The following is a 60,948-nucleotide window of genomic DNA, read 5'->3' as shown; positions in this document are numbered from 1 at the left end:
AGATAGAGTTTCAGTTGTGACAGATGGAAAAGTTCTGGATATTGATTACACAACAATGTAAATTCACTTAACACGATTGAACTGCACACTTAAAAATGGTTAAGATGGTAAATTTTATGTTATGTGTATTTTACAACTATTTAAAAAATTAGTTGAAAAATAGTAGACAAAAATTTATTTCTAATGGTGGCTTCCCACCACCATTTTGGGGGAAATTCTGTTGTGAAATTTTAGGTGATTTACTTTCTCAAATTTTACTGAATCATGAATTTGTTTTCCCAAGGAGAAATTACTAAAACAAGAGCACATGAAAACATATAACACTTAAGTCAGTTCCGGGGGAGGTATTGCAAAAGTATGTCCATAAGACCTTTGATTTTGATGAGATTTATAAAAACTATGTGGCCTTTTCTTCCTTCTCACTCCATCCCATCTCCCAGGGCCAGGCTGTTCCTGAAAAGAGTGAAAAACATAGGAAAATTACTGCCAGTCATCCAACCAGACTATCTAAATGATGTAAAGTAATTATTAAATTTTACTCAGCCAATACACTGTTTGAGCTTGGATTATAAACCACTGTTTACTCTCACAGTGTCCGGCAAAAAATAGGCGCTCTCATTTTGTTTTCAGTAGACAGATGGTATTTGCCCTTCTACAGCTCAAGAAGGAGAGTGATCCAGCAAATAGGCTTAAGCACATTTTGAGAAAAGCAACAAGGCGCACAGCCCTGGGGCAAGACTATGTTGGGCTCAGGACTCGAGTCTGCCATTTACTAGCTGTGTAATCTTGAGTAATTCACTTAAATATCCTGATCTTCATTTTTTTCCAGTGTAAAATGATGACATTAATAAACAATGTCTGTAACAAGAAATGTAAAGGTCAAATGTAAAGAAATGTAAAATCCTAAGTCCTGCTTGGCTTCTACCACTGGTCTAGTCATGTGTGCCAGCTAAACATTCCCTGGGCTGCAATTAATGTGACTGATGGTTTTATCCCTGGTTTCCCAGGGTGAAATCTAGACACAGGAATCCTGAAAAATGCCTCTGTGGAAAGATGGATCGAAAGCAGGTCTTCTAAGGGAAAATGTTTCTCCCTCAGCCTATAGTTCGACAAAATGATATCAAGATGAAACCCTGAAGGCCTAGGATTTTTCATGGATTTGATTATTCTATTGAAGACCTTTAAAAAAGTGGCTAATAAGGATATTTTTAGAAATTGCTTTAGTATGGTTTTTATTAAGTTAACACTTATTTAATTAACTACATAAAATCTGTAGATAAAAGAGGCAAAAGGTTATTCTTCCTCTCAGCCAGACAGTTGCTGATAAGGTAGTTTTGACAGGAATCTCCCTGACTCAGCAACCATAAATATGGTTAGAATGTGGTATTTTCTCTTCCTGGAAACAATGCTTCCCATTTACAGAGTTTATATTTAATATGGTGTTAATACATAGACCTCATCCAACTATCTCTCTGTGGAATATGAGCTCCTACTCAAGTCAATATCCTGTAACACAAAAACCCTCCTATATTAGTTTCCTGAGGCCACTCTAACAAAGTACCACAAACTGGGTGGCTTAAACAACAGGAATGTATTCTCTCATTGTTGTGAAGGTCAGAAGTCCAAAATCAAGGTGTGTTAGCAGGGACACCCTTCCTTGGAAAGCTGCAATCCTTCCTTGCCTCTTTCAGCTTCTGGTGGGTCTTTACATTTCTTGGTCTGTGGCAGCATGACTACAATCTCTGCTAGGGTTTACAAACGGTCTCATCCCCAGTGTCTCTGTGTTTTCCCCTCTTCTCATACAGACACCAGTCATTAGATTTTTGTATGCACCATAAATCCAGGGTGGTTTTATCCCAGAATCCTTTTTGTATCCCAAATATATCTACAAAGATTCTGTTTTCAAATAAGGTCACATTCTGATGTTCCAGGTTGGAATGTTTGTATACCCCCAAAATTCATATGTTCAAATTTTTTTTTTTTTTTTTTTGGCAGAGTCTTGCTCCGTTACCCAGAATGGAGTGCAGTGGCACCATCTCGGCTCACTGCAACCTCTGCCTTCCGGGTTCAAGTGGTTCTCCTGCCTCAGCCTCCTTGGTAGCTGAGATTACAGGCACGTGCCACCACACCCAGCTAATTTTTGTGTTTTTAGTAGAGAGGGGTTTCACCATGTTGGCCAGGCTGGTCTGGAAATCTTGATCTCAGGTAATCTTCCCACATCAGCATAACCAGAGTGCTGGGATTACAGGCATAAGCCACCACGCCCAGCCCATATATTCAAACTTGATTCCCAATATGAGAGTATTAAGAGATGTGGCTTTTTGGGCAGAGGGGGTGATTAAACCATGAGGACAGATTCCTCATGAATTGGATTAATGCCCTATAAAGAGGCTTCAGGGACCTTGGTCAACCTTTCTTCCATGTGAGGGCACAGCAAGAAGGCACCATCTATGAAGCAGTGAGTAGACCCTTGCCAAACACTGAATGGGAAGTCATCTTGATCTTGCAGCCTCCAGAAACTATGAGCAACAAATTTTCTTTTGTTTATAAATTACTTAGTCTATGGTACTTTTGTTATAGCCCCTCAAATGAACTAAGACACAGATGTGCAGAAATTTAAGGAAAAATTTTTCAACGCACTATACCTCTTTCCTTTTTTACTGATTCCTATTTGATTAATGATTCCTACAGTTTGTTTAGTGACAACATCTATGGCCAGTATGTGAGATTCTCAGAAAAGGAAATGTAGCCATCAGCAGCCAGCAGAAAGTGGAGGGGGCAATAGAAATCCTACCTCATTCCCCAAGTTAGAGAAAAAAAAATCAATACATGGAGATATGAAATAATGCTTTGTAGGTCTGTTTTCCTGTAGCTTCTGAACATGTCCATCTTTTATGCTCAGCTTTCTTCATATCTTATTTTAGTATAAAAATGAATGTTTTATTGCCTTCAATTTACCATTATTATTTTTTACATCAATTGTTCTTTGTGTGTATGTATGTGTTGGATTTAGTTTTCTGGAGTGTGAATGTGTGTGGCGTGTGTGTATGTGTGTGACCTAAATAAGTTTATGTCCTGAAAACAAAGCAACATCAACATTTAAAGAGTAGGTTAACATAACTCACTTTATTAAATGCCTGCTATGTGTCCAGGCCTTGAGCTGAGGAATAAGAACAATGATGAGTAAAGACCATCCCTGTTCTCAAGGTGTTTGTAGACTACAAAGGAGCCTGCAACCTTGCAGCAAAAATAAAGTAAATAAACACAAACCATGGAGCATGCTGCACTCAACAGAGGTTCATTCTCACCCATTGTAAGGATGCTGGGAGTAACTGGAACTTTGTTGAAGAAAACAAGGAGGTCATTTCTGTTTTGTCTGTGCATCGCCATGACTGTCTAGCACCATGGAGAAAGGGACCCCCTCTCAGAGCACAAACTCTGACCACAGAGGGCTTTTGTCTTTTGTTTTACTCTAAACTTTTCTCAAAATAACCATGGATGAAGCTGGAAACCATCATTCTTAGCTAACTAACACAGGAACAGAAAACCAAACTCACTCATAAGTGGGAGTTGAACAGTGAGAACACATGGACACAGGGACAGAAACATCACACATCAGGGCCTGTTGGGATGGGGGGCAAGGGGAGGGATGGCATTAGGAGAAATACCTAATGTAGATGACAGGTTGATAGGTGCAGCAAACCACCATGGCACATGTATACCTATGTAACAAACCTGCACATTCTACACATGCATCTCAGAACTTAAAGCATAATAAAATAAATAAATAAATAACCCTTTGTGAATCTGTACTTCTGGAGGAAAGCCCACACAACTCTGGGACATTAGCATGCATCACAAGTAAGATTCTAAAAATAATTTTAAAAGTGCTAGTTCTGCTTCTGTTACCTTGTCATTAAATAAGGTTTCTGTCTTCCTTGACCCCTCAAGGTCAGTGCTTTAGCTTCATGTAAATGCCTTCTTGCATTGGATTCTTCCCATAAACTTCACTGCTCATTTCTCTCACAGAGTGGGCCTTCTATGACTTCAGAATAGAAAGCTACTTTCTCTCTTAGCAAGGTGTGGCTTTTCCAATGTCCCCTCTTACTTTGCCAAGTTGAATTCCAAAGTTGTGTCAAATCTCAGCTAAATCAGTGTATTTGCCTTTCTTTCCTATGGTATTAATTGCACTTTACCCCTGCTATTATTTTCCATTTAACTTCTTAGTTAATTCCTTAATGTATTTTGGGATACTATTTGGGTATGGAGATATTATGGAAATGATGTTGGAATGAACTTCAGCACTCCAGGTCAGAGTTACTTGGCTACCTTTAAGCATTTGTTTTTGCATCTTCTTTTTTGGTCCCTGGGAGCCTTGGACAATAAGCTGTTATCCACTTTATATTTCTGAATTATACTTACATGAATCTGGTGCCAGAGAAAGTTCTATGGTAAAGAATGATAACCAATTATTCCACTGTTTACAGTCAGAGCTGGTGACTAATGAGAGTGCCTCTACTGACTCCTATCCCCGTTGCTAACCTTCCTCAAAAGAGTAAAGTTCATTGAGACCCAGTATCCTCTAGACTCCTATTTTCCTCCACATAAAACTATACGTTTTGTTAAAAAATTGGATCAGAAATTTTACTTTCTCAGGCATTAACTAGCAATTCACTTTAAGAAAAGTACAAGGAGAGGGGATAGAATGAAAATTATAAGTTCCCCTTTGGATAGGCTTATGAAGGGCCCATTTACTCACAGAGTATAAGAAATGGAATATGGGCCGGGCGCGGTGGCTCAAGCCTGTAATCCCAGCACTTTGGGAGGCCGAGACAGGAGGATCACGAGGTCAGGAGATTGAGACCATCCTGGCTAACACCATGAAACCCTGTCTCTACTAAAAAAAAAAAATACAAAAAACTAGCCGGGCGAGGTGGCGGGCGCCTGTAGTCCCAGGTATTCGGGAGGCTGAGGCAGGAGAATGGCGTAAACCCGGGTGGCGGAGCTTGCAGTGAGCTGAGATCCGGCCACTGCACTCCAGCCTGGGTGACAAAGCGAGACCCCGTCTCAAAAAAAAAAAAAAAAAAAAAAAAAAAGAAAAGAAAAAGAAATGAAATATGTACATTATCAAAAAGCAAACTGGAGTCAGCCATGAAGTTGTGAATGTAAGAGAGGGGATTCTCCATCTTATTTTGATTTTCTTTTTAACTTAAGAGACAATTTTACTAAGGAAGCAAAAATCCCCATCTGCTTGGCCCATCACACTCAGTAGAATATAGACAGACAAGGCACATGACAATGGCATAGATCCTCTTGGGTTTATGCCTGTCAAAAGGGGAGAAATTGTTCTTTTGGGATCCAGACTTTGAAGGTAAATAAACCAAAATTTCAGTCCCAACCCCACATCCTCCTCATTGTGTGGTCTTTAGTAAGTTTCTGAAAGTGTTTAAGCTTTGGCTTTGTCAGCTAGAAAGCGGAAATAATCATTGAAGCCATAAGTACCAAGTCCTGGCTGGGTCAATTGGCATGCTAAAAAAAGGATACCTGAAGGGGGTTTTATCAAGAGTTCATTCAGGATGTGGACAAAGTTAAGGAACCCACTAGGAGTAGGGAGGTGCCCAGGGACTAGTGGTAGTGAAGGCTATTCCCACCATCAGGCCTGTGGGGACGGGGGAGGTGAGAGCTCTTATCAGAGCATTGGGGAACTTGCACATGGGAGAGACCACCCAGCAAGAGCTGCTTCAGTGAGGGATACTGCCACCACCACTGCCACATCACTGTCTGGCCAGATAGGGGTGGAATAAACCCCACTAAGGCTCTTTCCTCTTGCTTTCCAATCCCACAGCAGTGTGCTTCATTGGCTGCCCTTGACATAAAGTCAGAAGACAAAGGAAGAGAGTGGCTAAGGAAGTGAGCTTCCTTTGCACAAAATCAGGTTAGAAAAGGATCAAGAGTGGATATGGAGGAGGAAACGGAAAATTTTCAGCATCTCTCTGTCTTAGATGGCTGTTGTTTGCCCAGTATCTCTTCTTTTGAGTATAAAACTTGAATGAGGCTGAAATAACATGTTACCCTCCTCCCATGACCAAGACCAGAGAATTTCATCTCCCTACCCTCTAGCCAATCAATCAAATTCAACTTTGAGATTTAATACAGGGTCTCTGGAAAATAGATAATCTCTTTTTCATTTGGATTATGAGCCATAAGGATGTAGACTTGGGCCAAACAAGTCACCTTTCCAACTATGTAGAAAGAACTGACCTGACAGCAAAGACAATGCAAAAAGAGCAAAGAAGAGTCCGGGAATAGGGAGAAAGAGGGAGGCCCATGGTGACTTTGTTTTAAACCATTTGTTTAATTATATCTAAAGGCAGTTATGCTTTTTAACATTTCAGTAATATGATTCTTTAATATCCTATATTGGAAAAGTCGCAAAGGTTAATAAAGAAATATGAAGTACTCAGCAACAGCAGAAAGTCTCTATCATACCAGAAATGGAGGTCAAAGGGAGGCTATGGCACTACGGAATTCTCTGAGTTGGGGCCTCAGCAGGACCTGAAATCATGGAGAAGAAACTGCTTAGGAAATGCTGAAGCTGCCAGGCTGGAACCATGGCAAAGATTGCACAATAGGAACCGAAACCAGAGAAGAAATACTACCTCAAGTACAGAAAGTGAGAAGAAATAGTCTGGCTTCTCCTTGCCTTCCACCCTTTGGATGCCCGCTTCTCCGCCTTCACTTAGCTAAACCTAACTGTGAGACCAACGTTCAGAGCTGAGGAGGAAATGGGGCAGGATATGGCTTTCAGAGCAAACAAGTAAAACACGTGGTCAGGACATAGGACACACTCGTTCTTTTTTCCTCTTTCCTTCCGAAATGCATTACAAACTTTAGGAAGGCTACACAATTTTTTTTTTTTTTTTTTTTTTTTTTGGTCAAATCTCAGAGAACGGGGGTCAGGTTATTTCCTCCTTAGAGACTTGAGTGGGTTACAATATAAGACAAGGCAATTTGGTCTGATACTCAAGTTCCTTTAGACTATTGACATAATTTATGAGCATGGAATAACATGACAGAAAAATGTAAAGGTAAATTGAAATCCAGTCACATTAGACTACTTGCTCTTTTTTATTACAGCATATTTTTCTGCACTTGCTAATAATATTCCTTCTGCCAGGCTTAACGTCTTCTTCCCCATTTTTCTTTACTGAGATTTTACCTTCGCAATTATTCCTTCAAGAAACATACTGGCTTGCCCAAACTTCATTGTATCTCTCCCTTCTTAAATTCTTATATCATTTTCATGGCACTTAACAAATTAGATCTTGTGTTTTAGATATTGAAATTTCTATCATATGCTTTGATAATAGATGCAAAGGCAAAGAGTACTTTCCTCAACTTTGTTTCCTTTGGGGTGGGTTTAAATGATCTCTTATACCTACTAGTTGTTTGATAAATGTTTGTTGTAGCAGTTGAACACCTGAAACAGTAATGCTGAACCTTAGGTTCTAGTATTTTCTATGTCACATTAGTGGGACTTGCAGAATGGCTCAGCTTTGCTTTCCCTATGCACAATAAGTTCAGACTAGATGAGTTCCAAGGTCCCTCCTGGCCCTTTCAGTTTCCTAATTTCATGTACAAGTTGGAAGATAAAATTTGTAAGCAGCAATTTTATAGTTCTATTGTGGAATTTCTACTTGGGGAAAGCTAACATTTCATGATTTCATTCTTGCTGGATTGTTTCTCAAGATTTTCCATGGGGCTGAAATTTATCAGTGACCTTGAGAAAGACATGCAAATGCTTCATGATCCTCACTCCACTTTCTTGTCCCTAATGCTTTTCCTCTGATGATTACTCATTTCATACCCCAAAAGCAACTCATTTTATAAATGTTTGTTCAGCACAGCAAGCAGTAAAGAATAAGAAATTATAAAATATTATATATTATGAAGAAACACTGCTCCTAATGCATCCACAAAGAACCCAGTTCATAAATGTTGGTTTGTCAATTATAATGGTAAAATATGTATTTATATAATACATATAATATGATGGATGCTATTGGAGTGGGTTTGGCATATTTATTAAAATTTTTTTTTATGAAAAAATATTAAAAAAAAGAAATGTCTGCTGTAAGCAGTTACATGAAAATGGATAAATACAAAAGCAAGCACAAGAGTATTCAGTAGAGAATTTTGAGCCTGAACAATCAAGTTTCAGGCAAATCTTGCGTGGTTCGTAATTTTAGCCCGTTATTATGCAAAGCTGCCAATTCAATTTTACAATGCAAAGAAATGTTTGGCGTGATTATCAAGTTATATTTACTGTTCTGCGAATCTAGTAAAAGATGCACTATCTTGAAAGACTCTGTTCAAATTACCTTTGAACACACTTTTAGATCCTCATTGGTAAGCAGAATTTGACAGACTAAAATGTATTCTTTCTTAACTAGCATCAGCATGTGAAACTTTAGAAAAACTGGTAGAGCAAATGATGATTCAGTTGCAGAGCCAGACAAATAATTTCCAAATCAACAAATTCAAACAGAGAAAAAAAGTTGCTGATCTTAGATGAATTGCCACATGTTGCCACTTCCTTTCACAAGTGTCTTGGTAGAAAAACTCTCATAAAGAATTTGTCCCACCCATCAGGGTAAAGTGGTTGTTATTTCAATTTCCTATCTCCTCTTCTGCATCTCACCTTCTGAGGAGAGAAATATTAGAATCTCGAAGTATTCATTGCTAAACCCAGAGACAAGGGGTTGGGATGCAAGTTGGAAAAAGTGGGAAAGTACTAAATTCCGGATCTCTCTTCCCCCTGGCTTCTCTCTCACCTCTCATTCTCTCTTTCTCTCTCTTCCTTCTTCTTTCTAAAAGAAGCCTTTGAAAGAGTTTTATGTATTTGCAGAATCAAATTTCTCTCCTCTCTCCTCTCTTCAGGGCACACTGTTCAGCCTTTTGTTGTTATCTCTCCATTAAAACTGTTTTATTCAACATTGTCGATGATCTCAATGCTGCTAACACCAAAGTTCTAGTTTCAAGCTTTGTGTAATTCAATTGTAGCAGCATGAAACAGAATTTATTACTCTGCTCCTTGAAGCATTGTCTTATCTTCCAGGAATATACATTGCCAGTGTTCCTTCTCTTATTGCTTGCTTTTTTTCAAGGTTCCTTGCTGGTTCCTCTTTTTCTTTCTGACAAATAGAAGTATTTCATGGCTCAGGCCTTGAAACTCTTCCCTTATCTATCTATCTATCTATCTATCTATCTATCTATCTATCTAGCTATCTATCCGTATTCACTTTCTTCATGAGTTCATCTAGTTTTGTGATAACTTCTAAATACATAATTTTAGTCTCAGCCTCTTTCCTGAGGTATAGACTCAGCGATCCAACTGACTACCTGATGTCTCCACTTGAATGTTCAATGGCCATCTCAGAGTCGACATATCCAGAACAAGGCTTCTATATTCAATCCAACCTCCCCAAACATGCTTCTGCTCAGCCTGCCCCAACTCAGTGGATGGTGACACCATTGTTCCAGTCAGGACTAGAAAAAGGGTGAAGCAAGCCAGCCAGTTGGGCACAACATTTAAGGCATTCAGAGCATCAGGAAAGTGCTGGCCTTACTTTTGTATGGCTACGCAAGGTCCTCCTTAAATTTTATGCCCCCTACATCTCACTTGGCTCACCCTAGAACCATCCCTGCTTCTTCTTGCTCAAGCCAAAAAGTTCAGCATCATCCTTTATGCCTCTGTTTCTCCCATTTCCAATCTACCAGGATATCCTATTGGCTCTACATTCATTAATATTAAAGTGTTTGATCCAGTTATTTAAAAAAATTAGATATATCAAAAGTAATGGAGGAGTTTTTTAAAATGTAATTCTTGTCCTAAAGAAGGAAAACCAAAATTTTGCTCTTATTTTCACAAAGACAAGGAGCTAAGAGAACGTAGACATACTATATCAGAGTGTTTAAAAAATTAATAGACTTTGACTTTTAGACCAGTTTTAGGTTTACTGAAAATGTGAGCCAAATATATTGGGTTCCTGTACACTCTGTCCCCTCACTGGCCTCTGGTTTTTCCTACTATTAACATTTTGTGTTGGTGTGGCACATTTGGTACAATTGATGAACCAATATTCATGCAGATTATATGTCAGTCTCCCAGACTAGATCATGGGCTTCTTAAGGGCAGAAGTTTCTTCTTAGTCATCTGTGTCTTCCTCAGGGCCTGTACTTACCATTTGTTGATGATATGAAAAGAGTTGGGGTTGTGAAGGGGAGGAAGAAGGATAGAGAAATGAATAAAAGGAAAAGAGGGAAAGAAAAAAGGGAGAAGGGAAAGTGTTTGTGCCCATGCCCTCAGTCACCGATCGCTATGGGTGGGCACAGGTGTTCAGCACCAGAACGACAGGAAGATGAGCAAGAGAGGTCATCTCTGAGTCAGGGCTGATGCATTTCACACACCCAACGATCCAGTCACATCGCTGATGAATCTGTGATACTGTATATTTTTCCCATCAGCAGCCCTAGTTGCACATGAGAGACTATCATCTGCTATTTCACTGACTTCATTAAGTCCTAGAACCTCAGGGTTAATGAGTTCTTAGTTACGTGGAACAGCTTTGTTTGATAGGTTATTCTAGTTTTATATGTAAGAAAACTTGGTGTTCTTGTATTATTTAATATATTGATTTGCTACATTGTATAACAAGACAAATAAATGAGACTTCTTTAAACTGTCTTAGAAGATGTCTCAAGTCTCCCATGGCTCTGAAACTTCAGTGTGGACAGGCAGTTCATGACATTTGTTGTCCATAGTGTACTTGTTGGACAATTTTTCAATTTCCAAACAGCAGCGATGTTTTCTGCAACAGATGAATTACAAGACAAAATATTTCACATTTTGTCCTCCCTCTGATACAAATCTTTGTGGTCTTAAACAATTAAAACTCCTTAGTTTAAACTCGAAGTATTATTAAGGAAAGTTGAAATTTTCTGATAGTGATTAAATTGAAGATTCAAAAATGTGTCTATATTGGGAATATTCATTATGATTTTAATGTTAATTTTTTGAGCCAATACCATTTCCAAAAACTTAAACTGCAGAAATACTAAAACATGTGCAGTTATAGCTTAAAAGAATGTGGTGAAAATATCTGCAGTAGGGCAAAATATAAAACAATGCAAATGGTTTTAAAAGAAGATTAAGTAACTATATTTAATGATGAGTAAGTAGTAGGTTAAAAAAGGAATTATTTTGAATAATAAGAAAAATAAAGATTCTAAGGTACATATTCAGTGAAGAAAGTTTCAGAATCACAAGTTTGCTATCATTTCATTTTTGCAAAACAAACAAACAAGAATAAAAATGAAAGCTACAGACATGCATGCATACTCACTGCAAGACACTTGTAAATTGAAGGGGGTAATGTTAATATTGACATAGGAACCATCAGCATGATATAGGAGTGTCAAGAAAACCAGGATCTATAACCACTTTAATTTAAGGGACTTTATATTCTCTATTATACCTTACTATCTATAATAATAAAATTAAATTTTCCATACTTAAAGTATCAAAAAAAAATAAATTGAGTAAATTGTGAACTTGGATCTCAAGTCCAGTTTCTTTAGTTCTCTCAGAACTATCTCCCTTCATTTCAAAGTTCATGGAATTATTTTTGGTTTTCCTAACATGTACCACTGTATTTTAAATTTACACATCACCAGGGCATTCTTTTTTCTTGTTCTCTTATTATTAGAACATACATTTAATGCTTTCTGACAATCTAACCATTATAAACCTCCCAGGTTTATTAATTGTCATCATCCAAGTACCCACAGTGCAGATTTCTGGTATTACAATGGTTTTAAATTTTGTCCTTTGGATTTTTTGAAAATAAATTACAGTGTCTATTTACATGGATAAAGAGAGACCACTGTCTTTGGCTGGTTTTTGTTGATAATGAGGTGAGGCCAAGATCAGGGCCTTCACTGAATTCCCACATGTGCTTGGTTGCAAGCCACACTCAGGTGACAGACAGTCTTGCAGTTCCTGCTACTGGTCACATGAAGACTGGGAAAGAGAGTGCATCAGATCAATATAAACTTATTTCTCTTGCAAAGCATAGCAACTTGAGGCACATGCATTGTGAATATTGGGTCAGAAGCATTATCTTCATATTCAAAGACTAGCATATAATTATCAAGAACAGAAATGTAAAGAACATAAATAGCTTGATGATAGAATTAGTACACATTTTATTAGAAACTCTATTTGAAATCCAGAGAAGAGTAACTGAATGGATTAAAAACATATCAGATATTAGATGACAGAGAATATGAGAAAATTTCAACTTTTTTTCCAATTGAATTTAACAATGTTTGGCTCCTTAGTTGACTGATTGAATAATTTGCCTCTGCCAGGATGTAAATTCTCAGAGATACTCTTTCTGCCATTGTGCCAATCTATGACACAGCTAGCGTAGTATTTATATGCTGTGCTGGTCAATACCCTTCAGAAATGCCCAGCAGAACACAGGCACAAATATTCTCCTTCAACAAATACTCATCGAATATGAAATCAGATTTCAGGTACCAGTACTTCCACTGGTACAGAGTCATCTGGAGAGCTTGTTATGAGGCCTCATTCAGGATGAGGCAAAGGTTTTGAAGTTTGCATTTAAGGTTTTAGAAAGTCATGTATAAAGAGAGGCCGCCATGATGATTAAACACATTATATTGTGCCCTTATAAAATGTGATCAAAACCCACAAACTTTAATGACGATAAGTAATTGTTCTTATTTGGTCTGCTCATTCTGAAAAAACTGAGTCTTGTTTTATGCAACAGGGCTGGAGCAGTTGGAACATGCGTCAGTTGGAACATGTTTAAAACCTAATGGATAACATTGTTTTACATTTCATATAAGACAAATAGAGTAAATTAAGGACACATTTCTAGTATGTTCAGATATTCCAACAAGTAAATATCTCATATATCTCAGTTTGCTCCATTATTTGTCAAACACATTTATTTTCATTTTGATAAAAATGTCTCAAAAATGCCTTAGTAATTTGCACTTTGGTGAGGGAAATTTGGAAATAATGAATGTGAACTAATCTCTTTGTGACTTAAGGGTTCTCACTCGAAATCATCAGCTTTGGAGCTACGCTTTTATAATGTGTTGCTCATTGGGTTTTTGAGGTATAATACTTGTCTCTAAACTGAATTGCCTCCAAACTACTTTATGGTAGTTGATTTCACCACCTGTGTTCTCTCCTTCACTCTTATTTTGTATTTCAGTATACCAAATTTACAATGTTTTTGTAAGTTTTGTTACCAACGGAAACATCAGGTGAATTAAAAGACACCAAGATAAGTACTCATCAAACTAAAAAGTAAATGCAATTCCATGTTATTTTTGCCCGAGGGTAGGTGGGTAAATTTAGCATAATGCAGTCTTCTCAGTCTTGAGCATGCTTCAGAGTCATCTGGAGGGCTTGTTAAAATGCAGGTTGTCGGGTCCCACCCCAGAGCTGTTTCAGCAGATCTGGGGTGAGGCCTGAGAATGTGCATTTCTAGCACTTTTCCAGCGGATGCTGCCCATCTGAGGACTACGCATTGAGAGCTACTTGCTGCAGAGAAAAGTAGAAGGGGGATAGTTTAAAGAATCAGTAAGAGTTTAAGGTTTCAGGAAATGTTTGGAAGTCTGCAAGTAGAAAAAGGGGAATGTTAATTTTCTCTTCACATGTTGGGCATTACATTTATGGAACACAAAGAGGGAGCACTGTGGGACAAAGTCAAGGGAGTTATATAAAATGATAGATTACAGTTACGTGTTAGTTCACAAAATGATTTCTGGAAGATACATTAAATAATCCCAACATTATAAACTGATACCACATCGGGTAACCTCACTCTCCAAAATCCTCTCATGTTGCCTTTGCACTAGGCTGGCCTGGATGGGCCATTGGTTGGACCCCATGTGACATTCTTAATATCTCTGTATTCTAATCCATTGGTTGCCACTAAAGTGCTTTGCCAACAGATTTTGTTCTCAGATAGTGCACAGCACTGAAGAGAAAATCACTTTGCAAATCCAGTGATTTCATGGGCCACTAGGCTCTCTGGATTCTCTATTACCCAGTTTATCTTTTGTTCATTTAATGCATCGCAAACAACACTGAATTAGTTTGTTGGACAATTAGGTAAGATATTAAACTAAAGATGTACATATAAATATGTCAAGTCATTATTTTAAGAATACATCTGTAAGACATTGTTGGAGAAGGCTTTTTCTTGTGAACACTGTGAAGGCTTTTCCCCGCAACTCTCTAATAGTTCAACAGGTATCAACTTGCATAAATAATACTTCTTTCTCGAAGGGGTTCACAAGTGAGAAAAAGAATTTTCTATAATGGATGTTTAAAAAAATCACTTCCAAGGCAATTAGTTCTTGTAAATCTCCTGAAATAAACATCAGGAAATTAAATTGGTGTTTGTTTGTTAGTAGAATGAACATCCGCAAGCAAATCCAAGATTGCAAATGTGTTAGCTCAGGCCTAAATTCAAGTCTCTGAAAGACCCTTCCTTCCTGAGCTATGAGCACCTGGAGTCCTCCTGCAGCTTCACCATTGCCTTAACTTTCAGCGCGAATCCTGAGATGATGCTAAGGAGATGTACATGACTACATGTCTACAAGCTGTGGTTTCATCATTTTTTTCTTTGTCTCTGAGCTAATGCCAAGAAAACACCCTGGTTCTGCTAAGTGGATCTCAGTCTGTTACTTAGTCTCCTGCTCTCCAGTCACCCAAGTCTGATTCCTGAGCACCCAAGTCTGATTCCTCAGCTTGATTCTTTTTTGTTACGTGTCATTGCCCTCAGGAAGGGGTACCCCAGTCCTGGATCCTGGACCACTGTCTTGGACCCTCGTTTGAAATGCCAAATATTTCTGATTTCAATTTGCTATCCTTCTTTTAAGGATGAATTGTCTCATACTGCATCCATCTGTTTGGACAGGCCAACACTTAATTTGTAACCCTTCATGGGTATCTACTTAACTGAACTACAACCTGCTATCGCTTCATCTTGTCGGACAGGCTAGTGTAGTCTCGCTTTACATCTGTGGTGGAATCTATCCACCCAGATCCTATTCAGTAATAGAGCCTTTTCTCAAATCCCAGCCCTTCCTCATCTGAGCTACATGACAATAAGTAATTAATTGGTCTTACTTGGTCTGTTCATTCTGAAAAAACTGAGTCCTTACTGAATGGAGTTTCATAAGGTCTGAGTTCTTATGGAGCCATATTATACATGGGAGTGATGGACATGAACAAGGTACAATTTCTCTCTTGAAAAAACTAACTTTCTTTCTTTCTTTCTTTCTTTCTTTCTTTCTTTCTTTCTTTCTTTCTTCCTTCCTTCCTTCCTTCCTTCCTTTCTCCTTCCTTCCTTCCTTCCTTCCTTCCTTCCTTCCTTCCTTCCTTCCTTCCTTCTTCCTTCCTTCCTTCCTTCTGTCTTTTTTTTTTTTGACAGAGTCTCACTCTCCCACCCAGGCTGGAGTGCAGTGCATAATCTTGGCTCACTGCAACCACTACCTCCTGGGCTCAAGCGATTCTCCTACTTCAGCCTCCTGAGGAGCTGGGATTACAAAATCAGTCTGCCATCATGCCAGACTAATTTTTTTTTCAATATTTAGTAGAGACAGAGCTTTGCCATATTGTCCGGATGGGTCTCTAACTCCTGACCTCAAGTGATCTGCCCGCCTCAGCCTCCCAAAGTGCTGGGATTACAGGTGTGAGCCACCGTACCTGGCTCATTTTTGATGACAGGGCAAACAAGCAAACAATTGAAATACAGGTTGAGTATTCCTTACCCAAAACTCTTGGGATAAGATGTGTTTTGGAATTTTAAAAAATTTTTCAATATTTTCATTAAACTTACTGGTTGACATCCCAAATTCAAAAATCTGAAATCTGAAAAGCTTTAATGAGCATTTCCTTTTGAGCATCGTGTCAGCATTCAAAAAATGTGAATTTCAGATTTTTGGATTAGGAATGCTCAACCTACACAATACTTTAACCATAAATTCTGAGAACCTTTCTTTAAAGGACGTAGTAGGAGAGGTCAGAGAATTGTCCTTCCATAAACATTCATTCTATCATTTGCTCAAACTCCACTGTGTTTCAGGCATTTTGTTAATACATCGGGAATGGACCCAGAAGGCCTTTCTGAGAATTGTGAGTTAGACCCAGATATTCGCCCAGGCCCAGAGCATCCAAGACCTTTCGCCTCCAAATACCAATGATAATTTGTCTTGTGGTCTTAAGATGTTAATCAGAGCTGCTTATAATAGACAGCTTCTGAAACTGGCTTCTCTCCCCTGTAGCCCCAGATGGTCTACCCTGGACCCTGATGACGTTAGGTTGGACGATTGTAAGTGAAGTCACTTTGTTGCCACGTCCACTTTCTTTCCAGAACCTCTGAATCAAATGTCAGCCTGTTTTCATTGTTCCCTTTCTGATCAGCTGGAGCTGAATATACTGAAGGAATGAAAATTTTCTGAGTTGACGGCACTGATAAACCTAGAAGGAGACTATGGTGATAATTGCTTCATAATTTTCAAAAGTCAGCATTAACTGCTGAGTAGCAGAGTGGACTTAAATTTGTGTTTTCAGTGGAAATGATCACAGTGATATCCTTACTGCCTCCTAACTCATGAAAGGAACAACTGGCTGGTCCCTGGAACTCCCTGCATGACTGGTGATTGCCCATGGACTTCTAAAACCGTCTTTACTCTGAAAATGTGAATGTTGCCCATGACCTTCAGCTGATGGATGATATCTGGCCTGCGATGGCAATATCAGGTATTTCTGAAGACATCCTAGGGAAATGTGGGGATTGCCATGGTGCCTCTGAGCTTACCTCTAGAACAGACATTTTGATAAGCACTTTTGCTTCTTTCTCTGAATTCTAAATCAGCCCTAGATCGCTGGAGGATAATTCTGAAACAAGCCCTACCCAGTCAATTTTCCTGAAGTTTCATGAGGATTCTGAAGTGTGGTGACAGGTGTTGGACTAAAACCAGGGAGGAAGGCCAAGGAGAGGAGAGCACTCAGAGGCAGCGGGTGGACAGAGGTCATCCAGAGACTTGCAGAAAATAGGACCAAAGCCATGGCCCCAGACAGGAGTGGCAATCCTAAGTGCAGTTTTAGTTGCACTTTTGAGATAATGGAAGTACAAAATCCGTCACTTAACCTCTTTTAACATCAGTTTGTTCATCTGCAAAACATTGACATGCTATTTCACAGCATTCTTCACATATAATAAGAAACAGCATGTTAAAATACTAAACAAAGCTTAAGACGTGATGCAAATATACTATCAGAGTAGATTGTAGATTATAGTTCTATCACTTATCTCTTTCTTATTCATAAGAGAAGCTCTTATGAACATTGAGTTAATTATTTCTTTTCCCTCCTTATTTATGAGCATACACGTCTTATTCAAGGTTTAAAATATCACTTGGAAATTAACAAGGGGTTTCACAAATATAGTCATATTCCCTATTTGTTCACAATATTTTGTCCCAAAATGATGCTTTAAAAAAAAATAAAAGAACTGCTTATAAAATCATGGTACAGTCAAGACAGACTATAAACAAATGCTCACCAACCAACAGAAGAAATCTATCCTGCAATATAGATGACTTTCCCAGTGCACCATGATAGTTCCTTTAAGCTGTTATGAATTATTCCATAAACCTGTATTTAGAGACTTTTAAATATGCAGATTATTGGCCTGAGAAACCATTTCATCTCCAAAGGAACATTTGCAGGCTGTCGTGCAAATCTGCATTTGAGCAACTTTCACATTATGATCTTAGTGAATTCTTGACCAGATGGACTTGAACAGCTGCCACCCATGCTTGGGAAGTCCCTTTGCTTGAGAAGACAAAATAGCTCATTTGGTTGCAATTATTTCCTGAAAGTACACAAGGGCATTTTCTACATTGTGAATTACTTCTATCAGAGCAACATTTTCCGTGAAAGACCATAGCTCATTATGCTATTTAGAAACAAACAAACAAAAATGCATACAAACATTTTTTGGGGGGAATTTTATAATTTGTGCCCAGAATGGACAAGTTTCTTTTCAGATTAAGTTTTAAAAAATGTTCCTTTATTGCTGTTATGTTCAAGCTGACATGGAGGTTATAACTGAGAGAACCCCCCTCTGAAATAATAATGCCTTACATTTGTATAATGTTTTATACTTTTCAAAGTGCTTTCAGGCACATTATTTCATTTGATCTTCAAAACAGCTCAGTGAGGCAGGTAAAGTAGGTGTTTTTATTCATTTCTTTTTAGATAAGGAAATAGGTTCAGACTACAAATATTATCCGAGTATCTACTAACTCCATCGTATTGTGCAAGGTGTCACAGAGGATAAAATAACATGTATTCCTAAAAGAAGAATCTTAATTTTAGATAAGACATAACAAAACAAAGTTAAATAATACTAAATGTACAATATGGTTCAAAAGGTAACAAAAGACAATTTATGGTCATAGTATTAGAAGCATGAGCAAACTGTATTCTGGCAGGTTAAAAGAGACTCTTAAAGCAGGTGCCACCCAAATATATATACCTGGAAGGAGGTTTGGAATTTGGATTTGGCATCATAATCACCTTCTCATATAACCTTAAAATAGAAGAGATTTTGGCATTCATCTAGTTTGTTCTGATACTAGATGTTGGCACTCCCTATAGCACCTTAAGCAAAAATGGTGGAATTGCTACGAGTCTTACAAATTCTATCTTATGAAACCCCATCTCTACTAAAAATAAATTTTAAAAAAATTAGCCAGGCATGGTGACGGGTGCCTGTAGTCCCAGCTACTCGGGAGGCTGAGGCAGGAGAATGGTATGAACCTGGGAGGCGGAGCTGGCAGTGAGCCAAGATCGCACCACTGCACTCCAGCCTCGTGACAGAGCGAGACTCTGTCTCAGAAAAAAAAAAAAAAAATTCTATCTTATATGCAGCTGCAATCTCCAGTTCTATAATTCTACCCTCTGTTGACTAGAGTAAAACAAGACTAATCTATTTTCTCTTTCTGTGGAAAGCCTTTAATATGTCTGTAGTCAGTATAATAGCTTGATCTGCCTTTAGTCTTTTCTTCTTTCCATTTAATTTTAAAGCTTCTGGAGATACAGTCATTATTTTACTGCTGGGCCCCTATTTTATTTCTCCAAATTATCTGTAACTTTGGCCATCCCAAATTGATACACTATTTTAGATATGCAGATTTGAATGAGGCTCTAAAAACTATCGTTATCTTTCCAATTCACTGCCAGCATGTCTGTTAATACTACTAGTTGTGAACAATTCTCACATATAAAAGTAACTAACTTTTCTGTAAAAGCGGCATAATTAATGTGCCTGGAATGAGTCATGGATGTCTTCCTAAAGAACAAAGGCCACCTTTCTCAAGAACAAAGACCGCCTTCATTGTGATGGCTTTTTTTCTTTTTCTTTTGTATTTTTCTTAAGCCATTCATGATCTATGCATGTCTGCACAGATGATACTTGCTTAAGGAACTAACACCAAAGCTCTAATACAATAACAATTTTTGGTATTTTGTTTCTCATTTTTATTACTGGGAAAGTAAAAATTAATAGCTCATGTAAATTAATAATCCAATACTGACCCCTGGTGTGTAATGAAGAAATTGCTTACTGGATGAACTAGTGGATGCTTGGGAAAAGTTTTATGTTTTAATATAAGAATATCTTTCTACAAGTGAAGAAATTTCCTAGACTATAATTTAAAATGTGGAAATTGGGAAATGTCAAACTAACTAACTGAATGTAGAGAATGTCTCTATAGTAGTCTTTAGCAGTGGGTGAATAAAAAGAAAAGAAAGAACAGCTGACACCAGAACTGTCCCATTCAAAAATGTTTTTTACAATTCGGCCAGCGTTTAAGAAACTAAGCACAATGAGTTGAGAATGAATGATCTGCCCTCCTTCACTTCACTATATTTGAATTGGACTTTAAAAAAAAAAAAACTGTTTTGAATTTCTGAGTCACCTCCTCAGACGGTAGACACATCTATGAAGACACTTCTTCATTGCCTGCCACTCCCCAAAAGTGTCTCTCCATTTATTTCAGACACAAGATCCCAAAGTCACAATTTTCTAGTCTTACTTGCTCTTCTTTGTTATCTTGTCATTTTCTAAAGCCATACCATATGCCTGCTTTACCATTCAAAGGTATAGTATTTGTTAGGCTGGTTTTTGTTTCAGGTTTCTCTTTCTCCTTCCTATTTTCAGTATGTGCCCTTCCCTCACACCCTATGCTCAAGCCAAATTATCTATCCAGCATGTCCCCCATTGGTAACTTCTGAGAAGAAGTACTGCAGAGTGGACAGATGGGACTGGAATGAGTCATCACTTTGCAGACACAGGTGTAAGCCATGCCAGTTTAGGCCTCTACTGCCACCAGCGACCCTATTGATGGCCTATTCCCTCCTGTAGCAGAGCTCATAGAACCTTAGAAATTCACCTGTTGAGGGAGTATCACTGGGCCAGTTGTCAATGAACCCAGATTCCAATTTAATCCTGGCATTGCCCCTGACTTGTTATGGGACTTTCTGCAATGCAGTTCAACTCCTAGGTTATGAAACTTCTATTTTCTAATCTGTAACAAAGGGTGATTACATTAGATGATTTCTAACATCCTTTGTAGTACTCCAATTCTACAACTCTATACACGTGGATTCAGGGGCTAGCTCAAACCCTGGGTTCTTCACTTCTTGCAATGCTCTCTCAATTCCCTTCTTCTCCCATCCTCTGGTTTGTCCATATGTTACTGTATTTGTGTACTTCCTATGTGCACTAAACCATTATATGGACTACACTCTACTGTATCTATTTGTCTATCTTTTTTCTTCCATTGAACTGAGATATGGTAGGCTGGGATGAGCTCTCTATACTGAGATATATACAGTAGGCTAAGACGAGCTCTCTATACTGAGATAGATACGGTAGGCTGGGACCAGCTCTCTATACTGAGATAGATAACAGTAGGCTGGGACCAGCTCTCTATACTGAGATACGGTAGGCTGGGACTAGCTATCTATGGAATGAATGAGAAAATAATGCATATCTTGTCTTTATCCTGCAGGTCTGTCTCTGCCACATATTTCAGAGGAGCTCCTGGGTCTGGGAAACTTTGGAGTCAGCACTGACCTTTTATCCTGGTTCTATAAACCAGATCACATGCAAGAATGTTGCTTCTTAAAAATTCTCAAAAGTGATGAATAGCTGTAGTCCATGCTAAAGGAAAATGGAGACACCAAGTTGTTAGTGAGAGCTGAATCACTCTGAGTGATGGAGTGAGAAGTTTTATTAGGTTGGTGCAAAAGTAATTTGTGGTTTTTTACATCAATTTTAATGGCAAAAACTGCAATTACCTTTGCACCAACCTATAGTTCACAGAGTCAGGTAGACTAGGTAAAGGCAGGCAGAGAGCAGAGACTGGGGAAGTAGAGAAGAGTTAGTGAAATGATTTGACTTTGGAGACAATGGAGTGAAGGCCCAGGGAAGGTTCCACACTCTTGGGGTGGCCATAGGAAAGTTTTAAAACTCAGAATTTAATTTGACTCAATTTGTTTGCCAATTCAACTGTCAATTTCTAATTTGCAATAAATTTCTCTATCTTCACAAATTCTTTACATGGTAGGTTTTTGTGGAAAACAATAAAGGTGATGAACATTCTGTCTGGGTCAATGGTTCTTGATCTTCAAAACTCTTTAAAATCACTTGGGGAACTTTTGAAATCTGCATGCTGATGTCAGACTCCTGAGTGATTACAACAGAATCTCTGCAGGTGGGACCCAGGAATCAGTATAACTTAAAAGATCCCAGGTGAATCCAATATGCAGCTTGCTTAGGAATAAGTTATTGTGAAACAATAGACTACAGTGATCAACGTGAACTCATCTGAGAGACTCCTCAGCAATCATGTCTGCTTTGTTCTTTAATCAGTTCTGTTTCACATTATTGGAAACACTTATTTTAATTTTATAAGCCTCCATTTTTCTCAAAACTTCCACCTCCAATTCCATGTATACTCTCAACTAATGACTTCCCTTCTACCTTTCAGAGATAATTGGAGCTCAACAGGAAAAATTTCTTTATTTCGTGTCACCAAATCTGTAAATGCGTTTTTTTCTGAATTACTTTTCATTAGTGCCTTTCTATCAATATTTGATCATCCAAAGTCATCCATCTCTAGAAAGTAACAATACAGAAATATAGGGTGTGTGTTTGTTGGAAATAAAATAATACTAACAAAGACCTCTCTGACCCAACATAGAAAAGAGAACACAGTTTATTACTACATGAACATGGTCAGATTTCTATGCTCGTAGGTACTACGAAAGTGACTAAAACGTCTAGAGAGACTTTCACATAATTTATTTAGCAAAGCAGAAGTGAGAATAACTTCTCATCTCCTCAAGAGACAAAGGGCTACATCCTAAGATAGTCCTCTTGGGAAAAATTCCCAAGTAAGTTTTGAAGGCATTTGTTTACAATTCCAAGGATCAGAAAGTTCGCATTCTTCCATTGCAAAATCAAAAGTGTAAACTTATTATTTGGACCTATTAAGATTTCAAGGAAATACTCTAAGGAAGAGAAGAGGGGGGCAGAGCAAGATGGCCGAATAGGAACAGCTCCAGTCTCCAAATCCCAGCGCGAGCGACACAGAAGACCGGTGATTTCTGCATTTTCAACTGAGGTACTGGGTTCATCTCACTGGGGAGTGCTGGAGGATCGGTGCTGGTCAGCTGCTGCAGCCCGACCAGCGAGAGCTGAAGCAGGGCGAGGCATTGCCTCACCTGGGAAGCACAAGGGGGAAGGGAATCCCTTTTCCTAGCCAGGGGAACTGAGACACACAACACCTGGAAAATCGGGTAACTCCCACCCCAATACTGCGCTTTAAGCAAACAGGCGCACCAGGAGATCATATCCCACACCTGGCCAGGAGGGTCCCACACCCACGGAGCCTCCCTCATTGCTAGCACAGCAGTCTGTGATCTACCGGCAAGGCAGCAGCGAGGCTGGGGGAGGGGTGCCCGCCATTGCTGAGGCTTAAGTAGGTAAACAAAGCTGCTGGGAAGCTCGAACTGGGTGGAGCTCACAGCAGCTCAAGGAAACCTGCCTGTCTCTGTAGACTCCACCTCTGGGGACAGGGCACAGTAAATAATAACAAACGCAGCAGCTCTGCAGAAGCAAACGACTCTGTCTGACAGCTTTGAAGAGAGCAGTGGATCTCCCAACACGGAGGTTGAGATCTGAGAAGGGACAGACTCCCTGCTCAAGTGGGTCCCTGACCCTGGAGTAGCCTAACTGGGAGACATCCCCCACTAGGGGCAGTCTGACACCCCACACCTCACAGGGTGGAATACACCCCTGAGAGGAAGCTTCCAAAGCAAGAATCAGACAGGTACACTCGCTGTTCAGAAATATTCTATCTTCTGCAACCTCTGCTGCTGACACCCAGGCAAACAGGGTCTGGAGTGGACCTCAAGCAATCTCCAACAGACCTACAGCTGAGGGTCCTGACTGTTAGAAGGAAAACTATCAAACAGGAAGGACACCTACACCAAAACCCCATCAGTACATCACCATCATCAAAGACCAGAGGCAGATAAAACCACAAAGATGGGGAAAAAGCAGGGCAGAAAAGCTGGAAATTCAAACAATAAGAGTGCATCTCCCCCGGCAAAGGAGCGCAGCTCATCGCCAGCAACGGATCAAAGCTGGACAGAGAATGACTTTGACGAGATGAGAGAAGAAGGCTTCAGTCCATCAAATTTCTCAGAGCTAAAGGAGGAATTACGTACCCAGCGCAAAGAAACTAAAAATCTTGAAAAAAAAGTGGAAGAATTGATGGCTAGAGTAATTAATGCAGAGAAGGTCATAAATGAAATGAAAGAGACGAAAACCATGACATGAGAAATACGTGACAAATGCACAAGCTTCAGTAACCGACTCGATCAACTGGAAGAAAGAATGTCAGCGATTGAGGATCAAATGAATGAAATGAAGTGAGAAGAGAAACCTAAAGAAAAAAGAAGAAAAAGAAATGAACAAAGCCTGCAAGAAGTATGGGATTATGTAAAAAGACCAAATCTACGTCTGATTGGGGTACCTGAAAGTGAGGGGGAAAATGGAACCAAGTTGGAAAACACTCTTCAGGATATCATCCAGGAGAACTCCCCCAACCTAGTAGGCCAGGCCAACATTCAAATCCAGGAAATACAGAGAACGCCACAAAGATACTCCTCGAGAAGAGCAACTCCAAGACACATAATTGCCAGATTCACTAAAGTTGAAATGAAGGAAAAAATCTTAAGGGCAGCCAGAGAGAAAGGTCGGGTTTCCCACAAAGGGAACCCCATCAGACTAACAGCAGATCTCTCGGCAGAAAATCTTCAAGCCAGAAGAGAGTGGGGGCCAATATTCAACATTCTTAAAGAAAAGAATTTTAAACCCAGAATTTTATATCCAGCCAAACTAAGTTTCATAAGTGAAGGAGAAATAAAATCCTTTACAGATAAGCAAATGCTTAGAGATTTTGTCACCACTAGGCCTGCCTTACAAGAGACCCTGAAGGAAGCACTAAACATGGAAAGGAACAACCGGTACCAGCCATTGCAAAAACATGCCAAAATGTAAAGACCATCAAGGCTAGGAAGAAACTGCATCAACTAACGAGCAAAATAACCAGTTAATATCATAATGGCAGGACCAAGTTCACACATAACAATCTTAACCTTAAATGTAAATGGACTAAATGCTCCAATTAAAAGACACAGACTGGCAAGCTGGATAAAGAGTCAAGACCCATCAGTCTGCTGTATGCAGGAGACCCATCTCACACGTAGAGACATACATAGGCTCAAAATAAAGGGATGGAGGAAGATCTACCAAGCAAATGGAGAACAAAAAAAAGCAGGGGTTGCAATACTAGTCTCTGATAAAACAGACTTTAAACCATCAAAGATCAAAAGAGACAAAGAAGGCCATTACATAATGGTAAAGGGATCAATTCAACAGGAAGAGCTAACTATCCTAAATATATATGCACCCAATACAGGAGCACCCAGATTCATAAAGCAAGTCCTTAGAGACTTACAAAGAGACTCAGACTCCCATACAATAATAATGGGAGACTTCAACACTCCACTGTCAACATTAGACAGATCAACGAGACAGAAAGTTAACAAGGATATCCAGGAATTGAACTCATCTCTGCAGCAAGCAGACCTAATAGACATCTATAGAACTCTCCACCCCAAATCAACAGAATATACATTCTTCTCAGCACCACATCGTACTAACTCCAAAATTGACCACGTAATTGGAAGTAAAGCACTCCTCAGCAAATGTACAAGAACAGAAATTATAACAAACTGTCTCTCAGACCACAGTGCAATCAAACTAGAACTCAGGACTAAGAAACTCAATCAAAACCACTCAACTACATGGAAACTGAACAACCTGCTCCTGAATGACTACTGGGTACATAACGAAATGAAGGCAGAAATAAAGATGTTCTTTGAAACCAATGAGAACAAAGATACAACATACCAGAATCTCTGGGACACATTTAAAGCAGTGTGTAGAGGGAAATTTATAGCACTAAATGCCCACAAGAGAAAGCAGGAAAGATCTAAAATTGACACTCTAACATCGCAATTAAAAGAACTAGAGAAGCAAGAGCAAACACATTTGAAAGCTAGCAGAAGGCAAGAAATAACTAAGATCAGAGCAGAACTGAAGGAGATAGAGACACAAAAAACCCTCCAAAAAATCAATGAATCCAGGAGTTGGTTTTTTGAAAAGATCAACAAAATTGACAGACCACTAGCAAGACTAATAAAGAAGAAAAGAGAGAAGAATCAAATTGATGCAATTAAAACTGATAAAGGGGATATCACCACCGACCCTACAGAAATACAAACTACCATCAGAGAATACTATAAACACCTCTATGCAAATAAACTGGAAAATCTAGAAGAAATGGATAATTTCCTGGACACTTACACTCTTCCAAGACTAAACCAGGAAGAAGTTGAATCCCTGAATAGACCAATAGCAGGCTCTGAAATTGAGGCAATAATTAATAGCCTACCAACCAAAAAAAGTCCAGGACCAGATGGATTCACAGCTGAATTCTACCAGAGGTACAAGGAGGAGTTGGTACCATTCCTTCTGAAACTATTCCAATCAATAGAAAAAGAGGGAATCCTCCCTAACTCATTTTATGAGGCCAACATCATCCTGATACCAAAGCCTGGCAGAGACACAACAAAAAAAGAGAATTTTAGACCAATATCCCTGATGAACATCGATGTAAAAATCCTCAATAAAGTACTGGCAAACTGGATTCAGCAACACATCAAAAAGCTTATCCACCATGATCAAGTGGGCTTCATCCCTGGGATGCAAGGCTGGTTCAACATTCGCAAATCAATAAACATAATCCAGCATATAAACAGAACCAAAGACAAGAACCACATCATTATCTCAATAGATGCAGAAAAGGCTTTTGACAAAATTCAACAGCCCTTCATGCTAAAAACGCTCAATAAATTCGGTATTGATGGAACGTACCTCAAAATAATCAGAGCTATTTATGACAAACCCACAGCCAATATCATACTGAATGGGCAAAAACTGGAAAAATTCCCTTTGAAAACTGGCACAAGACAGGGATGCCCTCTCTCACCACTCCTATTCAACATAGTGTTGGAAGTTCTGGCTAGGGCAATCAGGCAAGAGAAAGAAATCAAGGGGATTCAGTTAGGAAAAGAAGAAGTCAAATTGTCCCTCTTTGCAGATGACATGATTGTTTATTTAGAAAACCCCATTGTCTCAGCCCAAAATCTCCTTAAGCTGATAAGCAACTTCAGCAAAGTCTCAGGATACAAAATTAATGAGCAAAAATCACAAGCATTCTTATACACCAGTAACAGACAAACAGAGAGCCAAATCATGAATGAACTTTCATTCACAATTGCTTCAAAGAGAATAAAATACCTAGGAATCCAACTTACAAGGGATGTAAAGGACCTCTTCAAGGAGAACTACAAACCACTGCTCAGTGAAATAAAAGAGGACACAAGCAAATGGAAGAACATACCATGCTCATGGATAGGAAGAATCAATATCGTGAAAATGGCCATACTGCCCAAGGTAATTCATAGATTCAATGCCATCCCCATCAAGCTACCAATGAGCTTCTTCACTGAATTGGAAAAAACTGCTTTAAAGTTCATATGGAACCAAAAAAGAGCCCGCATCTCCAAGACAATCCTAAGTCAAAAGAACAAAGCTGGAGGCATCATGCTACCTGACTTCAAACTATACTACAAGGCTACGGTAACCAAAACAGCATGGTACTGGTACCAAAACAGAGATATAGACCAATGGAACAGAACAGAGTCCTCAGAAATAATACCACACATCTACAGCCATCTGATCTTTGACAAACCTGAGAGAAACAAGAAATGGGGAAAGGATTCCCTATTTATAAATGGTGCTCGGATAATTGGCTAGCCATAAGTAGAAAGCTGAAACTGGATCCTTTCCTTACTCCTTATACAAAAATTAATTCAAGATGGATTAGAGACTTAAATGTTAGACCTAATACCATAAAAATCCTAGAGGAAAACCTAGGTAGTACCATTCAGGACATAGGCATGGGCAAAGACTTCATGTCTAAAACACCAAAAGCAACAGCAGCAAAAGCAAAAATTGACAAATGGGATCTCATTAAACTAAAGAGCTTCTGCACAGCAAAAGAAACTACCATCAGAGTGAACAGGCAACCTACAGAATGGGAGAAAATTTTTGCAATCTACTCATCTGACAAAGGGCTAATATCTAGAACCTACAAAGAACTCAAACAAATTTACAAGAAAAAAACAAACAACCCCATGAAAAAGTGGGCAAAGGATATGAACAGAGATTTCTCAAAAGAAGACATTCATACAGCCAACAGACACATGAAAAAATGCTCATCATCACTGGCCATCAGAGAAATGCAAATCAAAACCACAATGAGATACCATCTCACACCAGTTAGAATGGCGATCATTAAAAAGTCAGGAAACAACAGGTGCTGGAGAGGATGTGGAGAAATAGGAACACTTTTACACTGTTGGTGGGATTGTAAACTAGTTCAACCATTATGGAAAACAGTATGGCGATTCCTCAAGGACCTAGAACTAGATGTACCATATGACCCAGCCATCCCATTACTGGGTATCTACCCAAAGGATTATAAATTATGCTGCTATAAAGACACATGCACACGTATGTTTATCGCAGCACTATTCACAATAGCAAAGACTTGGAATCAACCCAAATGTCCATCAGTGACAGATTGGATTAAGAAAATGTGGCACATATACACCATGGAATACTATGCAGTCATAAAAAAGGATGAGTTTGTGTCCTTTGTAGGGACATGGATGCAGCTGGAAACCATCATTCTTAGCAAACTATCACAAGAACAGAAAACCAAACACCACATGTTCTCACTCATAGGTGGGAACTGAACAATGAGATCACTTGGACTCGGGAAGGGGAACCTCACACACTGGGGCCTATCATGGGGAGGGGGGAGGGGGGAGGGATTGCATTGGGAGTTATACCTGATGTAAATAACGAGTTGATGGGTGCAGCACACCAACATGGCACAAGTATACATATGTAACAAACCTGCACGTTATGCACATGTACCCTACAACTTAAAGTATAATAATAATAAATAAATTTAAAAAAAAAAGGAAGAGAAGATGGAAAGATAGTGACCTCCAACCTCAAAAAGGTCATCATTTTACCCTTATGGTATGCTTTGGTTGGCATATGCATATGTATTTCTTAGCTTTGTTAAGTGAGAAAACCTAGAACACCTAGCCTCTAGACCTTTGTATCCAAACACTATTTCTCCATGACAGAAACCCATGCTCTTTGGGGAAATGGTTAATTTTTGGAATAGGGAAAAATTGTTAATTCCTCTGTCTACAGAAGAAGGCTGCCTCATACGGATTGAAGCCACAACTGAGTAAGGGCTTCAATGCATGTAGGTGACCCACGTGGGGTGTCATAATCAAAACAAAGTGAGGGAGCATCCAGATAGATGTATTATCCATCACCTGGTGTCTAAACTCAACAGGCTATTAGTACCTATGTAAGGCAATGGCACAGAATGGGATAAAAAGGATTTGCATGTAGAAGAGGTAGATCATTGTGGGATTTTTGTGGTCTAAATAGAATGAAAGGGGCATCTGTATAAGAGGGCTCCAAGTTGCCAGGTATCAAAGCCAAAGAACAAGAGAAGGAGTCCGTGCAGAAGTGGTGGCAGAATCCAGGCAAGATGAAAAGGGCATCATCACAGTGATGTAGCATGTTTGGTGTATCAGAGCCTAACTGAGCAGGGTCAGGTGAACACCCACATGGGTTTAGCTGAGGAAGGATGAGAAGAGTATCTATGTGAAATGGATAATAATCTAGGGGTAGGTTGGAGCCCAAGGATGGCATCCAAGAATGAGGGTGGCCAAGTATGAGATGTTGGAGCCAGAGTAGAGTGAAGAGGATAACTACACACAGGGGTTAGCTTAATGTAGAGTGCCAGGGTCTTGAATGGGGTCTTGGGATTAGACAGTAACAGGGTATTAGCGGGAATACAACCAATGCTGATAGTTGTGTTGTGAATATGTAGGAGAAATCCTGTTTGTAAGGAATAAATCCCAAAATATTTGGTGATAATTGGGAATCAGGTCAGTAACTTATTCTCTAATGGTTCAAGAAATTTTTTGTGTGTATTTTACTTGTAAATTTTGTCTAAATATCAATATATCAATATATATATATATATTTTTATGAACCAGCAAATAGCAAATTCATTCTTAGGTATATTCTCAATAGAAATGTATACATACTGAAAAGCTTCTTGTTTGGATATTGAAAGGAACCACCACATTCCACAGAACATATTTACATGGGACTTTTATTTAAAGTCAAAGATATGGTGCAGCAAGTGAAAGAGAGTGCAGGCCTAGACTGGGAGTCTGAAAGACATCCCATGTTGAAAGCTACCCAGGGCTACAAGTATTCATAGACACAGAGTGTGCATTCTGTCTCCAGTGTGAAACACCAAGATTCTGTGCTAGCAATCTTGCTTTCAGGAGGGCTTGGAAGAGAAATTCTCAACAAGCCTTCTGTGTCTCCTTGTCCATGTAATCAAGCTAGGTTTGTCAAACCAATTAGGCCAGTTGTAAACCATCAGTGAAAAACTGACCCTGCAGGTTACCAGGAGGCATTTCCTGATTTTAAATCATACATGATAAATCTCATTGCAGTTATCTTCACCAAGAGTAAAAAAATCCAGATATCCAGGTAAAAAGAGCTTCTTCTGCTGAGCTATAAATCTGCACATATTTTTACTTAAAAAAACAAGAATGTTTAAAGCATCATGTTCATAATAACAATAACTGAAACCAACCCAAATATGTCCATTAGGAGAAGAAATAGGAAATAAATTGTGATCTATTTCTACATTGAATACTGTAGAACAATGAATAAATATGCATTATTGTTACATAAAACAACATAGATCAATATGGCAAACAATATACTGATATTCCCTTTACAGAAAGTTCAACACCCAGGCAAAACCAATCTCTTGTGTGAGAAATTAGGATATTAGTTGCCTTTGGGGTATTAAAAAGAGAGTAATGGGCCAGGCATGGTTAACTCATGCCTGTAATCCCAGAACTTTAGGAGGCTGAGGTGGGCAAATTGCTTGAGGCCAGAAGTTAGAGGTCAGCCTGGCCAATATGCCAAAACCCTGTCTCTACTGAATTTTTTAAAATTAGCTGGGCATTGTGGTGGGTGCCTGTAATCCTAGCTACTTGGGAGGCTGAGGCATGAGAATTCCTTGAACCCAGCAGGTGGATGTTGCAATGAGCCAAGATCATGCCACTGCACTCCAGCCTGAGCAACAGAATGAGACTCTATCTCAAATTAAAAAAAGAGTAAGGATTGATAGTGAATATAAAACAAGGTGACAGTTGCTGGTTATGTTTTATTTCCTGTCTTAGCTGATAGTTAAATGGCTGTGTTAAAAATGTAAAAATTCATCAAGCTTAAAATTTGTTCTTAGATGTGCTTATGCAATATTTCAATAAAAGTGATTTTTAAAACATTTTGTACACATTTAACATGTGTGTGCACGCATACATACACACATGCACACACATACTCAAAATTTGTACCTGCTTTTGGAGTCTTCTCAAGAAATCCATTTAACTTAGCACTGAGTGGGCAGTGACATTATACTATGTGTTTCTTTATTCTTCACCTTTTAAAGTTTTCTTCTATTATTTCTGTATTTGTTTTTCATTTTTCATGTTTTATCTCTTGGTGACTCATTTAGGTGGATATCACAACTTATGAATTCAAATTCCATTTCACTTAATGTTTGTCTCACATTTTTCATCTTTTTATGTATTTTAAAATTTATTTTATGAAAATAGATAACTGAGGTTGATTTTCAAATTCAATTTGAAGGCATAGGGTGTTCATGCACAAAGTACTAGGCAGTTACTTTAAAAAATGAGACAGATTTTAGTCTTATAATGTACAGGTGCTATAATGTAAAAAATATCATATTATATTCTATTTATTTATTTAAATTTTATTTTATTTTATTATTTTGAAACACAGTCTTGCTCTGTCACCAGGCTGGAGTGTAGTGGTGCGATCTTGGCTCACTGCAACCTCTGCATCCTGGGTTCAAGCAATTCCCCTGCCTCAGCTTCTCAAGTAGCTGGGACTACAGGTGTGCACCACCATGCCCAGCTAGTTTTTTGCATTTTAGTAGAGATGGGGTTTCAGCATGTTAGCCAGGATGGTGTTGATGTCCTGACCTCATTATCCACTTGCCTTGGCCTCCCAAAGTGCTGGGATTACAGGTGTGAGCCACTGTGCCTGACCCATATTATCTTTTTAAATTAAAAAATAGTATAATTTATGTAGTACGAGACCTTTAAAAATATCTGTGTGTATGTGGTCTGTGTGTCTTAAAAAGAGTGCAGGCAAGTGTATTTCTAGAAACATATTTTATTAGTTGAGTGCATTGGGTTGCAAGTAACAGAAGACATTCTTATAGTGACTTGAGCAATAAAGTTATTCAATTTTTCTACATTACAATACCTCTGGAAATGGAGACTACCAGATTTCCTGCAGCAGCTCAACAATGTCAATCACCCAACTTCTTTCTGTTCTGCCACCACAGCACATTCCATTTTCATTCTATGTAATTCCTCACAGTTATAAGATCACACACAACTAACACAACTTAAATAATTATGTCTTTAAACAATAAAATCAAAGAAAGAAAAAAATTTCATATATTTGGCCATCATTTTCATTAGAGGTCAAAATCCTACTAATTAGCTCCCTCCTTTGGCATTCTTCCTAAATACATTCTATTAGCTGGAAACAGAACAAATGTTCATCTCTAAATCAATCACAAACAAAAGGAAATACATTAACATTTGTATTAGTTCGCTTTTGATCCCATGATGCTTAAGAAACGTGACAAGAAGCTAATGACCTATAACAGCAAGCATTTACTCCTTGCTCATTAGTTTTGTGAATTGGTTGCAGCAGTTCTACCTTAGACTACAGATGAGATTCAGGTGTGCTCCAGGAGACTCTCATTCCTGGACCCATGTTGAAAGACACCGACTACTTAGGGCATTTGATTTTTATGCTGAGCAAGAGTTGAAGAGGAGAAGCTTCTTTAAAGTTCTGCTCAGTTACTTCTATTACTATTAACCTACCCAAATTCTACTGGGTAGAGCAATCCCATAGTCAAGCCTAAAGTCAATGACACAGGAAAATATTATCTTTCCTCATTAAAGCACGGTAAGGACGGGGAGGGAACAAGAATCCTCTTTTAAAATTTTTTTTTTTCCCGAGACAGAGTCTTGCTCTGTCATCCAGGCTGGAGTGCAGTGGCGCAATCTTGGCTCACTGCATCATTCACCTCCCGGATTCAAGCGATTCTCACACCCCAGCCTCCCAAGTAGCTGGGATCACAGGTGCACACCAGTATACCCAGCTAATTCTTTGTATTTTTAGTAGAGAGGGGTTTTGTCACGTTGCCCAGGCCATTCTTGAACTCCTGAGCTCTGGCAATCTGCCTGCCTCAGTTTCCCGAAGTGCTAGGAGTACAGGTGTGAGACACTGCACCTGGCCAGAGAACAAAGAATTGTGAACACACAATACAATCTACCACAATGTTCATGGCCTAGACCAGTCATGGCTCATCCTCTCAGATTGGGAGAGGAATCCATATTCTGTGAAATTGTTGCAACAATACAAACATAAACAATCTATGATCACTGTAAACAAGAAATAAGGAATTGTGGCTATTGAGTAGACAACAGTTCAATGTTGACTTCTCATTATTTAAACAAATTAGACTTTTTTTCCTAATTGAGAAAATGCACAAACTTGAAGAAACAACTCCAATATTGATGAAAATAGCAGTGATTTACTTATTGACTAAATATTTTAATTCAATGATTTGGAAAGAGGGTTTTTAATCTTCCAGAAAAAATTCTACTTTATTTAACAAAGGCTGAAATGTATATATATGGGACATTCATTTCACAGCATATCAGACAACTCTCTGACACCTTGGGTGCCCAGTTTTATTTCAGGCAGGACAGCAACATTTATCTTCTTTTAATTCTGGCCCATCCACTGGCACAGACTGGTCCCTTATGTTACCATCATGAGCTAGTGATACAGGAAGAGAAGCATTGCTGATCTGTGAAATTGGACAATACATTTAATCTGTCTTGGTATTTAAACCACAGTAAGTACCATGTTTAATTTGGTTTATGAAATGACATCTTGTTCAGGGCAAGGATCAGTATTGAAGAGGAGGTATGTGTAATGCTAAATTAAATGCCCAAGTTAGAGCTAAATTGTTACACACACAAGTCAGTAATTTCAGATCTATGACTCGCAAATAAATCACAAATTGACCTCTTTGAGCACACTGCAGGAAACACTTTGTGTGACATTATATGGCATTAATTGTAAAAGCCAAATCTGACTTCTTTCTAATTATATGTCCAAAAATTATAACTAAGAATTCTCTCTCTTTGGATTTTCTGACTTTCTTTCCTTAGTATTAAGGTAATGAATGACTTCAAAGCTACAGTTATGGGAAATGCAAGAGCTTATCCAATAGTTAATATCTGAATCTTAGGGTTTATCAACTGTAGCATATCTAAAGACACAAAACCCACCTTCTCTGATTTCCTGGATGCTCTAGATGTGCAAATACAAACCTCATTGCATATGGAAGTGCCCTATCAGGCACAATTTTCATAAAGGGAATTTAAGTAGCTATTTTAATTTGTAGATCAGACCGTGTAGTCCAGGAATCTAAGACTAATGAGCCACTTTCTCAGAGAATCTCTTCTTCTAAATAAACAAGGTCTTTTGCACTGACCCAGGAAATCTGAGTTGTAGCTGAAAAAGTAATTATACCAACATCATAATATGCATATCTACAACAATACAAAAGAAGGTTTTCTCTGTCTCCAAAGTTAGATGTTCATTCAGATGAAATGCAATTTATTTATCTGGAATGTTTTAAATGTTTTCCTTTGTGCCTCTAAATGAGCAGAAAGACATTTCCTTTTAAGAAGAAAAGAGAAAATCCATTATTTTTACTTTTTCTTTATATATAGAAATAAATAAATTCTCAAACTAAATTTTTCCCCTACTAATTTAATTTGGGATAAAATTAGAACTGATCATTATGAGCAAAATGTTTTCAATTAAGACATAATTAATTAAATGTGCAAATGCAGAATACATTTGGATGTGCTATCAGATGATTGATTGTGCCGAAATCTAATTTTACACTTAAATTGCCAGCCACACACCTCATCTTGAGCTGTTGACCCATAGCACGTTACCATAAGTTAAACCTTACCTCTGGAGGAAGTGGCCTCAGTGGACACATTTTTTCTGCAATAATTCTATGACCATGCCATAGTATCTGTCTTTAGAGAGTAGTCAGAGGTACATTGCATGAAGGAGCTTCATTCTTGCCATCCTTCTTGTTTTTCAAACAGCATTTTGTTTGATTTTAAATAAGTGATGCATGTCTTGGCAAATTGTGAAAGACCTCTTTTACTCTTTTCTACTTACTAACTCTTTTCTACTCACTTACTCTTTAAAAGAAAGTTGATAATTAAAGTACTAATGTGTGAAAAGGTACTGAGCTTTGAACAATTTTTGGGTTATTTAATATTACATTTTAAATTGTCTAAGTTATAGATACAAATGTCTGAATCTATACTTGCTGTTGGTGTTTATGGGTTAAGTATATCCTCAAACTAACCAGGATAATGAATTTTATTGCCTCAGAGATAGAAAGGATATTTAGCAAGGTTTGTAATTGATATGCATCCATATTGCTCTAAAAAATGAAGAGATTCCCATCACATAGTTTAAAAAATTTATAGGTCCAAAAATTGGCTACAGTTGATAATTCTTCTCTAAATCTGGTGTTATTTTATGTTTCCTGAATATTTGGAAAATTTGTAAAATGTTTTTCAAGGATTCTAAAAAGTGAATGATTGAGGAGGAAAGCAAAAGTTGTCAGTGAAAGCATTTGTTGAATGTCTACTATGTGCCAAGCAGTGCACTTGGTTTTCTTATGTGTCATGTCTTTTTGAATCAATTACTAATCCATAGGTTGGTGCAAAAGTCATTGCCGTTTTAATAATCACTTTCAAGCGCAAAAACTGCAATTACTTTTGCACCATAATAATATCATTTCTCAATCCCAAGCCAATGCTTCTATACTGTTGTTTGTTTTTCTGCAATGTTGAGTTGGACATCTACAATGGCCTTCCATGAGGCAGCACACTGTCTTCCAGAGCATGATAAAGAAGTTCCTTGGATTAGATACCTTTCTAGCCTGAAATATAACAATTTGCATTGCAGTCCTTTGAATTAGACATTTTTGTCTTCAGATAATTTCTTTGGAAATGCAAATGTTCATCAAAGTTTAGTTACCTTTTGGGTCACTGAAGCTTAAATATTAGCAGGTTTGCTGGTTAGCTTTCTTCAAGAATAGTGGATATTTTGCCACAAAGGGAGAATAGGAAGCCAGAGAGGAAAGTGGGGGTGGGGAAACCAGGGAACACAAGGGAATAAATACAAAGGATAAATACAAGGGAAGGAGATAGATGGTATTAGCATTTACTACCCCATCATTGTATGGACCTTGATTTTGCTCCTGGAGTTGCTGAAGGATGGCTCAGTTTCCCTTTTCTTGTGTAATTATTTGATCCAGTTGTAGTCTCACTTTTGAAAGCTAACTGTAGAAAGAGGAATATTTAGAAAAATAGGCAAAGTGATGTCATGGTTTACAATCTTCAATTGGGAAATCCAAAACCATGTTTCTCAAACTTGGCTACTCATGGAAACCATCTAGGAATTTTTTAAAAATACTGATGACTGGGTTCCATGCCCATAGATTAAAAAAAAAAAAAAATTCTTCCAAAGGATTCCAACATCCTAATCAGGGTTGAGAGCCACTGCTCCAAAGAGCTTGACATAATCAAATGAACAATTATCAGGTGCTCACATAGACTTAGGGAAGGCCCAGCACAAAGCAAAACCATAGAGATGTTGAGTCGTCTTTTGCTTCAGCATTCATCATCCAATGCCAACTCCACGCTTTTCCTACTTCCAACTTCCATCTTTGCCCCAAGCAACCTGTGCAGGGAACCTAATGGTTCCCTGTTCCACTGAACATCTAAAGACTATGGTGGTGATAGAAAATGAGAGTCATCAAAAAGCTCCAAGTTTAGTGAAGATGTGCAAAGGGAACAAGCCCTTGCTGAAAAATTTGGTGAATGAACCAAGATTCTACAGAAACTGCTCAGCTTTGCGGTGATAATTTTCTGTGAAGACATAGACTGAAATGGGAATAAGGGATAGAAAGTTGAAAAAGAATTTTCTCAGAATTCACATGTAACCTTACAGAAGGCAAACAGAAGGGTTAGCAAGATACATGGAATCACGCAGCTGAGGTGAGACAATGTAGGAAAATTAAGCATGAGATAGGAAATCAGGGTACTGTGTTTCTTTGTGAAGACTCAGTTCCCTCTAATGGCTCGTAAATCTAAAATCCCTACTTCATTCTTTGTAACTTTTTTCCTCATTTCTTTCTGGAATTTTTGGATTCCCCTCTTTTTAAGACAGTCTGAGAGAAAAGATTATCAGAGTCAACCCAATAGGCATTTATTAAGACACTACCAGGAGTATCCTGAGTAAATGATTGCCAAATTTGAATATGTGGTTAGAAACACCTGAAGGACTGCTGAACCCCACACCCCGAGTTTCTGATCCATTGAGTTTGAGCTAGGGCTTGAGAATTTACATGTCTAGCAAATTCCCAGATGATATTGGTATTGCTGTCTGGAGGCCACACTTTGAAGACCACCACCTCTAGGAATGGGAAAATAAATTAGATATCAGCAATCTGCCCTTAATGAGATTGCTTAAGGTTTTGTATTAGGGATGTACTTTGCCATAGAAAATGTCATATAAATGATAAACCAAGAACACTGACAACATATTTTAAAAGGAAAATATAGTACAATACACTCCAGAGGTTCTAAGAAGGATAAATAATTAAGTAGTGGTGAAGCAGAAGAGGGTAATTAGAGACGACAAAGACAAATACAAAAACCATGGGCCACAGAGCCAGGGGGGGCCTGGAGGTGAGATGAGCTTATTACGGAACAACTGCATATGTGGACCGAAGGACAAAACTCAAGGTTTTAAACGCTACGAAGTGTAGGGCCATGCTGCTGGTGCTAATTAAGCACTGAGAACTAGCTTTCATACAAGGCTGAGATCTGTACATGAGAGCTGAAACAGCCTCTTGCTTCTTGATCATGAACATCTTCAGTTAGATGCAGAAAGGGTCTAGTGAGGGTAGGTGGGTTACTCAAAATTCCTAGTGTTTAATTAGTTTTAGCTAGTTAAGACTGATTGTGATGAAACACAACGTTTAACTTTGCTGTCTCCTAGGTGCTGCCAGAAATGAAAAGTCTCCTTTTTACAGAAAAGAGAACATGGAAGGGCAGTCCAGAGTTCAGTCTCAAAAGCGACCCTGAGCAGGGACTGACAAAGGGTTGAGGAGTGCCTGTTAACCTGAATATTGGTGATGAAAAATGTATCCTGAAATTGGAGATAGCAAGACCCTTGGTGAATTGTTGAGCAGATTGGGTTTATTTCAGTGAAGGATCTAAAAGGAAAAATAAAAACATTAATGCTTCTATGTAGTATTTAAAAGTTGTGATTATAATATGGCAAGTTTAATCACACACCAAAAAATGACATTTGTGTGCCATGTGAGTAGTGGGCTTCAGTGCAGTCACCCAGAGAACATTAACTATTTGTCATATGTTCAAGATACATTTTGAGACATCTAAGGAAATAGAACTTATAACTTTGTTATATGTGCACATAGGTGCGCACACAGAGTATTACTCAGCTAATTTTTTCAGCTTTATTCTATGTAACTATGTATTTTTTTCCAACCTTATTCTGCCTGACTATACAGATTTTACACTGTTTAGATTTGGCTGCTTCCAAATTGTACAGACTGTCTTGGACTGATATGGACAGAAGGCAGGCAAACTAGTAGAAGACAGCAGGGTCTTTGGCAAGGGCTCCACTCGCAAGCCTGGACCTACAGCCCAAAGTGAGAACTATCCCTGTTTTCCTGCCTGAATATTGCCTTTTGGCCCACCCCACCCCACCCTCTATCCTGTGCCCATAAGAACCCCAAGCACCAGACTCAGTGGACACACACACAGAAGAGAGAAGTGTCTAGATGTTGAAATGAGAAGAAGCAGCTGGAGGTCAGGGACTACTATGGTCAGAGAAGAGTTCAGCCGGACATAGCAGGCTCCAAGGGAAGCTTATCTTCCTGCTCCACCCCTATTTCAGCTCCCCTTCCTACTGAGGGCCACTTTTACCACTCAATAAAATCCTCCACATTCACCGCCTTCAATTTGTTCATGTGACTTGATTCTTCCTGGTACCTGGACTCAGGTACCAAGAGAGCAAAGTGTAAAAGGCTGTCACCCTGACCCTCCACTGAGCTGGTTAACACTTAGCCATCCACAGACAGCAAATGTTCAAGGAGCGCTGATTGTAACACATACCCTCTGGGGCTCTGGGGTTTGCAGACAGCCCCTCCCAGACAGCAGAGGTAAAAGACCATTGTAACACACTTTGACACTGCTGCAGAACCCACACAAAGCTTACTCCCGCTGGAGAGGAGCAACAGGCCAGTTCCAGCATTCATTTGCTCTGGTTCCCACACCCACCCACTCATGTGCTTCCTTCCATAAGGGATTCAGCATGGTAACCAAGTAAACAAGCCACCCATGTCACAAGTCCAGCAAAGGGGTCAAGGGAACTCTCCCATTTCAGAACCATTGAAGTCAAAGAATCTGTGATAAGCTTGTTACCAGTGCCCTGGGATCTTGTGATCTCCAAGGACAGAAATCAAGAGAGATCACCAAATGCAGTAATGAAGGAGAGTTTATTACCTCTCAGGGAGCCAGCCATGAGAGAGGAAAAAGGAATGGACTGCTCCCCGAAGCTACTGTGTGGTTCGGTTAGGTATAGGATCTTTCCATAGGGAAGGGTTACATCAGGGAATGTATAGGGGGAGGTTTGCTAGCACCTGCATAATGGCTCAACATGTTTCTTCATACATTGCGTGTAGCATTAGCATTTTAAATCTCCACCCCTGGGCATGAACTTTAGTGTTAAAATGAGGAAAAGGTGACTTCAGATTGGAGTTTGAGTCTGACTCTGCATGTGGGACTCTGGGGAAGTCTCCAGCCCCCTGAAATAGAAATTGGCAGTTAATAGCTTCCTGGGTCTTTTATTGCTGATTGGCTGAGAGTTAGATAAGTTAGAGCTTGAGTTGAAGTGTTTTTATCCTTTTCCTTCAGACATTCTTAAGATAGGGAACCAACAAGTCTGCCTGTCTCAGACTCTAAGGAAAATTCTGAGATGTCAGAAAGAAACCTAATATTATAAACAACAATGCCATCAGCACTTACTTAAGTATATAAATATAAATTTAAAAGGGCCTATTAAAGTCATTCTGAGCCTATACCTTTAACTCATTCTAAATGTTTACAGGTATTTAGATAAGAGAAGAAATTAGACCCAAATTATGCATCAATATCCAATATGGGTACATTGTGTATTAAAGATCAATATAATCTCCCACAGACTGTCCTGCTGAGTTAGCCAACATACAAAGACTTAGTTTGTCTTCTATATGTTAGAACATGAAAGAAAAGATATGTAGCTCACTGCCATTCCAAAATCCCAACAAATTATAGAACTGCCTCCATTTTGAAGCTGGCTTATTTTTTGTTTGTTTGTTTGTTTTTGACAGAGTTTTACTCTTGTCACCCAGGCTGGAGTGCAGTTGTGTGATCTCAGCTCACTGCAACCTCCGACCCTCCCAGATTCAAGGGATTTTCCTGCCTCAGCCTCCCACGTAGCTGGGATTGCAGGTGTCTGCCACCACACCCAGCTAGGTTTTTGTATTTTTAGTAGAGACAGGGTTTCACCATGTTGGTTAGGCTGATCTCGAACTCCTGACCTCACGTGATCCATCTGCCTAGGCGCTGGTTGTTTTTTAAAAGCAATCTTTCTAATGAAGTGTAACACTGATGATTGCCCTACACATAGATGACATTAGACCTTACATACTAATCTCAGTGCTAACTACAATCTTACACTTTCTAAAATTTTACATTTTCTCTGTGGTTAAAGTCATCTTACAAAAAGACCCAAATTTTACAAAGATTTAATTGTCTTGGATTTCAAATCACAACTAGTTCAATAGTCAAATGATTAAAAACAAATTGATTTTATGAAAAATTCTTGTAGTATTAGTATTAAATTCAACATGGATTACCATTAATAATACAATCCTCTGCTGGCTGTGAGACATGCAAAGTCACAAAGCCGAGATCCACAGATTAGAAAGGATTTTGACACGTATAATTGTCTTACTCAGTTTGGGCTGCTATAACGAGATACCATAGACTGAGTGATTTAAACAACAGAGATTGATTTCTGGAGTTCTGGAGCCTAGGAGGTCCAGGATCACGTGTCAGCAGACTCCGTGACTGGCGAAGACCCACCTCCTGATTTGCAGACAGCTGTCTTCTTGTATCCTTAGATGGTGGAGAGAGGGAGATCATCTTTTCTTATGAAGGCAGAAATCACATCTATGAGGGCTCCATGTTCATGACCTAGTCACCTCCCCAAGGCCCCACCTCCAAATATCAACGACTTGGGACTTAGGCTTCAATATATGAATTTTGGGGGGACTCAGATATTCATTCACGGTAATAGTGAGCACTGTTGACACCACACACAGATACCCTGCATTCCTTTTGCTCTTTCTGTAAGCCTCTTCCAGCTGCTTTCTGCTTTGCTTCTGAAGGCCTGCAACTGAGACTGTCTTTTTTTTTTTTTTGAGTCCGAGTCCGCCTCCTGGGTTCAAACGATCCTCCTGAGTAGCTGGGATTACAGGCAACTGCCACCAAACTCAGCTAATGTTTGTATTTTTAGTAGAGATGGGGTTTCAATATATTGGCCAGGTTGGTCTCGAACTTCTGACCTCTTGATCCACCTGCCTCGGCCTCCTAAAGTTCTGGGATTACAGGAGTGAGCCACCACACCTGGCCACAACTGAGACTGTCTTTAAGGATATCTGCACTGGAAGAATGGGGCGTTTTAACCCTCTGTGCAGTTCTTAGGCAGTGACTGACTAGTCCAAGTGTCTGAAAGTCTGATTCCCTGGCCTCAAGTTGAATGAGGCAGAAACTGGACTTTGAAAAAGTCACACACTTTATTGGTTTCTCTCTCTTACATATCCTTCTTTCCCTTCTCCTTCCCTGTCTTCCTTTGAGATCACCTTCTTAATAAATTCCTCCCACATGACTCCTCATCTCAGGGGCTGCTTGAGGAGAACATGACATAAGACAATATACGCACAAAGAGCTTTACACTAAAATTTTTAAAATTAAATTTTTTTTGGTAGAGATGGGATCTCGCTATGTCACCCAGGCTGGTCTCAAACTCTTAGGCTCAAGCAGTTCTCCTACCTCCACCTCCCAAAGTGCTAGAATCACAAGCATAAGCCACTGCACCCTGCCAAAATAAGGTAACTTCTGTAACCAAAATATAGGCAGAGCCCTTCATGGCACAGACTCTACACAGATTTCATCTCAAACCAAAAGCAATCCAATATTCTTTAGTTACTCTCAGAAATATTTAAGTAAGGTTGGGGAGAAATGGCTGTTATAAAACAAGGAACATAAATTGATGCAAGTAGATTTATTACAATGATCCCATTTCTACTTATGGGTTACTGAGGCCCAAATAAGTGAGTACTGCACATTGAGTATGAGACATGGGACCAGCCCAACAGGTGAAAGAAGTTGGAAGTCTGTTTTATGTCTGAATTTGGAATGCAATAGCAGAAATCTGTTTTATGTATAAATTTGGAACGCAGTGCCATGAAGTATATCCTTTACAGGTTTTATGCAAAGCCTGAAATATAATTATAGAAATTTATTGAATTTCAGATGCAGTTTTGTCTAGGAGAACTGAGGCAATGAAGCATAGGAAAGAGATCTGCAAAGAGCCAAAGATGGCAGAATGACTTCTGGAACATGGAAAAAATAAAATAAAGTGTTACAAGTGATTAACCTAGGAAGGAAAGAAATGGAGATAAACTTGTTTTTGATTTACTGTAATTTTCTTTATTCTCCATATTTTCCATAACACATATTAGTTTTATAATCTATAAAAGCAAAATAAATTTTGGTTACTGCAAAACTTTATAGTTATAATACTGTACACTTAAAACAAAATTTCCACTTTTAGGGAATTTAGAAACTATGAACAATCATGCCAGGGAATATTGTGCAGTCATTAGAAATAATGTCTATGAGCTGGGCGCAGTGGCTCAGGCCTATAATCCCAGCACTTTGGGAGGCCAAGGCAGGCGGATCACGAGGTCAGGAGATCAAGACCATCCTGGCTAACACAGTGAAACCTTGTCTCTACTGAAAATACAAAAAATTAGCCGGGCGTGGTGGCGGGCGCCTGTAGTCCCAGCTACTTGGGCGGCTGAGGCAGGAGAATGGCCTGAACTCGGGAGGCGGAGCTTGCAGTAAGCCGAGATCGAGCCACTGCACTCCAGCCTGGGTGACAGAGCGAGATTCTGTCTCAAAAAAAAAAAAAAAAAAAAAAAGAAATAATGTCTATGAAGTGTTTTGTATGACATTGAAAAATATATCAAATAACAAAGGCAGGGTTCAAAACTTTATTTCCTATTTGATATCCACTATATCAAAATGTACAGAAAATACAAAAAGGAATTATTACACTGTTATAACTGTTACTTACTTTTCACTAGACTGTGAGACTATGAATTTTTCTTGTTATTTATATCTTATGTACATTCTGTACTGAATTTTTACAATCAGGCAAAGGTAAACTTAATACAATTTGAAGGCAAATACTTACATACCTTTAGGTCTGAAATCCCGAGGTCGTACTTCTTAGCAGGCCTAGGAATAATTAGTTCTATCTAAACCATTGGAACTAATTTATGCTTTTAAATAGATCACATTTTTCTCTGCTTCACTTCTCCATTTTCCTTCAAGCATCTATCTTCCTTTGAATGCCTGCCACTTCTTTGTCTCAAGAAAGCTTAAATTTATTTCCAGCACTTTTCTTCACATTCACATGAAAAATACACATCTGCTGCCACTGCTGCTACTGTGTGTGTGTTTCTTTTTTCATCTCTTATCTCACTGAGAGTATGCTAGCATTTTTCTGATGATTTATGAAAAAGTAAATATAGTTTTCCAAGGCTATTCACCCCATGTAAATTTCTAATGATCCCAAACGTGAGGGTGTGTTTGACAATGATGCCTTGGTAAAAAGCCAGCTGCTCTTTTCATTTGAGCAATAGTTTGATATTATTCAACTCACTAAATGAGCTTGTTTGTTTCAACAGCTGTTGACTTCATTTCCCTCTCAATGGATAAAAAAGAAAAAGATAAAAAGAAAAGCTTCCTTCCATATCCCCTGCCTGGCTACCTTTCAGCAGGGGTCTTTGCTAGGTGGTAGACATCTTATCCATTATTAGAATCAGGGACATTTGAAGTTAGGAAAAATTTAATAGATTAGAATTACCAAGCACTATCTTTGAGAAGTCGTTTTACACTGCTTACATTATGGTGTCATTAACCACTTTTTGTCAGATAAGAAAATTGAGACTCAAATCCATTAAGTAGCTGGCCTATGGTTACAAATCTTGTGGAGTGAGGACTTAAACATATCCCTCTTTTCTCTCAAAGACAGACTTGCAAGATCGAATAAACATATTGGACTTAAGGCATAATAAAGGATATAAACCATAAAATTAATCTCTTGTTAGGCTTCTATGCTTACATTTGTACACTTGCTTACCATCTTCAAGCAAGAGAGCTCTGCCTCTAGAAAGAAGGTGTGGGCCCATTCTGCAGGCCCAGAGAATGCAGGGACTGCTGCAGGTTCACATTTCTCAATGGCATCTATTCACATTTTCTGATTCCAAGTCTCAAGATGCCATTTCTTCCTTACCAAGGTCCTGGCTGTTGCATGGGATTGCTGAGGATGTAAATTAGGCTTCCTTTAAGGTCCACTGTTTTGTTTTTGTTTTTGAGATGGAGTCTCACTCTTGTTGCCCAGGCTGGAGTGCAATGGCATGATCGCAGCTCACTGCAAACTCTGCCTCCCAGGTTCAAGGGATTCTCCTACCTCAGCCTCTTGAGCAACTGGGATTACAGGCACGTGCCACCACGCCTGGCTAATTTTGTATTTTTAGTAGAGATGAAGTTTCTCCATGTTGGTCAGGCTGGTCTTGAACTCCTGTCCTCAGGTGACCCGTCTGCCTCAGCCTCCCAAAGTGCCGGGATTACAGGCATGAATCACCAAAGGTTCACTGTTCTTATAGTTGGTCCTGGCCTGGTCTTCAGCATGGTCTTCCTTGGCTGTAGGAAAGGGTGGTTTGTTTGAGAGCTGCCAAGGGACTTTCTGACTTTCTCACTTTGCCTTATGCTGACCAACTGGAGTCTGCCCTTTTCTCCTTTCCATTTATCATGGAACCCATCCACAGCCTTTGTAATGACCGTTTACCTTGTACCTTCAAAAACCAAAGAAAATTGCACAATCTAGCATACCCTTTCTGTCAGAATCCCATCTGTATTAGTTTCCTAGAGCTTCTATAACAAAATACAGTAAACTGGGTGGCATAGAACATGAGGAATTTATTGCATTGCTGTTTTGGAGACTAGAAGTCCAAAATCAAAGTGTTGGCAAGGTTGGTTCTGAGAACTGTAGGGAAGAAACTGTTCCATGACCTCCCCGTTGGCCTCAAATTGTTCTTGTGGATGCCCCGTGTCTTCACACCATCTTTCCTCTAAGCATGTATGTCTCCGTGTTCAAATTTCACTTTTTTTGTGAGGGCAATAGTGATATTGAATATTGATTAGGCACACCCTAATGATATCATTTTAACTTGATTATCTGCAAATATATTATTTCCCAGTAATATCACATTCCCAGGTACTGGGGGTGAAATTCAACATCTTTTGAGGTTACTTAATTCAACCCGTAACATCATCTTAATTCACTCCAGGTGAAAGTTTTAACAACTGCAATGCTCTAGTGTGTCAGGGACCCTCTGGGCTCCAGATACCACTCTGAAGGGGTATCTATTGCCACGTAGCTGGTGACTTAACTCTAGAATCCCATCCTCAGAATCTGCCTTCAAAAATCATCCCTGCCCTCCTGACCAAATACCTCAGGCTGGACTTCCAGAAGCCGACTCTGAGACACAGATCATGAACAAGGTATTTATTAAGGGCCAAGAGAAGAATGCAAGAGAAAAGAATATGAAGAACAGAGAAAGGCACAATTTTAGCCAACTCCCTGGCCTTAGCCAGATCTTTTGGGGAGCTCTAGACCATAAATTATGTCAGAATTTGCCCCATTTTGAGGAAAGGGAATCAGACTTTCAGAATCTTGCGTAGTCATTGGCTATATGCTTCCCTAGACAGATCTACAGTACCAGGCATTCCAGGCTCTCTCTTTGGGAGGGTTGGACTGGCCCAAGGTCAGCCTCTGAAGAAGGTCACAGGAGCAGGCCATTTGGAACAAAGCACAGAGAAGCTACAGGATGAATGCCCATGGCTGGTAAAGTGGATAAGAAGGGGCACGGGGAGAGCATGGAGAGAGTTCACTACCCAAAGCAATACACTTCTGCCCACTTGTGCTGACAGTTACTGAGCATCAACACAGGAATGTTTTAGATAAAACAATATTACTCTCGAACACTGAGGGAAGACCAAGAATGCCTTGAGATAGGACTCAGCATGTCCTGGAAGCAGGGTGCCATTGTGTGGGACGGAGGTGCCCGGCAGAGGTAATTCTTGGATCCGTGGCACCTGCAGTGGACAACTGGCCAGGAGAAGCCACAGGAACCAGCCCCACGGGCTCAGCAATGCCAAACAGCAGCAGCAGGAGGCTCTGAGTAAGACCCTATTTGTGAGAGTCCGCTGAAACTTTAAAGGACAAATGCAAGAGAAGCGGCGGTGAAGATGGACAAAAGGCCTCACAAAAATAGATCTGTAGGTAGAGCCAGAGAAATCAATGCTTATTGTTTTTAATGTGTCACGCTTTTTCTTATTCCTTTTAATGCGAGATGGGGTTGGCAATCCTTTGTTGAGAACAAAAAAATATTTTACATTTTTCCAAGTGGTAAAGAAAAATTTACAGGGCTCATTAGAAATATTTAGTGGATGGAAAGTAGTTTGAAGGAATCGATGAAGTTGAAAATAATAATAAAAATAAATCAGAAAGGGGTAGAGCAAGATAGAAATTTACAGATTTCAAAGCAGGGATACATGAGGAAAAAGGTTACATCAGTTCTCTACTTGAAGCACAGCAGGTGTGCAGGAAAGGAATAACACCCATCCAAATGCTTGTGCTCAAGAGATTCAGGTTTCTCTTAAAGTGAGGTCCTGGGAGTGCAGACTGAATATATTTGAGGAAACCTAGGTTCAGACAGGTTAATTGATTTTTCTCAGAGTTACACAGCTGTGGATTTCACAGCTTAAAAAAAAGTTACAAAAATCCTAATGAGAATTATAACTGAGAAGTAGGTGTCTTTTTTGCTCACAGAATATTCTGTGGCAAATTCTAGACTCAGGTTCTTATAGCCATAGCCCCAAGCTGTGCCAAACATCCACACACACCCACTTTCCCGTTCTCTCCAACAGACCTCAGAAGTTATCTTAGTATGTAGTCTACGGCTATTTAGCCAACACCTGCACACAATCATCATTTATAAAATTGCCTAGGCAAACCAACATCAGCTTTGCTATATCTGGGCAAATGTCTCTCCTTTATTTGGCCTTTTAGCCACGGTGTGATGATTAGAATGTGTGTTGCAGAAAGGAAGCTTTTTCTGATACCCATGCAGGGGTAAGGCGGCAAGCCTCTGACGGAGGTAACTTTCTGACTTGTGTTTGGGATCTCTCCAAGCTGCTGAAATAGTACTTGCCGTGTTTCACGGACACATGGAAATTTAACACCTCCAAAGTTAAGCCTGACGTTCTAAGGTGGAATGCTGAAACCGCAGAAAGCAGAGCAAGTGTAGGTGATGATTGCATTTCACCTTCCTAGTGCTCTCATAGGGCGCTTCTAGATTTATGTCTCACTGGGTGAGGCCGCCCTCTCCTGGCCAACCATCCCACTGGCTCAGTCACAGCAGGAAAGCGAGAGCTGCAGGTTGCAGTAAGACAGAGCTCCACTGTCAGGGAAAACTGCTGACAATGCCAAAAGTCGGAATCTCTTCACTGTCTCTTCACATCCCGGCTGTCAGAGAAGCTAACTTTAAATTTTAACTTAAGGAGGTTTGTGTTTTTTATAGAATATTTCAACTCAGAGGGCAAATTTCATTCTAATGTGACAAAAGCAGTGTTGGGAAAAGACTTGGAAACGTGTGCTTTTGAAGGTGACCTGAGATACGGCTTCCAAAGCTGGCCAATGCTCTCCTGGTCCAGAGCCTGACCCCGCTTCATGACAGGAGAAGCTGAATCTCACGCTCTGTAGGAACCTGGCTTGCTCAAACGTGAGCTCCTCGTTCTCAGAAGTGGATCACTATAGTTTGAAGGATCAACATTGATCAAACATACCCATTTCTGCCAGTTTTACTCTCCTCTCTGCTGTTACTAAACAAGAAAAGTTATTCTACAATTTATGTATCTTATAAAATAGTAATAAAAGATTTTGGAATATGTGAAAAATTAAACCACCACAATCCCCCTACCTACCTACAGTACTATCATTTTAATGTATTTTCTTTTTCTCATTTTATATGCACATTTACACTAAATGTTTATGTGTACATATATATTTTAGCCTATAATACCTATTTTTATTGTATTATATTACTTCTGATTTAGTATCTATTTTATTTACTATGTAATACATGACATATAAATATTTATTTTATGTTATATTATCACCTTACATTTACAGTTTTCTTCTGTAATGTTGATTAATTATGAGTAAATTATATTTAGAGAATATGCTGCAGCATATTGTTATTAAATAACAATAACAATAACAAGATTTATTGTTATTAAAACAAGGAATCTGTACTAAAGTAGATCAGAGTAAGCTCATATCCAATTAAGAAAGCTCTCTGGACACATATATATTCCACCTTACTCCTGGAAGCGAATGGAGCTACTAAAATGTAGCTTACATTCTTCAGTTTTCCATAATCTGTATACCCCTGTTGCCAAAGATACACTACAGTAAGAAAGAAGAGAATTTTATACCTGAAAGATTTTGGTCTGTACTGGTTTGTAAGGAATATTCTCAAAGACTAGCTTCAACTCTGTCTGCTGTTGTTCCTAATGAATTATCCAAGTATCCAAGAGTCTAGGGTTCATGCTGCCTCCAGCCATTGAGACCATTCACCTGGTGAGATGTGTTTGCCCTAACAAAACACGGACCCCCTGGAGAATGTATACCTGTCTGCAGTCATGTTCCATTATGGTTTTGCTTTCAGTTAGCCAATCATATATATAATTCATAGTAAGGGTATCAAGGTCTGTTTTTCTCCACCAGCAAGCCATGGCAGTTTGGGAACCAGAGGCATTCAGAGTATCTGAAATCACTCCAAGCCCTAGGGTGGGTTGGACCCACCTGAGAGCCCTACAGGGCGAAGGCAGGCTGTTCTGTGTCTATTTTCTCCTTAAGCCTTTTCATACACACATCTTTGATGAGAGCACCTAAGTGTCATAAAATGCTGACTTTGGATCCGAAGACAAATTACCTTGAATGAAATGGGCTGGGACTTCCAATTAGCAGCAGAAATTCCAGGAATTTCCAGATTACTTGGCACCCATATTATCAACTAGATATAGGGAGTTTGGACTTGAAAATTCAGTAGCATGGGGATGCATGGTGGTGAATTCCTATAATGTTATATTGCCTTGGCATTCATTTTGAATATAAGTTGGACTTTCTCATACAAGAAACAGGGCTTAGTCACCCTTGGCACAATTTCCAGTTCTCTATTTCATCCGAGTTCCTTAATGTGGTCAATCCAGATATCTGCCTTATATAATTGCCACCTGTTGACCACCTTCCCTATGGGATAGCTAGATATCACGTATTGGCTTACCCCACTGACTCCTCCATCCCCCACAGACTGCACCAATATGCTGCAGCGACAACCTCTCGGTAACAGTGTGGCCGCATAGAACTTGCAACAGCTTGCTGCTTTGAACTCGAAAATTAGAACTCCCATGGAAACCCACTTAGGTAATACCTTGGAGTTCAATAAAAGCTTTAGCACACAGGCCCCTCACTCTCTCTTTTGCTCTCCACTTTCTGGTTCTGGTTGAGCATGTACGTCTAGAATGGCCCCCCCTACCCATTGGCCCTACAAGGAGTGCTGCCCTTTTCTCTTAATCTGTAAGTAATACACTCCTTCTACTATTATATGGTTTTAGTTGCATTGCCTCCTCTGCATCTCACTTGACTGACACACCTGAACCTAACTTCTTTCCAAGGTAAAGCTCTCCTAGACAATGGATATCTTGGTAGAAATAAACTGGACATAGGTCAGACAAGAGCCACAAGGCGGGAGGCTGGTTTAAGCATGTTTCCTGTGAGTGGGACACCTGGTCATGGGTTGAACTCTTAGGCATTAGGCAACACTTAGGCATTAGGCCATCCACTAGGATAAAGAAGTCACTGTAGACATCCATGACCAAATCACTGGAGCCCTGTCAATGTAGGGTTAGAATTTACAGCCATTTTCCAGAGAGAAACCTCAAAAAAAATTTTTTTTAAAATTGCAGTACTCACCCACAGCCTCCTGCTTTTAGAGAAGAGGGTGCCTGCAACTTTCCCACTAGCCTCTCACTCACTGTCATTTCCCATCTCCCCAGGAGGTAAAAACTTTAGCTCACCCCTGCTAAGGAAGGGCAGAAGTGAGAAGAAGCTAGGCAGATGGTTGGCACTGATTACTTCTCATATTTCACCCTAATTTACATTAGTGCTCAACATTGCATCACTGTCTCTGTGTATATAATTTTTTAGTAAAGAAATTTTCTCTTCAATTTTAAGCCTGAAATTTTGAACAATTTGATTGCTATTTGTTAGTCACATTAAGATTCTCTTAAAATATACACACACATTGTTATGTATGTAGCAGGCATATCCTAATGTATGTTCTTGTAAAAATATGCCTATGGGTATTTAGTGCTGGAGACAATTACTGTATTTCATTTCAACTTCAGTCCACAGCATGGGACCTCTTCTGAAAGTGCATGTACAAAAATGATCATGTTTAGTATAGCTCAGAGTATTATCTTCTCTTCTCATTCCTGGAGAATATTACATTTTTTCCTCCCTCCAGAATTTTGTAATTACTGTAGGGAAAAGAAAAATTAAATAATGCTAAATTTACCAAGTGCAGATCTTTCAACACTTCACAGGTAAAGTATCACAAAAACATTTTTTTCAAAATGTTTTTGTCACGGCTTTAATTAAAGAATTAGCTAAAGACTTGCTGCCTGAATATGAAATTATGCTATCTCACAAAATCTTTCCTCTGTGATTAAAATTTGTCGTCTTCATGTTCTTTTTTGATTTCCTGCTATATAAAAAATATATTTAGGGCAGGGCACAGTGGATCATGCCTGTAATCCCAGCACTTTGGGAGGCCTAGGCAGGAGGATTACTTGAGCCCAGGAGTTTGAGACCAGCCTGGGCAGCACACAGAGACCCCATCTCTATGTGTGTGTGCATGTGTGTGTGTGTGTGTGGTGTATATGTGTGTGTGTGTCACATATATATTAAAAAAACATAAAAACTAATGTGAATTTCCTTTCCCTACCTGTACTGGAACGAGTTTAAAAGTCCAACACACATAGGGGAAACATTAAGAAATGTAAGTCATCGTCATCATCACGGTCATCTTCACCAAACACTCATTTGGCTGGTGGGAAACAGATTCAAATTCAGTTCTGTTTGACATCTGAATTCAAGACATTCACATGTTGAGAGCTTAATCCTTTATCCTTTACTGCCTCATGCATTCTGTATAACCAAGAGAGATGGTAGACTTCTATTTATTTGTGCCTTTTCTTTGGTTCTACATGGACACCTATTGGTCTTCTACATAAAACTGTATTTATCCCGAGCCAGTCTGGCTAGGCTTGTGTTCCTGAATACTGAGAGTTCTTTGAGTAAATGCTATCTCTAGATAATTTTAACCTATGTCATAGGTTTAAATCTTACCCAAATGCTGGTTATTTCTAAACTAACACATCCAGCTTTGACCTCCCCTCTGTGTGCAGATTCAGATACCTGACTGCCAACTTAACACCTCTCCTGGGATATCTGAGAAGCATTCTGAGTTCAACCACTCCAAACAGAAACTTTGATTCCTCCCTGCCCCAAATATGATACTTCCTCTCACTTCCAATCTTAGTGGAAATATCATCTCTAACTATGCAGTGACGCAGGCCCTCCATTTAAAAATCAGCCTGGATTCCCTATTTCTAACACACTCCACGTCCATTCCATTGGCAAAGCCTGTCAACTTTTTCTTCACAACACATCCTGAATCGAGTCCTCACCTTTTTTGTAGCTACTACCCCAGGCCATGCTTCCATTATCTCTCTTCTAAATTACTGCAGTCACTTCTGACTGTTCCCTCTACTTCCATTACCATTTTTTTCACCACCTCAATCCGTGGCTGTTTTCCAAACAAGAGCCAGAATGATTCTTTCAAAAACATAGATCAGATCACATCATTTCCTGTTCAAATTCTATAACAGATTTTCATCACATGAAACAAATCCATAAGTTTTCACCATTATCTCCCAGGCCACAGGGAATCTAGGCCCTGCTTATCTTTTGTGTCTGTTACTTACTACTTTTCCCTCTGCCACTCTATATCACTTTTGCACTATTTTTCTTGCCGTTTATTAAACCTCCCAGCTCTTGCGGCCTTAAGGCTTCTGCTTGGCTATTCCCTCTTGCCCCAGATATTGCTGTGGTTCTTTCATCATTTCTTTCACTTCTGAACCTTCTCTCCAACAATACTCTCTCTACACACACATTGTGTCATTCCATATTCAATCACACTTTATTTTTTCCACATAGCCCTTATCACAACCTAACACTATGTTATGCATTTGCTTCTTAACTTGCTTATTGTTTTCTTCATTAGAATGGACACTCCACAGGGGCAGAGATTTTGCCAATTTTGCTCATCCTTGTATTAAAAACATTTTTTAAAGTGCCTGGCACACAGTAGGTTCTAAAAATAAGTGTTGAATTTTAACATTATGCCTTTAATTTTTTTTCTAAAATAGGCTTTTATGCTCTGTATTCTTAGATTATGCTGAACACAATTGTCTTTAAGATTTGCAGCATTTGTTAGAAATGCTACTTGTGGTGCTCTGTTAGAAAGTACAGATCTAAGGCTGGGCACGGTGGCCCACGCCTGTAATCCCAGAACTTTGGAAGATCGAGTCAGCGGGATCATGAGGTCAGGAATTTGAGACCACCCTGGGCAGCATGGTGAAACCCCGCCTCTACTAAAAATACAAAAATCAGCTGGATACGGTGGCACATGCCTGTAATCCCAGCTACTCAGGAGGCTGAGGCAGGAGAATTGCTTAGCCCCAGGAAGTGGAGGTTGTAGTGAGCCAAGATCATGCCACTGCACTCCAGCCTGGGTGACAGAGTGAGACTCTGATAAAAAAAAAAAAAAAAAAAAAGGAAAGAAAGAGGGAAGAAAGGAAAAGAAAGAAAGAAAGAAAGAAAGAAAGAAAGAAAGAAAGAAAGAAAGAAAGAAAGAAAGAAAGAAAGAAAAGAAAGAGAAAGAAAGAACAGATATAAGAATGGTACGATAAAAGTATGGGAGGCTGCAGTTGAATATGGCTTTAGTTCTCATTTTGAACATCAGTGTAACAGCCATGGTAGATTAATGGCTTCCCTACTTTTTTTTTTTTTTTTAACAGTATTACTGATTACATTACGCATATTTTTCTTTCATATCTCTTACATCTTATTCCATGAAATAAGTACATTTTTTTCTGCCTTTTCTTCCTGCTGAATGTTTACGCACACTTCAAAATGCAGGGAAGATGTTAGCTTCATCAACAATCACTGTTACAACTTTTTCTTCCTCTTCCAATATATAGCTAATTATATACAATCTTACTATAGAATTTATTATGTTATTGCAATCTGATTATTAAATAAACTAGATTTCGTGAGATGAAAGCAGAAAACATAGCTACTCACTTTATCCACTAACTTTCAAATTCCCACACCCAGAGGTTAGTTTCAGAAGATCATAGAATTTGCCATTGTGTTCAGGTACTGAGTATCTCACCTTCAAGTAAAAAAAAGGATTATCTGACACTGTTTTGAAACTATATTTGGAAATACCAAGAATTTAATAGCCAAGATAACTTTGAAAAAGAACAAAGTTTGAGGATTTACATGATTAAATATCAAAACTTACTATAAAGCTAAAGTAAATCAAACAGTAAGGTATAGAACAAGCATGGACACATAGAATAATAAAACAGAAAATAGATCAGAAACAGACATTTCTATGTATAGTGTCCTGATTTTTGACAAAAGTCCTACTACAATTTAATGTGTAGAATGGCCTTTTTAATAAAAGGTGCTTCATCAACTGGATATCTATGAGGAAAAATTTATTTTTACCCCTCCTCCTACCATATAAAAAAGCAAGTTTGTGATTTGCAAAAATCACATCAACTATATGTGAGACCTTGGTGAGAAATGTAAAATAATGTAGCCTCTTAAAAGAGAACATAGGACATTATTTTTGTAACATTGGGATAGGCAACAATTTTCCAAACTGTACACAACTATAACCAACTGTAATTGATAAATTAAATTTTCATAAAATTAATTTCTGCTTATCAAAACACACCATTTAGAGAGTGAAAAGCTCAGCCACACACTAGGGAAAATTTATATATAAAACTAAGGATTTGTATCCTGAATATATAAAAAGAAGCTACTCAATAAAAATGGTCAAAGTGGTCAAAAGACTAGAACAGGAACTTCACACACACAGACAGACAGACACACACACACACACAGAGTCAATACGACATCATTACTTATTGGGGAAATGCAATGAGACACCACTACACAATGACTCAAACTTAAAAGACTATTCAATGTAAAGTTTAATAAGTGAGGAAATGGAGCAACTAGAACTCTCGTACACTGCTGACTACAGTATAAAATTTTACATACACTTAGGAAACTTGTTTAGCAGGATCTACTTGTTTCAGTGTTCACTGGTGGTCAGGTTGTGCTGCAGGATAGACTATCACATGAATGTGGTCAAATGTGGTCAAGGTTAACAGGCAAAGAAGTGCCACCTAGCGGAGAGACCAGTGCATGATTTGAGGTCACTGAGAGCAGACAAGCTGCTTAGCAGGCTCAAATGATACAGTGTTTACTTACACCAAAATGAGAGAGAGAGTGTTTACAAGATCCAGTCCCTTGAAATGTGCCAGTCCCCCATAGACAGCAGATCCACTCCAAAGCCAAGGAGGGTAGTATGGCTGCAGGCATCCCACTTTATGCTGCAGTAGAAGACCTCCCCCCAACACCCACCCTTCCCATTCCCTCCCCCAACTGTGGGATCTGAAATACGAAAAGCCGGGGAGAACCAATGATACACTCACTTAATCAGAACAAAGGAGTGCACACACTGAGTTGGAGGCAGGGAAAGATAGACCCACACAAGGTGACAAGCCCAGTTCAAGGTGCGAGGACTCTATCTCTTGATAAGGAAGTGTTCCAGGCCCAAGCCCATTCTTATGTAGCTGAGTGGGGGTGAGTTTGAGACTGCCTTTCCCTATATTACCAGTGTTTAATGTGGTCTTCGGTGACCCAGCAAGTCCGCTCTTATGCACTTTACCTATGAGAAACACATGTACAAATATGTTCATAGTAGTTTAACCCCTAATAGTCAAAGCCTGAAAACAACCCTTCCATCACTAGTGGAATGGAAAAACCAGTGGTGATACATTCCCACCATGGGAATCTATACAGCAGTAAAAACACACTGCTGACCACCCAACCCTCAGTGTGACACCCACAGACATAATGTAGGGGAAAGAAACCAGACACAAAAGATTTCGTAATGGATAATTCCGTTTATGGAGAGTTCAAGAAGAGTTAGCCATCGAAAGCGATAGAAGTCAGGATATTGTTTGTTTCCTGAGAAGTTCTGGCTAGGGTTTACATGGGTAGAGATAAGAAAAAAGTCATCCAGCTGTACATTTAGAATTATTGACTTATGCATTGCATGTTTGCAAAAAAGAAAAAAGTGCAGCCTAGTCTAAAATAACTTCATTTCCAGCTCCCTGTCCCACTCCCAGGCTTGATGTGAGGTTCTCCAGGCTTGCAGAGGGGTAGGGAGGAGCACGTGCACTTTTCTTCTTTCTTCCTTTATTCCAGCCTTACCTGCTTTCTAGCTAACCTTCAGGTCAGGCACAGCAGTGAAAGAGGATTTGAAGAAAAGGTCAGATGTTTCTGGACTGGGGCTTGTGTGACAAATTCCGAAATTCTGCCCCTTTAATCCTTGAGTGGTGACTGTGTACTGGACAGCCTCCCACGGCACTAAGCCTTTGCAGGAGCAGAGCCCTCCAGGGAGGACTCTTCCCGGCAGTGTGGTGCCCCTCCCAGGCGGCTCTCAGTCACCTTACCCTGAGCTAGCTCTCTGGGGCCAAGTCTCTTAAGATGACTACAGTTCTGCTACCTCTCATGCACTAAACTCTTCCTACACAAAAATCCCGCTACCTCTGTCTCTATAGAATTACAAACTCTTCTTATCATGTCATTCTGCCTGCGCTCCATCACACAAAACACTTCAGCTTCTTTCACAGAGAGGACTCCTGTCAACAAGAGTCACGCCCTGTTCCTGACTCCTCAACTCCAGGGCTTCTGGTTTTGTTTTGTTTTGTTTTTGAGACAAAGTGTTGCTCTGTCACCCAGGCTGGAGTGCAGTAGCTTGAGCTCAGCTCACTGCAAGCTCCGCCTCCCGGGTTCACGCCATTCTCCTGCCTCAGCCTCCCAAGTAGCTGGGAATACAGGTGCCCACCACCACGCCCAGCTTATTTTTTTACTTTTTGTATTTTTAGTAGAGCCGGGTTTTCACCATGTTAGCCAGGATGGTCTCGATCTCCTGACCTTGTGATCCACCCACTTCGGCCTCCCAAAGTGCTGGGATTACAGGCATGAGCCACCCCGCGGCCTCGGCTTCTGTTCATTAAGCCATTCTTTGGATGCACTTTCACTCTTCTTGAGGTGATGGGGGAGCAGGGTCGAAGGAAAGGGGAAGAGCACAATTTGCCCACACTTCTCTTCAAGGAAAACCCCACCAATTTCATTTTCTCAATATCTTGGCCTCCTCTTTGCAGATGCTCTTGTTTGGAGGTGGCTATAGGCTAAGGTTTGCAGAATCAGCTCCGAGACCACCCTGACTGGGAAGTCAGATGAGATGGTCTGTTCTCTTCAACTAATGCCCATTGTCCTTACTGTGGAGTATCAAAAGAATAACGGACATCACTGGAGAAAATGCATTTAACATCCTGTTATAAAACAAAAAGCTTATTTTTAATTATTTTTTCACATGACTACTTTTCTCTCCACCCCCTGCTTTATTCACACATGGAGAACAGACTGAGATGCATGTATTTGTATCCTACATGCTTAGTATCTGATATGGACTGATTGCTCGAAAAGAATTCTTGAGAGTTTATATTCATTTAGGAACAACACACCAGTCTTCTAAACTTATTTTAATTTAGACATGTGTAAAAGTACAACAGCAATGCATCTGTATCTGTCAGAATAAGCTAGCTTATGCTACAATTGTATATAAAACAATAGCTTCAGTGACTTAAAACACAAAAGCCTCATTTCTCATGCATGCTACCTGTGCATTGCAATGGAGTTTTGTGCATCATAATGACTCAGGGATCCAGGCTGACCGAGGGTCCATCTCCACCCGTTTCCATGATCACAAAGACAGGTGGAAAGGGAGGGAAATGTGAAGGACATGCTGGTTTCACAAGATTTTGCTCAGGAGACACATGTCAATTTCCCTCACAGTTCATTGATCAAAGCAAGTTGAAAGGAGAAGATAGATATGCATGAGGTAGAGAATTCTAATCCTTTCCTAAAGAGATAATGAATATTGCTCCCAAGTATTTTCCCCAAAGCTAGAAGAAGAGGCTTCAAATTCAATAAATCAAGCTGAAAGCCTATACTCTTAATCCTATCAATCTATCTGAAACATACTGTGTAATTACTATACATAACTATATATGCTGTCTCTGAACACATGCAAACATATACATACTCACACAAATACATAAATAGATGTATATTCCTTTTTAGAGTATTACAAAATGTAAAACCTTTTCTAGATTTCTGTCCACATCTAGACCCCCTTTTGTCCTAATATTACAAACTTGGTGCTCGTTCTTTCAATCTGCACATTTTCATAATAAAGATATTAATAAAAATATATTGTGCTTCATATTTAAATAAAATGATATTTTGTCACTTGCTTCTTTTACTCCACATTACATTTTTAAATTAACTACAGATCTTGTTAATTCTTCTTAAGTTTAATTGATATTATTTTATAGTCACACTGCAAAGACACTAGATCATATACTTGATTTATCAAGAGTCCATGAGTCAAAGACTTTTTTATTCTGCTTTAAAGTTTCTTTTCTTAAAAAAAAATTAGGGAATCTCGACAAATGCCAAAGCAAATGTGTTCTGTGGCTTCTTTCAGTTTTGTCAATGATGTAATCGGGAAGAGAGACTTTCAGTCAGAGCAGGAGGGCACCAAGTTAAGTTACAAAGTTGATGCACAATTATTTATTCTAATCCTGAAAAAAAGTTGAAAAGCTCTGCATATCACAAAAACCCCAGCAACTAGAAGATACCACATATTACAGTATGTCCCAATACATGGCTTCAAAGACTAGAAACCAGTGTACTCATAAGTTATCAGATATCTTCTGGATGTTCTAGATGATATAACTAGCTGCTATGGTTTGGATATCTGTCCTTTGCCTCATATTTCATTTGGATCCCCAGTGTTGGAGGTGGGGTCTATTGAGAAGTGTTTGGGTCATAGGAGCAGATCTCTCGTGAATAGACCAATGCCCTCCCTCAGTGTGAATGAGTTCCCACTCTTAATTTCTGCAAGAACTGGTTGTTGAAAGAACCGGGCACCTCCCCGTCGCCCTCTTGCCTCCTCTCTCGTCAGGTAATCTCTGTACTGGCTGATGCCTTTCGCCATGAGTGGAAGCAGCCTAAGGCCCTCACCAGATGCAGATGCCCGATCTTGAACTTTCTCACCGTAAGAAGAGTGAACCAAATAGGTCTTTTTTCCTTATAAATTACCCAGCCTCAGGTATTCTTTTATATCAGTATTAAACAGACTAAGGCAATAGTGATGCCAGTTCTGTAAACAAGAATATCAAGGGTTCAAAAATACAATTATCTTTTTCATTACTTCAACACAACTTTGAGTCTGAAATAGTCACTAGTACTTGCAACAAAGCACTAGTACAAAGCATTTCTGTTTGAAATATATTATCAAAATAAACTTTCAAAGGCGCAGTCAAAAATGAACGCCTATAATCATACAATAAAATTTTGGGAGACTACTGTAACTATTTTAAGATTTATGTTTTCTTTTTAAAATCAGAAGTAAAAGTTTTCTTCCTTAAGCAGAAACATTTGGTTTTAGGAAACATATTGAGATTTGACCCCTTTAAGTTTCCTATTTTTATAATCTGATTTTAATTTGTTGCTGTCACACATGTTAAACAATGTATTTTATGCTGGAGTCAAAATTCGTCAGATTTCTCTGAATCCAAAGGTTTTAAGAGAATTTCCAAAGGTTTTAATTTCCAAAGGCTTCCAAAGTTTTTAAGAGAATTTGTAATTAGACAGGGGCTATAGAATGTTGTAATTTACTCTTATAGGTAGATCAGTGATTATTACATTTCATAATATGTATTAAGAAAACAATCAGTTTAATTAACATAAACATATACATTTCTTGGAAATACTGATTTTTTTCTCAGCTAAACAATTTGGTAAGGGATCTTCTTTCTTGTTAAGAAGAAAATGTACGGAGGGAAATTCTACTTTCAGTAATTTCTACCTCTTTCATCTAGTCTTGTATTAAACACTGACGAAAGTTCAGAGATGATGTATGCATAGGCCGTGATTGCATGTACTCCTTTTGTAATTGGTTATAAATTTGATTTTCATGTGATTAGCTGAGAAAATGATCTATTTATGGACAAGATTTTAACAACTGTGAATAGTACTTCATCAAATCTAAGACACTGTCAAATTACCACTCTTCCTTCTTTTATCCTCCTCCTTCCAATTTTTTTTCTTAGAGAAGTAACAGCACGTTTATGAAAAGCTTTTGCTTTCTTCCAATATTGCATAATATTAGCTGGGTCAAGTTATATGTTCTTTGTTATTTTTACGTTCACATTTTAAATGTTTATTTTTATATTGTTTTACATCAAGAATGAATTTAATATTTAATCAAACACCATTTTGGCCTCTATTCATAACGTCAACGTTTTTCATCTGATTTACTGATATGATGAAAAATATAGTGACTTAATATTGAATTATTCTTTAAGTTCTTGAGTAATCTCTGCCTGACCCTATTTTATACTCCTTTTTAAATTTAGTAAATTGAATTTTTAATAGTTACAATTTTTCGTTTTGTTTTTCAATAATTTATTTTTAATGTTTCTTTTTGTTAACATGAACTTCTAAAAAGGAATTTTAAGCTGTTTTATTTTTATTTATTTACTTGTTTTTATATCCTGGAAGAGTTTAAATAGCCTAGAATCTGTTGCTTCAATATTTAAATGTACTCTTGGTAGAGCATTCTGGCTCTTGTGCAGCTAAGAGAAATAAATTTTTATGTGTTTCATCAAATAATAGAGACATTTAAAGTTATATTGTTCTGAATAAAATTTGG

The 60,948-nt window shown here is 38.9% G+C and overlaps 1 long non-coding RNA gene across 1 annotated transcript; it reads left to right on the top strand.

Annotated features, from left to right (window-relative positions):
• Positions 1–2,429: 2,429 nt before the first annotated feature.
• LOC140712664 (uncharacterized) lies at positions 2,430–58,440 on the top strand. The gene is made up of 3 exons (XR_012094378.1): positions 2,430–2,458; positions 3,926–4,080; positions 57,329–58,440. It is a non-coding gene; the product is annotated as an uncharacterized lncRNA (long non-coding RNA).
• Positions 58,441–60,948: the final 2,508 nt, after the last annotated feature.

This window comes from Chlorocebus sabaeus, chromosome 10 (assembly GCF_047675955.1).
Source record: "Chlorocebus sabaeus isolate Y175 chromosome 10, mChlSab1.0.hap1, whole genome shotgun sequence".
NCBI lineage: Eukaryota > Metazoa > Chordata > Mammalia > Primates > Cercopithecidae > Chlorocebus > Chlorocebus sabaeus.
This window is presented reverse-complemented; position numbering and strand designations above follow the sequence as displayed.